The sequence below is a fragment of the Podarcis melisellensis genome (genome assembly GCF_964234715.1).
Source record: "Podarcis melisellensis genome assembly, chromosome: 6".
NCBI lineage: Eukaryota > Metazoa > Chordata > Lepidosauria > Squamata > Lacertidae > Podarcis > Podarcis melisellensis.
Window position 1 is genome coordinate 9549977 of NC_138538.1, and position 72089 is coordinate 9622065.

Consider the following 72089-nt stretch of genomic DNA (forward strand, 5'->3'; position numbering starts at 1 on the left):
GCTATGTGTGACTGTCACATGGACTTTATGTCTGCAGACCATCTAAGTGTCCCTGTTTTCCAGGGACAGTCCTGGATTTACAGAAGCCATCCCAGTTTCCGATTTGACCACGGAATGTCCCGCTTCTCCTTGGGACATCCCTATTTTCAGCAGAGAAATGTTGGAGGGTATGTGTTTGCTGATGCTCACCACATGACTCTCTGCCATGGGGTCCCGAGCCTCCATTTCTGACGGAGACTCATAGCACGATGGGACTTGCAAATGCTCCCTATTTTCTGTTGACATCCCTGTGGTGACTGTAATGTAAGATATAGTCCAGAGATGGGGAACTACAATACCACCAATACCACCAGAGCTCTCTATCCAGCCATTTGGTCTCTTTCCAGGACATGCTCCTTTCCCAAGGCCACAAATCTGCTTCACTCTCTCCTTGAGTACTTTTACCTAGCTGGAATGGATTGCTGGTGATAACGCATCTTCTTTGCATGGATGGAGGAAGGAGAGGTGTAGGAATCTTTTGCATGACCCTCACCCTGCAAAAGATTCCCTGCCTCCAAACTAGCTTTACTCTTGAGTAAGTGCACTTAAACAGTTGCAGCTTTGGTCCCATGGTCTAGAAAGCAGAGGACAAACTTCTGGCAGCTTGCATTGTTGTGTATTTTGGCTGATACAGCTAGTGGCTGCGCTTAGATTTTTGTGGTGGTTTTACTCTGTATTGTGGGGCATTACAGCAGGGTGGTTGACTTGGATCAGGGAGAGCTGTGCAGTGGCGTAGCGTGGGGGGTGCAGGAGGGGCCAGCCGCACCGGGCGCAACATCTGGGGAGGCGCGCTCGCACTCGCAGCTCTCTGCCCCTACCTGGCTCACTCACTCTCTCTCACTGCAGTGCTGGCTGTGCGAATCCTATCCGAGCCGCCGGGTCGCTGCCCACTGTGGAGGGGGGGTGCTGGAGGGGGGTGCTGCCCTGGGTGCTGACAACCCACGCTACGCCACTGGAGCTGCGTACAAATCTCAGTCCACTGGGTGATCTCTAGCCAGTCACCACCTCTCTGCTTAGCCTACCTCAGAGGGCTGTGAAGAAGAATATCAGGTTGTTCAACACACCAGAGCCAAACTGATTACATATCTTTGTCACAAATAGACATCTAAGTGTCTCGAACAGACCAAGAACAATTCATTTTGCCCTTTTACCAAGGTGTTTCATGGGAGGCTAGGGACTAATAAGAGGGCGTGAGAAACTGAGCCCTTTCTCCTTCCCCACAAAGAAATAAATGGCCTTCCCAACTGGAACCCTGCTGTCGTAAGCATGTACTGTGGAGCAGAGGAGTCTTCCCACAGATGGACATTTGATCTGCTCCACCTGGGCTCTTTGTATGACCTAACTTGTGTGGAGTGAGCTTGCCCAGTATACTGCAAGGATGAGGAACCAGTGGCTTTCTAGAAATTGTTGGACTCTAACTCCCATCAGCCCCAGACAGCCTGGCCAGTGACCATGGATGATTGGGAATTGCAGTCCAGCGGCATCTGGAAGGTCAAAAATCCCCCCTCCAGACCTCTCATCCACTGTGGCAAGATTGCATCTAGGTTACATTCCTTCATCCAGAGTAAAATCTATTATAAAAGCATCGTCAGATGTTGATGTTACAAAGTGTTTCATCTTCAACACTGTAAAAAGGAAACTAGCTCGCTCTTTCTTTTTTAGACATTTAGGAAATATAGCATTTCTCGAGTCTGATGAATGTGCTTCCACATGGGTTTAGATGTATTTCTTATAAGTAAGCAGGTTCCTCATCCATTCTTCATGTGTCTCCTTCTCTGCTGACACGATTATTCGCAATTAGCAGCTAGTTATGCATAAGAGAGGACAGACTAACTTCAACATCCCTACTTTTGAAAAATGTTTCCAGGGTGATTTCATCTCATATCACCCAGTGAATGTAATAGGGTGTTTCTGATATACTAAGTGAGCATGATGAACTAGGAACCTCAACACAAACTTCATTGTGATGAATGGAATTAGCTCACCTGGCAAACAACTGTGTAGGGAAGACCTGGGATTTGTTGCTGTCATTATGTGGTTGTTACACACACACACACACACACACACACACACACACACACCCCTACCTCCCATAGCTGTCAAGCGCCCCTTATTTGGCAGGACAGTCCCTTATCCCAGCGCCATGTCCCACTGCTGTCCCTTATTGATGATGTCCCTTAAATTTCCCGGGTTTCAAAGGAAGCAGCTCCTCTCCCTCCCTCCCTGCCGGCCAACTACAACTGTGTTGCTTGGCTGTGTTGCTCACCCAATAAGGAGTCTAAGTACGACTGGGGGGTGGAGCTTGCATGCCTTGTGCCGATCAAATCGGCCGCGTTGCCTGGGGATTCGCCTTTGCTCAGCACTTCCCAGCGGAGAGGTGATGGTGGTTTTTCTTGTTGCATCCCCTTTGCCGGGTTGCTGCGCTGTGGGAACCACCACTTGAGGCTTCGTTTGGCTGCTGGTTGACTAAAACCCCTTATATTGGCTGCTGATCCCTTATTTTCGAGGCTGCTGGTCCCTTATTTTCAAATCTGTAAGTTTACAGCTATGACACCTCCCTATATCAGGACATTTAATTATGGGAATTCCCTCTAATTGGGGAGTATTCAATGTTGCTACTCAACTTGCACAACCCAACTGCATCCTCAAGCTCTCCAGAGGACTGGGGGATTCCCTGAAATGGATTGTTTTGGGAAAAGGACAGGGAGAGGAGGAGGAGGAGGAGTCCTGTTGCACGAGTGGAATTTCATTCATGAAGCACTGGATACAAACTCACTGTGTTTTGTTAAGACTTAGCCAAAATCCCACTGCTCCGGGCATACAACTGGGTTCAGCGATGGGTTGTCTAGGGGTCCCTCTAGGCTGGCACCAGCCAGGTAATGCGCTACACAGAGTTCAATAGTCATTGTTTCAACAGAGATCCATTCCCAAGATACAGCTCCTCCCACACTGGGCAAGGAGAAGGAGTCATTGCAGCAGACATGGCCTTAGTTGAGGATTGAGCCATAGCCACTGAATCCCTAGCAAGGAAAAGAGGCCTATAAGCTGGGATTCGTATTTGCATTCCGATGGCCTGTTACACCAACAGCATTTGTAGCTTGTGATAGTTGTATGGATTTACGATAAAGTTAGGAAAAGATGACACTCGGTTTACTTTCCCCCAATCATTATAACATGAGAAAGTGAGTGATTTTCTTTAAGCCATTAACATAACATCAATGCTTATTACAGCCAAACAGGGCTTTATGCCTTATGCCAGGTCCCTATGAGTACCAGGTCCACTTAAAGAATAACGGGGAGAAAAGGAGAGACTGATTTTCGGAAGAATTTTTTCCTGAGAAATGCCCCAGGTGCTCAGTTTCAACAGCATCCCATTGACTGATAACCTATGGATCTTAAACCAGCCCACAATACTTAGAAGCTGTATTGTTCTACTAAGTTAGGAAAGCATCAACTGCTGGTCCACTGGTGAGAGCTGTCAAGTTGGTGAGGGTCAGGGATGGGACCTGTTCTGTGGTGGCCCCCCATATCTAGATGAACTTTCCCAGGGAAATCCATACACTCGCTTCTTCGTTGCCCTTCAGAAGAGTCTTGAAGACTTTCTGGTTCTTTCTGGCTCTTATGTTCTTGTGAAAATTTTGATGTTGCTCTATTGTAGTCACTGCTTTAATTTGGGGTGGTGGTTTTTGTTTTCTGGATAGTGTAAATTATCATTGATCAAGTTCTGAGCTCCTTTGGGAGAGCAGATATCCCAAAATGCAGGCTAGTATAGAAAGATAGATAATAACCAACAAACAACATTGCTTACATGGTAAGAGCAAGGCTCCTTCTAACCAACCTTCCCCAATCTGGTGCCCTCCAGCCAGTGACATCAATGGTCAGGGAGTATCCAGTCCAGGAGTTACCAACATGGTGCCCATGATGCCCACCAGCATCTCATATGGCACCTGTGAAAGGTCTCAATAAATAGCCCCTCAAAACTCCACAATGCACTAGAGCAGGCATAGGCAAACTTGGCCCTCCAGATGTTTGGGGACTACAACTCCCATCATCCCTAGCTAACAGGACCAGTGGTCAGGGATAATGGGAATTGTAGTCTCAAAACATCTGAAGGGCTGAGTTTGCCTATTCCCGCACTAGAGTGTTTGCTGTTCCTGCACATTACAGTTTGCTCAGCTTTCTCCTCTCCTACACTGACATGCCCCCCCCCCCAGAAAGAAAGCTCGCATTTCATTGGAGGACAGGATTGGACACCCACACTCCTTTCCATTCTGATAAAAGGTGAGGTACAAAGAGCTTCTGTCTCTTTGTTTGTATGGCAGTGGGAGGTATAGGTGCCTTTCCCTCTGTTGATGAAGGGCAAGCTGGGGGTATGACTGTACTGTTTTGTGATCAAGTCTCTTTTTCTGGGCCAGACTTTGTGTGTTAGCCCACAACCCCACAGCAGCCATTTTGTGTTGTGGCATGCCCGCCCTATGGCAGCCATTTTGTGACTCACACCAAACATTCCAAAGAGTCCCCCAACTCCAGAGGTAGACCATTCCACTGCCAAACAGCTCCTACTGTCCGAAAGTTCTTCCTGATGTTTAGTCAGCATCTCCTTTCTTGTAACTTGAATCCATTGGTTGCAGTCCTACCCTCCTGATCAGGAGAAAACAAGCTTGCTTGATCTTCCATGTGACAGCCTTTATAATATTTGAAGATGGATACCATATCACCTCTCAGTCTCCTCTTTCCCAGGCTAGACATACCCAACTCCTCAACCATTTCTCATAAAACCTAGTTTCCAGACCCTTAATCATCTTGGTCACCCTCATCTGCACACATCCCAGCTTGTCAATATCCTTAAATTGTAAGTCATAAGTACCCTTCCTCAGCAATCTCCCCCCCCCAAAAAAAAAAACCTCCTAAACATTTTCACTTTTCCTGGTAAAGAAGCTTTGGTTATCCTTTTGTGCCATATCTGTATTGGCCAGCACTACTCACAGTGGTGGGATCTACACACATATAAAAAAACGCTGTGAAAATGCTTCTTTAAAAAAAGTTATGAAAAATAACCTTGGATTTTGCATAGCCAAGTGTCGCCATCTAGTCTCACATTTGTATATTGCACTTTACAACACATTTAAAACGTTTTATTTATATAGCTGAGTCCAATATCCCAAATGTGGCCTTATTATCTTACCATATATTATATATAAAGGTTTTGTGATATTTGCAATCGCATTTTCGTCCCCTTTTCTGATAATCCTCAACACAGAATGTGCCTTTGTTCCTCTTGATTTCACCCCATCATTTTTTTAAAGTGAGCTTTCCACCATTATATTTAAAAAAGGCAAACCCCATGTCTTTTTGCATGTTAGCCACAGTGGGCTTTTGACTTCATCAGTATCTAATAGGAATTTTATTTTATTTTATTTTTGCTCTGTTTTCCATCACACACTGAATCTTGCCTGCTGCTTCATCCCTCCGTTGTGCTGAATTGCTGATTCAACAGTAAAGACCCCCTTTTTGGGAGGTGGGGCATTGTTGTTTTAGAGGGGAAAAAACAGTTTACAGAAAGGGAGCATTGCATGAAAATGTTTCTTTATTAATCATTTAAAAAGAATCAAGACAGAAACAGTGTAGCACAGAGAGCTCTTTTTATGAACAGAGCGCTTTAACATGGCATGGAAACTTGCAAGCGTGTGCTGTTAAAATATACAGTTCTAAATTACCACCCAGATCAATAACAGTAGGAAGATGGAGATTATCAATCTCTGAGTGGCCTCAGTTACATGGAATTGACTGGCAACCACATAATGACTTTGGGCCCAGCCCACCCGTTTAGAGCTAGGGTGATAGATCTGTAGGTGCCACTCATCATAATTTCCTTATCGACAACGTCCATAGGAGCCATTTGTCTTCTGCTTGTCTCGGTCCACTTGGAGCACTTCATCCTTCAGAGCCGCCTCTGAGAGCGTGATCAATGCGCAGCTACAGCTGGTTGAAGGGGACCAAATCCATTGAACAGTTGATTTGGTTCCATTTTACCAGCTTTAGCAAAGCATTCTGGGCCTCATCACGGGAACTTAGAAGGGACGGAGGGGGGTTCCTTAGGCGATCCAGCAGCTCTGTCCTTTAGCAACTGAGGCTGTGCTTCAGTGGGAGAGTTGAAACGGATAGCGTAGACTTAAGTTCAGTAAGGCAGACCAGGAGGGAAAGTGATGGGCATGAAGGTGGCACCTTAGCTCAATCTGGCGCATATGAGGTCGAGGCTCCCGACTCAAAACATTTGGAATAGAGGAAGTGTGGCTACTGTCAGCAAAAGGAAAGGGTCGCCATGTTCCTCTTTGGGGTGAATATTTGGTGCATAGCCGTAGCCTTTAGCATGAAGCATTCTGAAGCCGAATGGTTAACTCCGCTCTCCTAGGTGCAGCATGTTAAGTTCATAGGAAATGTAGGCGAAATATACGTTGAGAAGCGTTATGGCCAATGAAGGATGGAACACAGGATAGCGCGCTTAGGATTAATTCCAGTGACCTTTCAGTTGCTATTATGGAAAATGATTCCAGCAGTACCTTGTAGTACCTGAGATGTAAAATCCATACCTTACAGCTGCTCCTGCCACACAGGCTAATACAGCATGGCAGACTTCTCCCTAATTGCTCGTCATATACCATTTTGGGTGCAGCAATGTGAGGTAGACTCCTAGACTCGGCCATATGTATTAATGAGGCTGGATGCCAAGCCACAAATGCAGATCAATGCCTCACAACCATGTGGATGGTTTAGCTGGGGGGGGGGGGACTGTGCTGTTGGAGGTTACACAAAGGTGTGTGTGTGTGATCTGATCTTTGTTGTGAGAGTGTGCTGCGCTCACTACTGCTTTCTGTAAGTAGTTTGCTATGGTGGAAGGGATAGTATGACGGACTTAACAAGGCAAACACATTCAAAGTGCACAACTTCCCCCCAAAGGATCCTGGGAACTGTAGTTCGTTAAGGGTGCTGTGAATTGTAGCTCAGTGGGGAGTAAACTACAGCTTCCAGGCTCTTTTGGGTGAAGTCACATGCTCTAAATGCATGGTGTGTACACAGCCCTAGATTCAAAAGTGTGTCTGGATAGGAATTCGCTACCTCTCTGGGCAAACTATTGTGAGAATAAAATGTTGCTTGGAGTGACAAAGGGTGGGTATCTGTGTTGCAATAAATGACTTGATGCTGTAGTCATCAGTTGTTGAGGAAGTTGTGTGTGTGTAAATTTGCCTTCAGTCCCAATGAAGCCACTGGTTCAAATCCTAGTATTTCTTACTAAGCCGGGATGCAGATCAGACAGAGGGTTTTTTAAAAACGCATTCACACCAATGTTTCCATTCAACAAGTTTAATAGCTCATGGCTCGCATTTGCTATATCTCCCCATACTGAAGGTTAACAAGGAGCGGGGAGAGGTGAGCAAAAGAATGGAGGGAAGGGAGGAAAAAGGGAGGGAGGAGTCATTGCATTTTGATACCGGCATCCTACTTTCTCTGATTTGCGGCTTGGAGGGAGAGGGGAGAAGAAAATCAAGACGTGATTAATCGCAAATAAAAAGTTTAAAAGAAAGATGTGTGAGCTTTCCTAAGCATAATACGATACATGGCACACTGCTGAACTCAGGTTGCTGAAATTGCAGCCCAGGCAGTTTTTTATCCCTTGTACCTGGGAACGGCTTCTCTCCCAGGGCTCTGCTGAGTTAAACCCCATTACTGGAAATAAATGGTTTCGTCATCGCTTTTGTGTCTCCCCCCCTCCTTGCAGGAAGTGGGGGGGACACACACAGCAGCATTTCATCATTTCTGCCATGCTGTTCAATTAAAGCCTGACTTAATTTCATCCAGGACTGTCAACAACATATTGTAAAAACTAGTGAGATATGTAATTCTTAAAAGCCTGTTGAGGATGAAAACAGTATCAGTGGAGAGATAGCATGTTGTGGGGGGGGGGGAGTCATAGAATTGGACAGGGTCTAGCTGATCCTCTTTTCCGTAAGTGGGCCCTCCAGGTAGACTCCAAATTTCAGGTAGGCTCCAAATTGCAATCCAGCAACATTCTCCAGTCCTCCAACCCCTGCTCTAATCTAACCTTCTGCCCTGGAATAAATATCCTCCATCTAAATTTTTCCAAGGCTGCTCCCTTCTATAGCACTTCTGTGGTGTGCTAACTCTCGCTTCCCCCATGTACAAATTCGCCATTTTCAGTTTCTTTCAGCTACTCATTTTGCCGCCCCTAAATTCAGTTTTCCCCACCTCCAAACCAGCTTGCTGTTTATTTATTTTTTTAATCTGCACAAAAACACATATACGTTCTTGTGCCTTATATAGACATTTTGCTGTGCAATGAGCATGTTTTGAAAGCAATTTCCCCTAACGGTTTCGTATGTTATTTCCACCGACATATACATTTTTTCACACCATTTTCCCTAATATGCACTTTTACGTACACATTTTTGTTGTTGTTGTTAGAAAAGTACCTTAGAAAAAAACCTGAGAAATGCAAAAATTCAGAGCGGCATTTTGATTCATGAATTGGTTTGGGAAATGCAGATTAGGTAAATTTGCATTCAGCTGCAAACCAAACAAATTTCTCTTCCCTCGATACTTTGAAGTCCATGATTATTTTTATCCTCAACTGCACTGAAGTCTACATATGTAAAATTCAATTTACTCACGTTCATCTTGCCTAGTTTCTTTCCATCCCTCCTGCTGTCTTCCCACAAATAATATATATATATATATATTTTAAAAAGGTTCCTTTGTATTTTTTCAATGCACAATGGAATACACTCTACCACTGTTACACATCATTGCTATTACCAGTACTAACACTACTGCCAGTACTACTAAAAGTACTACTACTAATAACAATCTGCAACCAGCAAAGTTATTCTGATGCTTATCTGCTCTTACAGGGAAAAGCGAAACTGAGAGGAGATATAATAGCTTTGAAAGGAGAGCCCTACAATTAATTGAACCATGTTATTTCTAGATACTCTTTCAAGAGAGGCCCAAAGTCAAGGAATGAAATGAAGACCTAGCCGAAGTAAAGATATGAAACAATTCAGCCTTTTTCTCGAGTCGTTTGGAGAACCAAAGGATTTAATTAATCACATTTTCATGCAAGCAGAGTGGTAATTGGAAGCATGCGGCCTGAATCGTAAAAAAGAGGACATGGAACATGAATGGGATGTGCCTTGGAAAATGAGCAATTACTGGTCCGTGATGGTCGGATTAACACTGTGAAAATGCCCTGCATAAGCTGGGAATACCTGGATGACTTCAGCATCTTGCAGGCGGTCTAAGAACTTCACTCGGAAGCTACAGTGGGAGAGAATTGTGAGGACACAAGGCGGAGGCACCGAGGCAATCCTGGTAGCCGATGAGTTAGCACCAGTTCACCACTCTCATAAGGAAGGACAGAAGAGGGCCCACGTAATGTATTTGAAATCAATTGCAGAGTTGGCGAGAGAAAGGGTGTGTATGTGTTGTAGCATTTGTTTAGCTCTCTGCAATGAGTTATGGTTGGAGGTTCCCTTTTTGGAAAAGCAGTCGCGCACCCCCCCCCTTGTTGTTCACCATTAATCAAAAATAATAATGTGCTTTCCACCAGGGAGACCTTAGTGGCAAAACTGCAAATAGCCACTGAAGGCTTTGCAGTTTGTTACAAAGGGCTTCCGTGCTGCTACCTTTTGCCTGCAGGCTGAGCATTCGGACACAAGAATGTTCCCTTGGGGCAACTATTTCCTTATTACAGTTTGCCAAGGTATCAGGAGGGGGACTATATATATATATATATATATATATATATTTGCTTTCGTAGATTTTCACGGGTACAGGAATGCAGGTTTTGGTGTCCTCGGGTGTCTTCCCGTGTAAAAGTTGGGGTGTCTAGGCGACGTTTCGACGAGGTCTCACTCGTCATCTTCAGGCTGGTGCTTCCGGCTTCTTGTTACTGGAACAGAGCAGGATCTCAGTGTTTGAGTTCCTATAAATACTGTTGAGGGGGTGTGGTGTATAGCCTCCAATGTTCTGGGCAGAGAGGAAGTTCCCAGGCTAGTGTGCCTTTTCTTCACACTAGCCTGGGAACTTCCTCTCTGCCCAGAACATTGGAGGCTATACACCACACCCCCTCAACAGTATTTATAGGAACTCAAACACTGAGATCCTGCTCTGTTCCAGTAACAAGAAGCCGAAAGCACCAGCCTGAAGATGACGAGTGAGACCTCGTCGAAACGTCGCCTAGACACCCCAACTTTTACACGGGAAGACACCCGAGGACACCAAAACCTGCATATATATATATATATATATATATAATCGCCTACTTTAAACAAATACAGTATATAACAAGCCAGCTCAAGAAATATCACCTGAATGGAGACCAAAAAAAGACACAAATACACATACAGATGCGGCATAACTGCCTATCTGTAAGTAATGAAAATACCAATAAAAAGCTTTGCAGCACCCCTGGAAGAAGATGGAAGGGCCGTAGCGCAGTGGTAAAGAATCAGCCTTGCAAGCAGAAGGTCCCAGGTTCAATCCCTGCCATCTCCAGGTACAGCTGAGAGAGGACTCTCCCTGAAACCTCCCTGAAACCTTGCAGAGCAGCTGCCAGTCAGTGTAGACAATATACAGCCAGTGGTCTGACTCTGTATAAGACAGCTTCCTATGTTCCTAGACTTCGCTGAGGTTTGAGGTTTTCTGCATTCAAGCGGTAAATATATATTTTCATGAAATAGTTTTTTAAAAGGCATTTCTGTAATTTGGAGAGAGATGGCCAGTGCTTGCCCTCAATGGGCTTGTTACACTGGTCCGAAGGTGTTATATTTCCCCCTTTTTTCTTTTTATTGATACACCAAAAAAGAAACAAGACAAAAATACAAATGAAAATATCGATAAACACAATATTAATTACAAAACAATAAAGCAAAAAATGGTCTTTAGACTATAGACCTGACCTCCCGTCTATTCCCTATTTCAATTATATATTGCTTGTTGCCCGTACACACTTGTATTTTAAATTGACTATTTCTTACTTTATCTTAGGTCTCGTATCTTTCTCAAAGCTACTACTGAAGGTGTTCATAGGCCATTACAGAGACTGTAATGGCAAATGGGTGTGTGTGTTTGTGATCTCTTCATGGTTTGGAGGCCCAAAGTACTGGTTAGAGTGTTTTGCTAGGACTGGGGAAACCAGGTTCAAATTCCCCTTCTGCTATGAAGCTCATGCAGTGGCGTGGGGGGTGCAGGGGGGGCCGGCCGCACCGGGCGCAACATTTGGGGGGGGCGCGCTCGCACTCGCAGCTCTCTGCCCCTACCTGGCTCACTCACTCTCTCTCACTGCAGTGCTGGCTGTGCGAATCCGATCTGAGCTGCCGGGTCGCCGCCCACTGTGGAGGGGGTGGGTGCCAGGCGTGCGGTGTGGAGAGAGAGCGAGGGACTATCTGAGGGAGGGACAGTGCAGCGGCCACCCAGCACAGCGCTGAGCGCGGAAGAGAACCACACCAGACCAGACCAGGCAGCAGCAAGAAGAAGCTGGCAGCAGCGGCAGGTTAGGGGTTAGGGGGCGCAAATTACTTGCCTTGCCCCGGGTGCTGACAACCCACGCTATGCCGCTGAGCTCATGAAGCCCCCCCCTCTCTCTGCCTAACCTACCTCACAAGATTGTGAGGATAAAGTGAAGGTGGGGGGAAATGATGCATGCAGCCTTGAGCTCACTGGAATAAAGACAGGTGATAAATGTAATCATTCAATTAATGTGAAAAAGGTGAGGACATAATGCCAAGGACTGGAATGCACACAGTATAAACTGGAGAGAGTCATCTTGCTTGTTTCTTTGTAGTTTCTTACTTAGAGCTGCCACATGTCCTCAACAACTTTGGGGTATGCCTAACGAAAGCTCAACAATTTTGGCGTTTTCCAAACAAAAGAGCAATAACGTCAGCAGTTTCCTTAAACAGAAACTCAACAATTTGGGGGTTCTTAAAAAAAAAAGAAGCTCCACAACTTTTGGGGTGTTCTGGTTTTTACTTTTTGAAATGTGGCAACCTTACTTTAACTTTTCTTTAAAAGCACAGAAGAAGAGACAGCTCCTTTTGCCAAGGAGTGACAACCTCCCGTTTCACACACCAGCAACTTGATGCCCTTTTAAGCTCATTTTGAGGCCTTGATGATGAAAAGCAAAATGACATCGGTGGTGATACTGGAAACAAACGTGGGCACCTCTGATGGTGCAGGAAACAGAGCAGAACATTCAGGTCTAGAAACCTTCACAGAGGCAATGCATATCCATAGAGCTCCACAGCTATCCTATACATCCCCCAAAACAATCTGCTGTTGGCCTGCAACCCAGGAAATCAGCCCCTGTGCAGCATTGCAAACAACTCTAGGAGATCTGCATGGCTGAAAAAGTACAGAGTATTTTTAGGCAACTGTTCTGTGGCTTTATGGTGGAATGCAGGAACAGCATATGTGCACTGGTGGTTGAAGACACAGCAAAATTCCCTCTCTGGGTCCATCTAAAAGTGTATTGGCAAATGAAGGCCTGGGAATAGGACCACGGATTCTCCACTCACTGCAAAATGCTTTGGGGAGAGAAGAGGAGGATTGTGCTTAATCCTCTCTGTCTCAACAACCCCTTCCCCACAGCTACCTTTCTCCCAACAAGGTTTTCCAAAGCCATGATGATCACGTCAAGTGGGGAGGGAGGGATATGACTGGTGGAAGCAAAATATTTAAGCACCCCAAGCCACCATTTCTATTCCAGCAAATCAACCCCTCCTTACTGCTTCTGTGCAGTAGCTCAGGTTCCCAGCCCAAAGCTTGCTTGCAGATATTCAGGACAGCCCTTATTCTCTTAAGGCAACACATTATTTTATTCTACTGCCTCTTTGGTGCTGCAGCAAACAACACCCACATTTCCAGAGCTCACCATTAAAAGAATTCCCAAGAACTGCCTAACCCAAATTCCCCAGAAGGACTCAAAATCCTACACCACCAGTTGTTAGAATACAACTATCTTTGCGAACCTGGTGCCCTCCAGAACTACAACTCCCATCAGTCTCAGTCACCAAGTTGGTGAAACCTGGGATAAAAATATATATCACCTTAACTGTTTTGTGTCTATGTCAAACAGGTCTGGCAACATGTATTTTAACCAGGGATGAGAAACTTGGTTAGTTCCGAGGCTCTCATTGGAAATCTATAAAGAGCTTGATGGCTGCACCTCATTTGCACATAGCAGCTGCATGCAGTCAGCACTATTTGCGCACTGTTTTCACAAGTACATCACATGCTGCGCGACAGCGAGCAAGCGCACTGTGCCTATTCCGCAAAATCCTGCAGTTGCCACTCTCAAATGCAGAAACTGCAAGCGGCTAACACGGCTTCCTTTCTGAAACCTTTTGTCATTCTGCTGATGGTAAGAGCATGTGTACATTAGAATACAGAGGTGACCGGATGAGGCTAGATAGACCAATACAAAGACCTGACTCAGTGCAAAGAAATGCCTTACATCTTCTTAATATGGCCTCCATATTGCAGATGGACGGGGAGGAGACGGGGAGGTTCATAGCTTGCTTATGGTCACCTCATGAGTTTGAGGCAAAGGTAGCTTTGAGGCTTGGGCTTCCAAGTTCCTAGCCGAAGTCCTATGTGCATCAACAATGTTTAGACAACACAATGACCATATAAATATGTAATAGACAATCTTTATAGAATTCCTTCAAACAATAGTATGTATTCTTTTTCAATATTGTTTGTATTACAGTTTATAATTTTTGTATGTCATGCAGTCTGTAAAATTTTATTTTCAGTTTATGAAACAATTCTATATTCTCCCACCACGCTGATGAAGATCTACGAAACAGCAGTCAATATCTGGAATCTCTGTTCAGTGTTGGACATTATATTTGCTGAATACACAAAGCTTCACAGCTTATCTTCCATCGTACAAAGTTTGGTACCTCGCTTCATTTAAAGATTTTCAGAGACTTTGAGAGTAAGATTTCATTTCAAACTTGTTATTGATTGAAGGAATTCTATAAAGATTGTCTATTACATATGTATATGGTCATCGTGTTGCCTAAACGTTGTTGACATTCTCTTTTGCAACACAGGGGTTTGTTTGAAGTCCGATGTGCAGCTTCCTAGGAGGAACACTGACTTTGAATAAGTATGCGCAGTGTTCCTCTGCAAGACTTTTAGCCACTCTGTGACAGTGAATCTCATGATATCAGCATCAGCAGACGAGGAGATTCATTTCTGCTTTGGACTTCCATTAGGATCCCGGTGCTCTTATCTTCCTCTCTCTTTCCCTTTTCTCTCCCCCCCCCCCACTTTTTTTTGTCTTCAAGCCAAAGGATCACAAATTGTCATCGCAAATCACAACATGTCAATATCGCTAATGAAGCAGAAGATTCCCAGCATGCAGTAGAATTAAAGAACATTGAACCGCCAACCTGATGTCTTTCTCTCTGAATAAAAGGAAAGGGAACCTTCCCTCCCATACCTGGAAGCTGTTTTTGTGGGGCGGGGGGAGCTGTGAAGGAACAAAACTGCTGACCTTCAAGCTACTATTCATTTCAAGCACAGATGGCTCACATTTGAGGCAGTTCTGATATCCGTCATCTGGATAAAGAGATCATTTCCCCCCCCCCCTTCCTTTTTGGATCAAACCCATTCACAGTTTATCATGGGGGGAATCCAATCAAAACAACAATGCTAAATATTGATTCTTTTTTTACAGCTTTATCTTAATGAAGTGCACATTCCTTTAGTAATTAGCTCTGAGAAGTTTTCTCCAAGTTAATGTGGTGTTTGATGCTGCTAAATCTGAAGGAGTCCTGCCACAGATGAAAAGGCCTTTGATAACCCAGACACTCTCTTATCTCTCCCTTGTCCAAAGAGACAATTCGCCAACAGTACTGTGAATGCAATGCAGATTATTCAGCCAGATTGCAATGGTGGCGCAGTAAGATTCTGCAGAAACTGCTGCAAGCCACACTGCTGCAACCCCACTGCAACCTTTCCCAAGTGTTATTTCCATGTAAGTTAACGTCTATAGGGCAGGGTGCGTTGATAGGCATACTATCATGGGATGGGGAAGAAACATAGCTGTCAACTTTCAGATTTGAAAATAAGGGATCAGCAGCCTCACCTGTCCCGGAGACAGTCTAAAGGATATCTAACAATCCAGGATAGCAGCGGAAAGCAGCGGGAAACAGCGCTGGAATAAGGGAATTTCCCACAAAAAAAGGGAAGGTTGACAGCTATGGGAAGAAATCTGAGGCAGTTCGCATTTAAAGGTGAACCCCCCCACACACCTATTAGAAACTTCAGTGATTAACTGGTATAGGAAAAGCCGTGATAAATAATAGAATGAATAATAATAATTTTTAAAAAAACCAGCACTTTCCAAAGCAATATGCAACCTGAAACACACCCGTTCTTCAAAATTCACACTTTTACGAAAATTGCAGTATCGTTCCCAAGACATGCGATAGGTACAACAGATGCATATACTAGGATATAAAGTGTGCATAGAAATGCATATATTAATGAAAATAACATACAAAGTGCATTAGGTAAAGGGAAATTGCTTTGCCAAAATGTGTATATCGAGAGAAATTCACGCTAAAGTGCTAGCCATTGGGTTCATAGTATTGCATCATTTGTAGATATAGCATGCTACTTATTGTAAGAATCTTGGAATCCAACACAGCTAGAAAGAAAAAAAAACAGTAAATTAAATAGATGACTTTTAGTTTTTGTTAATGGGAAAATATTGTTGAGGTTATTTAAAAAAAAATAGCTCCCAGGCATGTAACTAAAATTATTATTTCTAAAAAATCTAGCAGCTGCATCTTTTTCTGATCCCATGAATAGGAAGTTAAGCATCCATGTTTTCTGTGTGTTTGTCTTTTAAAACACCAACAATCTAAATAACCATAATAATATTAAACTTCTGACTGCCGTGAGGATTAAGGTTTGGAAGTATGGTCCTTTCTGTTGAACAAACTGCCCACTTCCAGAACAGAACAGATTTGTCCTGGGATAAATAGCTTGCGTTCAGTGTTGTGTAAAGCAGGTCATTCCATCATTGCAGAGACTTCTCCCAGCATAATGGAACAATCTCTTTCCTCCCTTTGTGCACCTCCGAAATCTGTTCTGGGGGCTCCAATCCTCCAGAGCACATTTGGGGGTGGCATGGGGTAAATGTGGGAAAGGAGGGGGGATCCCATTGCATCAGTGCTAATCCTTGCACGAGTGCAACTATAAGAGCAGTTTGACAGTGGAACAGACTATGGCGAAAAGTGGTAGACTCTCCTTCTCTGCAGGTTTTTAAGCAGAGCTTGGATAACCGTAAGCCAAGGTGTCTTTAGCTGTGATTCCTGCATTGCAGGGGATTGAAATAAATGATGCGTAGGGTCCCTTCCAAGTTCTATGATTCTATTTCATACATACCGCTTAATACCTCCCAAACATACATGCAATGACTGAGTGATTTATTGTGTGCTTGGGGGCTTCAGGGTATACACAGAGCTCCTTCCATCACAAGTGCTTTCCCACTAATTCAATGGATCGGGTCTGCATGATTGTCCATTTTTAAGTTTATGACTCACCAGAACACACGGAGCTCTGGATCAGGGTGAACGGGTGCATAACCTGTGAATTTATAACCGCAAGTCGCAGGCATAATTTGTCACGTCCAACCAGGAGTTCTCAGCATGATGGGCTACCATTTTTCAAAAGGCACAGAAGCACACCAAAGCTATTTTAAAGGCCCTGCACACCTACATAATTAGATAACGCTTAACATGTGTGCATCTGATGGGCCATCGTTTATGTGATAGGATCCATCAGGGCCCAGGAGCTGTCATTGCAAAGCCATGCATAAGCTAAGCGGAGAGCATTTCGGGCAAATACATCTTACTCCGGAACTTTATCTACATCAACATTTGCTCCAATTATAACTAATTGGACACATATTGCATTTTCATAGCATCTAATTTTCTATTGATTTTAACGGGGCTGCTGCTGTTTTGTCGAATAGAGCAGTATCTGGTATCAGTCGCTGTTTAAAAATGCTGAGTACACTGCCCTGGATGGGATTATGCAGTCAGCAGATGTTTGAAACCCCTTTAATTGTTTGCTTTATCAAATGCAGAAACTGTAGTGGCAGTGAACAGTTCCTTTGCTTTTATCGTACCTTAGCTTTTACAAGGGTGGGGCAGAGGCAGGGAGGAGAGAGAGAGAGAGAGAGAGAGAGAGAGAGAGAGAGAGAGAGAGAGAGAGAGAAAGAAAGAAAGAAAGAAAGAAAGAAAGAAAGAAAGAAAGAAAGAAAGAAAGAAAGAAAGAAAGATGGTTGTGAAGAAGGATGTTTCAGCAAGTCATTCTTTGCAAATTCCCCTGCAAACTGAACTGACCCACACCCTCTCAACTAATGGAATTGGACTGCAACTATTCTTCAGATTTCACACTTCACTGTATTTTGCGATGCACTCCTTGGCTCGGAAATGTACCAAAATGTTTTTAAGTGTATATTAGATTTAAAAAACATTTATATGGATTAATACAGAATTAAAATATAACCGTAACACCTCAGTCAGCCATGAAATATACTTGAACAAACAAAGTCACTTACGCTGTGCTCCAAAGTCCTGCAAGAGCAGATGTAACTTAAACTATGAATGAACCTTAAGTGGAGGAGATACCGGTACATCTATCTGAAAGCCTTGGGTAATAATGCTCTTTGAGGTCCTTCCTATTATTATTATTATTATTATTATTATTATTATTATACCGCCCTATACCCTGAGGTCTGAGGGCGGTTCACAGATTGAAATCAAAATATAAAACCATAAAATACATAACCAAAACACAGTCATACCTCGGGTTGAATGTGCTTTGGGATGAGCACGTTCGAGTTGCACTCTGCGGCAACCCAGAAGTAATGGAGCGTGTTACTTCCGGGTTTCGCCGCTTGCGCATGTGCAGAAGCGGCAAAAAGCGACGCGCGCATGTGCAGATGTGCCGTCGCTGGTTATGTTTGCTTCTTGATGCGAACAGGGCTCCGGAACGGATCCTGATCACATCTAGAGGTACCACTGTAAAAGCAACTACACAATATTTATCTGAGGATCTGGGTCCAAGGAATTTTCCTTATGGACTTTGGATGGAAATTCATGACTTTGTTCCTGCCCAGCTTCCCCCAAGTCCAACAGTGCTTAGAAGGGGTGGAAAAAAAGGTCTTGGTGGACTGCAATCTAAACGAGCTAGCAAACCCTTCTGCCACAGAGCCAGAGAGCCATATTGGCCACTGCCGTAAGAATAATTGCAGCTGGAATTCCATGCAATGCTTTCCCTAACTTGAGCATGCAACAGGGAGTCCATTGCTTCCAGAAATCTCCAAAATTACTTTGTTGTGGGGGAAAGATTCAGGACACAGCTTCAAGCAACCAGCTTGACGCTTCAGACTACTCAATATCTTTTTCTGCCCTTAAGCCATGGGCTTCCTCCTTCACTGCTTTCACTTGCCCATGGTCTCCTGTTCTAGGAATCTGTTCTGCTTATTCTTTCTTTCCGCCCCTTACAGCTAGAACACATTCAAAGTACACCACGGGGTACCACTTATTTGCTCTGCTCAGTCAATCAGGAATGGGGCAGAAATTTGGTACAGTTCGCATTTTGATGCCAATAGACCCGATTCATTCCTCCTAAGCCAACGTGCAAACCGAAATGCAGCTGTCCCTTGGCATCTTTTGCCTTTTGCCATATTTGGCACGGCAGTTTTCCCAACTCAGAAATGTGCACCTCGAAAGCATGCATAAAAATGCAGCTATTGGTGAAAATAGCATACACAACGTTTGTATTCCCGTGAGGGAGAACTGCTTGCAAAAATATGTGTGTAAGCAGGCAGAATTGCATTCAGAAATGCAATGCTAGAATAAATGTGTACTAAAATGCTGGTGAATCTGCTTTTTTAGATATACAAAAAATGCAAACTGATGCAGAAATGTCATGAACTGAACTTTAGAGTGGGAAAAAAAATGAGAAACAGAGAGATTATGAAATTGACAGATTAGTCCATTTCTATGTTCAAAAGCCTTTCTTATTTTTTTTTTTAAAACCCTCTATGGTTTAATCCCTACTCAACCGAAGCAAAAAAGACATTTACTCATATTTATCATTGGTTCCCTTACTGCAAACTGTCTGTCGCTTCTCTCTCTGTCTCACTACTGTTTTCCCCTTACCAAAATATATACTGTAACCTCCATGGGGGCAGAGACCTGTCTTTTTGCTTCTGCTTCTCATTACGCTGATGACACAACAGCAATTATAATCACAAGTTAACTCTGAGCAGTCACCCAATTAATTCAGTTACCTCTCATTCCAATCTAGAGACTCGTTTCAGAAGCCCCCTCTCTCTCTGTCGCACACATAAACACAAAATTGTGACAATTATTAATTGTTTCTGGAGACCTTTCTCAAGTGCAGAGTACTCTACAGCAATTACCTCCAGTTTTTAAATGTAAACGGCTTCCTGCTGATTGTATCGCAATGACTTTTAAGAAGCGGTGATTTGCCACCTGATGAATCTTTAGTCCCATCTTTTGGTTAATTATTAAAACGAATAACAAAATATCTTGGCCCATAACAGAAAGAGGCATGCATTTAACCATGCTGACTAACAGCCTGATCCTAAGACGTGTCGCTCCAGCAGAAAAGTCTTTCGCATGATGCGAAACAGCTGCTACACTCACAGATGGAAAGCGCAAATAAAAAGCCTCTAAAAGTGTTTTTGTTTTTATCTTGTATTTTCATGTTGCGAACCTCTCTGAGATCAGCGGAAGAAGGGCGGTATATAGAAAGATAAATAAATGAAATAAACAATGGCTATAGCGTGATGTCGAATTCCACCCGTTGAAATTAACTGACCTAAGTAAATCTTGTCTATTAACATTCATGGGTCTACTCTGAGAAAGACTACCATGGAATACTGTCCTGTTAAGGTTACAAGAAAAGGTACTTGAAAACTGCTGATTCCGGGGTCCGGACCCAGAAGTTTCTGCAGCCAAAGCCACTGAGCTATGTTACCTTTTCTCAGAGGGCAAAGGCACCTGGTGCAGGGCTTCCTCTCTATATGCCGATCAAAATGCAACATGCAATCTCTGTTAATTCCACTGGAGATTATGTGCAAATAGAAATCCACTGCCCCGTGATTTGATGCTTTACCTCTACACCAGCCCAGCAAGGCCTACGCAAATCAAAGAAAATTTTGCTTTTGACTTCGTTATTATCTGTTTTGCTTAAGGACAAATGTCTGGAACAGAGAGAGAGGGGGAAATCAGAGATGACTTTTCAGTGCTGACTCAGCCAAGCTGCACAACGAGAAGAGCTAAGACCCAACCCATAACTTCTGAATCTGTTCAAAAGGCTTATTATTCTTCAACGCCGATAAAACTTTAATACCAAGATGCTCAGCTTTTTAATAAACGTGTCAACAAAAGAGCAAAGCAAATTGATGGGGGCCTTCCCAAGGAATAAATTCCCATTTCAAACAGTCCAGAGGAATGCAGAGCATGAAGTCAGGAGGAGCCTGGACGATGGTTTTGCTGCCCTTTGCAAAAATGTCCAAATGGGCGTTTCGGTCTCATTACTTCCAAGAAAGCACCTGCCCTAGTTAAAAAGGCAGTGTGATGGAATAAAATGTATCTGAGGTCACAACTTTGCAAGAATCATAATCACAGGAAGGAGCGTATCTTCTGACTTTAAATTAATTAAGAAGATGTGAGTTTTCATTAAAGTGATACATGCAAAAACCTGTCCCCATACTCCTGCTCATTCGATAATTAATAGACATTGTTCAGCAAGGAGTGTACAAAACTTTGGGTGGTATTCAGCTAACACTTCCCAACAGTGCAAGGATTTGCGTTTGCGCAACAGGACTTCCACCCCCTGCTGCTTCCTCCCCAAAATCTATGCACCCTCCCCAAATCTACTCCAGAGAGTTAGGGGAACCCCTATAACAGATTTGGGGGTCATACATGGGAAGGGGGAGAGAATGGTGTTGTACAAGTGGAAATCTTTGCTCTGACAAAACTGTGCTCTATTTTCACATTTTCCTTGAGGTCTGCATTCTCCAATGCGCTTTGATTGGTTATCCTGATTTTTGGGGAGAGACCATACCTAGAATGCTAGGAACCAGCTTAGCTGATCATCAACACCACAAATTAGATATTTTTGCACAAGCCACACCAAACCTTGAGCTAACAGACTACAGTACCTCTCCTCCTTCACTGCAACATTTCATATGTTGGTATGTTAACTTACTTTGTTTCGAATAAACCACAGTTTCCTCAGCTTGTTTGGAACAATGAACTGTGATCTGTTCTGAAGTGGGAGCTTCCTACCTTCTCCTCTTACTGCGGCTTGCTCGTGGTCATCTGAGCCACAGAAGTTCTCAGGTTTAAGTCCTAACATCTATGACTAAAAAGTTTACGTACAGCATGGATCCTTGTGCAGCCAAAACAGCACACAAGAAGGAGGTAGCAGCAGCCCTAGGGAAACCCAACCAGATAGTCTATAGAAAAATATCTTAAAAGCTTAAGGGAGGAAAGTCCTAAGTCGGAGAACTCACAGATACAAAGAGGACCAGGCATGCTCAAAGGTCATACAATGCTGGCTGTTTGTTGGAGGAGCAGAAAACATAGTGGAAATGAAATGGAGTATTCTGGGATAGGGTGTGGCTAGCTGGAACCCTGAACAGGAGCATTCCATATGGAAACGTTTTGTTCCTAGTCCTCTGTTTCGATCCTTTCTAGCTACACTGCATCTCCCTCTTTCTTCCTTCTGACCTTCATTGCAGCTTCTTTTGGCTCCTCTCCTCCCTCCACAAATTGCCTGCCACTGCAGATGAGTCTCTGTCCATTTTGTGTGACCAGGTTTTTGCAATAGTGATAGAGGGGTCCCTGTGCCCTACAGAGCAACGTACACCCTTCTATTCCCTGTAGAGCTGAAAGGAAACGGAATGGGAATTGGAAAGTCGGCAAAGTTAGCATGCTACCAAAACACACCCAAAACTGTTCTTCGTCTTGGAAACAGCTGGTGTTCTGCAGCGGTTGCTCAGACCTGGTCACCCAAATGCAAACGAGGATGCACATGGTGTACACCTCAAATTCTGACATCTCAAACGTTTGGAAAGGCATTCAGGACCTAGAGCTCAGGCATTAGATTTGAAAAGCCGAGATCTCTGGTCTTTGGAGTATCAGCATAGAGATCTGCAATGTGAATAGGAGTGACCAGTGCAGTGAGGCAGTGCTGCATATCTGCTCTTCAGACACTGGTCTTGGATGGGAAGGGGCAAGCAGTCTGGAACTCCCACCAATATGCCCATGCAATCTTGATCATGCCCCTACATTGCGCTCTATGAAAACACCAGCCATGTAAGTGGCGGAGGTGCCAGTGTAAGTAGGGCAGCTCTATAACCAGTGGCGGACCTACATTTGGGGGCCCCTGAAGCTCGAACTGTCATGGGGCCCCTTTCGCAACCAGCAATGAGGTCTGGGTAACCACTGTTACCTTCTTCAATGGGGTCAGATCACCACACCTTTACAACATCAGTGTTACTGACTCTCAACCTTTGGGACTGTTGATCTATAAAAAGCAAAAAATAAATCAATTTGAGTCATGTGATTCTAACTGGGTCTAAAGGTAAAGGTAAAGGGACCCTGACCATTAGGTCCAGTTGTGACCAACTCTGGGGTTGCAGCGCTCATCTCGCTTTATTGGCCGAGAGAGCCGGCATACAGCTTCTGGGTCATGTGGACAGCATGACTAAGCCACTTCTGGCGAACCAGAGCAACACACGGAAACGCCGTTTACCTTCCCGCCAGAGTGGTACCTATTTATCTACTTGCACTTTGACGTGCTTTCGAACTGCTAGGTTGGCAGGAGCAGGGACCGAGCAACGGGCGCTCACCCCATTGCGGGGATTCGAACCGCTGACCTTCTGATCGGCAAGTCCTAGGCTCTGTGGTTTAACCCGCAGCGCCACCCGCTGACCCCAAAATTTTAAGCAATGTGACTGAAGTCACTTCTGGGGCCTGTCTGGAATTAGAGCCCCTGAAGCTGAAACTTTATTTGTTTCACATTAGATCCACCCTTCCCATGATGCTGTCCTGCAAGGAGGCTGCTCCTCCATTTCAACAAGTCACCATGTCCTGCAAATTCATTTAGGCTCTTATAGGAACATAGGGAAGGGCTTTATCTTTGAGTTAGACTACTGGGCCATCGAGCTCAGCCGAAAGACAGGCAGTGGCTCAGTCTTTCTGATGCACAAACCTTCTGCATAAAAAGCATGTGTTTTACCACTGGGTGTAGTTGCCTACAATTTCACCTAGACCAGACACAGTCCTCCACTCTCTTTACTCCAGCAGACTAGAGGCTCTACTCCCAGCTCCACCCAAGTACACAGAACAAGCTGAGATTCTACATAGGTTGGCAGTACGTTTCCGAGCACAATTCAAAGTGTTGGTGCTGACCTTTAAAGCCCTAAATGGCCTCGGTCCAGTATACCTGAAGGAGCATCTCCACCACCATCGTTCCACCCAGACACTGAGGTCCAGCTCCAAGGGCCTTCTGGCAGTTCCCTCGCTGTCAGAAGCCAAGTTACGGGGAACTAGGCAGAGGGTCTTCTTGGTAGTGGCTCCTGCCCTGTGGAACACCCTCCTACTAGATGTCAAAGAGAAAAATAACTACCAGACTTTTAGAAGACATCTTAAGGCAGCCCAGTTTAGGGAAGCTTTTAATGTTTGACACACTATTGTATTTTAAAATTTGTTGGCAGCCACCCAGAGTGGCTGGGGAAACCCAGCCAGATGGGCAGGGTATTTTATTATTATTATTATTATTATTATTATTATTATTATTATTATTATTATTATTATCACCACTGGTGTAGTAAACCATGTTGCACTTTATCAATGGTCAATATTCAAAGAACTGTGCAATGTTCCACATTTCCCTATGACAGAAAGGCAGATTTGCAGGGACACTATGATAGTGTTGACAGTTGTTCTGCCATACTGGTTCAGGTGGAAATGACAGCCGTGCTCAAATACAGAAAATGCAACGTAGTAATCAAATAAGGAGCTGCCATATACCGCATTATGTCATAGGACGGTCTAAAATATTTCTGGCTATTCAGTGCAGCAGTGGCTTTTCAAAACACCAGCCAGATACCTTTCCTACAGAATCTTTCCTGCTAGCTAAGATCTGGGGACGCTGCAAATTTAACCCAAGTCCTCCTCTGTGAAAGCATGTACTCTGCCTCCGAACTTTTATCCCCAGTGGCAGTGATCTTAATACAGAGAACGCCTCCCAAACAACCAGCCTTTTCAAAAGGTTATCCAGCACAGATCTAACATCAAGACAGCCAGTTTCAAGAGAACAGGAACCGGAGTTGATTTATGAAAGTGTTTTGGACGCAGTGCAGTCAACATTGATTGACTTCTCCAGTGGATTTTGATAGCTTGACCTGGTCTTGTAAATTATCCTACGTATGGCCATGTTACCATAAAATACACTGTGTCCTGAAAAAGCTTCAGAAAGTGAGTGGAAGGAGTGGCTGGAGTTAGTCACCATCTGTATTTGTTTTGCAGCATTCAGGAGAGGAGCCCGAGAACACGCCGAGAAATCCATAGGAAATGTCAGTCGCGTAAATCAGCCATGGGGCTACCTTCCTTCAGTGACAGCTCTCCTTGACATCTTCACTAAGATGTAGGCTGCCTTGTTTGGAGGAAGGGCTATAGCTCAGTGGCGGAACATCTGCTTTTCATGCAGAAGGTCCCAGTTTCAATCCCTATTAACTCCAGGTCGGACTGGGAGATTCCTAGGGAGCCACTGCCACCACTCAGTGTAGACCAGGTATTCCCAAACTTGGCCCTCCAGATGTTTTGGGACTACAATTCCCACCATCCCTGACCACTGGTCCTGTTAGCTAGGGATGATGGGAGTTGTAGTCCCAAAATAGCTGGAGGGCCGAGTTTGAGGGTTCCTGGTGTAGGCAATACTGGTCTACATGGACCATTTGTCTGACTTCATGGAAGGCAGGTTCCTGCTTACAGCTGTGCAGAATCTCCTCCCGCCCCTGGGAAATTTCACTAGCCCTTTTGCATCCTCTGAAGCCTCTTGTGATACTTCTCCCATCCTAAGCAAAGCCCTATGAAGCTCACTGTTGGTGAAGTTCAACCAGAACTTTAGTCCCAGGTCTCACCAACATTTCCTGCTGCATGTTAGCATTTCTCCCTCAGCCCGGCACTTGGAAATGGACAAACTAGTGCTGGTGAGAGGATGATGCCCACCCACAGCACTAACAGCTTGCCGTAATGTTTTCTCAAGAGGGGATATTTGCTAGTATTGGGCATGACTGTAGAAGCCCTCTGCAACTGGCAGTCAGTGGGACGCTGCCTCTGAACATAGGGCTGGTCAGCCGAGTCCCACATCCTTCTCATGATAAGGGGCCAGGGATGGGGAAATCTGTCAATTTCGGCTTCTCTCAGTTCCCCACCCATAACTTCCGTTGTCCACATTTCCACATCAGTTTGTGGTGTGTGTGTGTGTGTGTGTGTGTGTGTGTATTAAAGCCCTCAAGAAGATTCATCAGCATGTTACTGCTCTTTTCTCTTAATATACATAATTTCTGCATGCAGTTTTGCCCATTGCACTTTGTTGCAAAGCAATTTTCATTAATATAATGCACGTTTTTGCAAAGCAATTTTCATTAATATAATACATGCTTGCATTTTATTTTCATGGATAGATTGATTTCTTTGCACACTTTACCTGCTTACATGCATTTTTGTACACATTACTTGGCTGGAGAACTGCGCTGCAAAATTCAGACAAGTGCAAATTTCAGAGGATGGCTAGCGTTTCAGTTGTTTCGGAAAGTTGTTTGGGAAAGTGCAAACTGGTTTAATTCACCTTCAAATGCAAACTGAATTAAATTTCTCCCCCCTTTGTGGGTCCCACTGCAACTACTATGGAGCAAGCAGAGGATTATCTTTGAAGCAGGGTCTGCGCACCTTCCTTTGCTGGCGTTACTTCTGCAGGGCTTACACACACACACACACACACACACACACCTCCCTTTTCCCTGCTTAACTTTTGCTTGGACTTATGCTCTTTCCAAAGACTGAACCTCTAACTTTTAACATCTCCGCCGAAGAAGTTAAAAAAAGAACGGCCGGTCATCCCAAGGCTCCAACTGAGAACGTGTGACTTTCACAATCGGGCTCTGGTGTCCTGTCCTTTTGGAAATGAACTTTATTCTCGGTCGCTGTTAGCTCACCGGATTCCTCAGTCCCTGAAATGCCTCTGCTGATCTGCCTATGTAAGGCCTTGGCAGGAGTGGCTCCCGTCCCCACAGCTGTTTGGTCACTGATCACATTGCACTTCGACACTCGGTTATCAAGAGGCAGCCTTGCCCTACTTGATTGCCCAGATGCCTCCTGAATACAGTTTCACCAGAAGGGCAGCTGAGAATGAAGACTATTTATATCAGCTGTTCCATACTCCCCTTTGGACTCATCTGAGGGACTCTCTGGGCTTTTTTAGATAGGGTGAGACGCTCTGTCAAATACTGGCCATATCTGGGCATACAGAGACGCTTGCAAATCCAACACCCTGGTTTATTAAAAAACCTAACATCTGTTCAGGATGTCAGTTGCCTTGACAATACAGATAGAGAGATAGACAGACAAACGGATAGATTCCCTTCCCTCAAATCACTATTTTTTATAAAGGGTTGGTCTATCTAAAAAAAAGAAATTGCAAATAAAATAAATCCCTCCCCGCTACTCAATTGCTTTGAAAGTAATGTTTCCCCTCCTGTTTAAATACTGCTTGTCAACCCACTTCATTCCCATTTTGAAGGAAAGAGAGGTCGTCACATGCCATATTTGTACATATATCTAACAACTTTCCAGAGAGTGGCTCTGTTAAGCAGGTGCAAATAAAGATATGCGGACTAAAAGCCCGGATTTGGTTAAAGGGAGCTTGCAATAATGCGCTAAAAGCTTGCTGCTGAAAGGAAGAAATTGTGAGATCTAAGGCCAGATAAAAATAAGATATGGATTTTGATGCATCTGTATCTGTCTGGAACATACAATCAGGCTGTGCATCGTATATAGCAAAATCGCACATTATGCCATTAGCCTGGCTTTCAGAGTGACACAGGGTGAAAAGGAGGGTTATTGTACTGTGCACAAGTGACAAAAAAGAGATTGTACATGTAGCCAAACTGCATCCTGCTGACTGATGCAACTACGAGAGAGTCAGTTCTTCTCACCACAGGGATAATTCGCCCCTTTGCTAAAGTTTGCCAACCCCTTCCCTTCTGGATTTTCTCTCCTTTTGTGAAGGAGGTTCCTTGCCCTCACCCTAGACTACCACCGTATATGTTTTGAGAGTCAGTTTTCTGTATTACTTTTCCCTGCCTTGGTTTTTATAAGGCGCATGGCAAAAAATACTGGCGATACAAGTCTTTGTAAAGTCAGAATGGCCAGATCTGAGTCTGAGATCTTAAGCTTCTCAAAGTCAAGTTCACCTTACACCTGTTCCAAAATTATTGCAAAGGCTCACTATCCAGTGAGGAGCAATGGCCGATACCACAAGGTTGCAAACTTAACATGCGATGGGAGATGTCGTATAACCATCTTATCTCATTATAATGTAATTATAATTCCATATATACAAAATCTGCCTGTTGCACTGCCAGTAGCATGCCCATATACATTCTCCGGGTTTTGCTCATATTTAGGCCCAGTCCACATGCAACTGTACACCACCTGATTAGCACAGATCAAATATTCCAGATCACTTTGATATCCCCTCAAGCACGATGCTTTTCAATAGAATTGGCTCAAAATGCTCAGTTGCAAGTTGTCCAGAGCTGAGTAATCAAGTGTGAAGCAGTCTCGCTGTGACATCCTGGGCTCAGTCTGTGTCTAGCAGTCCTATCCTCAGAGCTAATACTCGCATCAAACATTTACTGCAAATTTTGTATGGATCGCACAGCCAGGTACACTGACTCAGTCAGGCAGCCTGTGTGGTCATGCAGTACTTTCAAACACCGCGGAGGAACCCAAGACAAATTATCAACGCAAACAGATCTGGGGCACGAGGTTACATCCAATGGTTGCATTGTACTATCGGGAAACACCAGACACCTGGTTTTCACCCATTCCCACCTTCATCCACTGCAGCCTTCTGCAACCCCCTCACAAATAAAGCTGATCCTAGTGACTGGGAAACTATGGGATATGACACGGAGGGCTGCTTTGACTAAGGGGGAATCACCAGAAATTGGGTGCCCTACCTTGCCCAAGTGAAGTCACTTTCTGTTTGTACAAAGCCACTGTTTGGATACAGCCTGTTATTTCATCTTTCCCCCTTTTCTAATTTGCCCTTTGATCTTAATCCCAGGAAAAGTTTGACAATCCAGAGCTATTAAGCAATATAACATAAACTAAAACTCACAGGCAAACAGAATTAAATTGTGATAAGATAATTTGCTATTGTCTTCCTAGAAATAGCTGGTTTCCTTTTCTCTCTCGCAAGAACTGGTGCTTCTAAGGACTACACCATAATATTACTAAATAACCAGATGAGAATCTACACCATCATCCCATTATTTATTTCAGATGTTGATATCCCTCACCCTTCTACCGAAGGCATGTGAGGCAGCTAACAAAAAAGCTTAATAATGATTGAACACATGATCATAATCAAACAAATAACATAGCATAGCTCTCACAAGTTACTGCTAAGGGTAAGGACCATGGTTAAGGGGCCGGGAATTAGCTTTGCCTCCAGAACATCTCTGTTTCAGTGCCTAACATCTCCAATTAGCCGGTGATGTTGAAGAATTCTATCTGAGACCCTGGAGAACTAATGCCAATAAGAGCACACAGGGCTGGGATAAACGGCCCAATGATCTGACTGAGTATAAGGAAGCTTCCTACATTGCTCCTGAAATGCTTGGCCAAATAAAACCACTTGCCACCCAAGTTATAGAAAACTGGGCACTACAAACAAGTTTTACTCAGACCTAAGTTAGTCATCGGGACACGGGTGGCGCTGTGGTCTAAACCACTGAGCCTGTTGGGCTTGCCAATCAGAAAGTCGGCGGTTCAAATCCCCACGATGGGGTGAGCTCCCATTGCTCAGTCCCAGCTCCTGCCAACCTAGCAGTTTGAAAGCATGCCCAAAAGTGCAAGTAGATAAATAGGTACCACTCTGGCGGGAAGGTAAACGGTGTTTCTGTGTGCTGCTCTCGTTTCAGTGTTCCATTGTGCCAGAAGCGGCTTAGTCATGCTGGCCACATGACCCGGAAAAACTGTCTGCGGACAAATGCCAGCTCCCTCGGCCTGTATAGCGAGATGAGCACCGCAACCCCAGAGTGCAACTGGACTTAACCGTCAGGGGTCCTTTACCTTTTTTCTTTTTTAAAAGTTAGTCATCTTCCTTGTTTTTAGTGGGTCTGCTCTGGGTTGGAGCAGCACTGGATACAACTACAGATTTTATGGGAGAGTGCCCCCCCTCCAACCAGGTGACTCCTCTGAGAACACTCAAATTACATATGACTTTGAAAGGGGATTTGCCCAATTCAAGGATGATGAAACTGCCAATGGCTATTAGTTAGGATGGCCCTATGCTACATCCAAGATTCAAGACAGCATGTCCAATGACTGTCCAACTGAGTAGGAGAATGATATTGCTCTCATGTCCACCTTGTGAGCTTGGTTGGCTACCATGAGATGCTGGACTAGATGGACCTCTGGTCTTCTTCTGTTCTCACGTGTGGTAGAAATGCGTTTGCTGCTCAAAATGGCGGTGTGCCCTCTTCCTCTATACCATAATTTGGAAATGCATCGCATGAGAACATGTAGTGCATTCCCCCGCTTTCAGTCAATAGCAACTGGTGTTGCAGGAGGAAGCACCCAACACAGGGAAGACTTTCTTCCCTAACTAGATGTTAAAGAGAGAGGAGGGGTTAGGGCTGGATGAGATACGTAGCTGACATTTCCAGCAGCAAAACGAGCATTTCCCATAACATTTTCATTTAGAGCCTGGGAATTCGCAGGTCAGCAAAGAAGCAAACTCACACTGTCAGCGCAGGAGTCCCATTGATACATTTTTGTTCCTCTTCTAGAAGCGGGAGAAAAGGAGAAGCGGGTGGAGGCAAAAAATTGGAGAGCAGAGGAAAGAAAGGAAGAAGATAAGGAAGAATGTAAGCTCTTGAAATAAGGAATGAAAGGAAAGCAGAGAGGCAGGAGGAGACAGAGAGGGAAGACAGGGAGAAAATGGGAATCGGCAGAGGATTCTGCTAGGTGATTGGCTAAAATGGTTTTCCCATGCCACATGGAAGATCTTTTTGAAACTTAGTTATCACAAAGATGACTACAGAATCCAAGATGGACTGATCAGTTTGTTTCTGGTCTGCCTCAGTTTCATGCGTGTTCACCAATAAGCTCATTCCATCCAAGTCCCACATTAATATGCATTTTTTGAAAACATACACAAGAAATCATATTTAAATATGTGTTTTATCGCAAAATACATATTTAAATAGGCAGTTAATCTTGGTGTACACATTTCCAAAAATATTTTATTCTAAATTATACATCTTCAGCCAAGGCCTGTACCGCGCAATTCGGACAGGTGCAGAAGCTGAAGGATAAACAACGTTCCCATCTACACTTCAACCCCAAAGCTGCAAATCAGGTGGTTTCACACAAACTGAATTCCCCAAGCATACCTGCACGCTAGTAAATTTTGAGCTGCAGGTTCTTTAAAGTAATTCAGCAAATCAGTGTGAACTGATGTTTAGCCTTATCATTCCACCGGCCAATTTTTTGTGTGCGTCGAATTCACAGTGCAGTCATTTATCAATGTGCAATATGAGGACTACCAACTACTGAATATTGTCAGCATGTACTTGCCAAACAGAGTCATAGGACAGATAACAAAAGTTAGAATGCACTGTGTTTTAATTTGTAATAGAATCAAGCACTGAGTCTAGCCTTTTGCTTAATTTAAGCACCACCATCATCCATTTTTGCAAAGGCAGAAACTAACCCTCCTTTCCTCAGCATACTTCCTGAGAAATGAAACCCACAAATCTAGTCACACATTTAGGATCAAGATATGATAGGAAGTCAGTGATATGGCAGATTGTGAGGTCACCTTTGTACGCTAATGATATGCATCCTTTTTATCTTATTGCACACATTTTTAAATGTCGTTTTTAAACTTTGGGGGCTTTTTTATTACAACCTCATGACTTCAAAAACAACCTGCACACTGCCCTATAAAGCTGACAGTTTGAAATGAAATTTCAACTAAATTCTGCACACTATTTAGGCAAGAAAACGCTAAAGGGACTAGTTTGCTGCCATACCACTTTCTGCCTCAATGTTGCAGCTTAACCGGTTTGAAAAGCAAAGTTCGGCGGGATCAAGGCAGAGGAAATGGGGATCAACGCAGGAAAACAGCAAGCAATCGTTTGGTCTTCTTGAAAAGATTTAAATGCACCACGTGATTAAACCATGTCCTTTAAAGCCATGCCATCCACACACACTCCCCCCCCCCCAGCGTATGAATGGCTTGCATCAAAGCCACAGTCTCTGCTAGCTCGGAGGAAGGATATGAACCAAGACATTAATGGCGGGTGGGTGGAGTCCTTTCATGCGGCCTTCCTCTTCCTCAACCTGTCTCAACACGAGGGAAGCCCTGCCCAGTTAAGTTGGACTCCAGAGCAGAGAGTTTCACTGCACTGCAGTGCTGATCTGTTCTGCAACCAAACGTGCACGCGAGCCCAAACCCTGAGTCAGCACAATTCCCCCCCCCTCCTTTTCGATTGGTTGGTCTGAGTCCCACATTTTCCATTTCTGCTAAAGTGGCAGCAATTAATACATCCCTACACCCCCCCCCCCCAAAAAAAGCCAGACACTTCTTTTCCAAAGAAAACAATACTATCCTTTCCCCTTTCGAAGAAAGACACAGATATCCCCCCCAATCCTCAAAGACCTAAACATTCCAAGCTTCTTTCATTATAAAATTAATTTATTGTGTGTCTGTGTACGCGCACATGCAATCCAAGCGATGCTCACTGTGATCGACTTATGCTGCAGCAGCTAAAATATCTGTCCTTCAGGTCAATCTAATCATGCTTAATAGCAGTTTAGTCCTCAATGCAACATTTTTCACATTCGGTCGACAGTTTTAAGTAAGACTGCTGATGCACTCCTTTCTTAGGCTTGTTTTTTTAATATATTTTTTTAAAAAAACTCCAGGCCGGCGCATGCACAGAGATACTTGCGCAATAAAATGCTTTATTGCTCTTGATGAACGCACTATTAAACTTCAATTGCAAGCTGCCATCTTCTTTATTATTATTATTTATTTAGAAACAGGGTGTGGAAGTGTATTTATCTGGTCACCTGATTCCCAAGGGCTAAGGAAGAAATAAAAACGTCTCCACACATATTGTGTCAGCTTAAGGAAACAAAACCATTCACAAAGTTGCACCGAAAAGCCGGCAAAATAGCCACTGTATATTCAAGGACTCTCTCCCCCTCCAACCTTACATGTAAAATGTTCATTTATGGATTTTTTTTTTATACTTATAAAAAAAAGTCTGGATTTTGTGGGGCATAGAGTATGAAAATGTAACTAATTTGGTTCAGTGGATTTACGGCTTTTTACAATCCTCGGAGCTACTGTTTTTCACAACTGCCTCTTAAAACAAAATCCTCGCTTAGCTGTTTGGATGACAGCTCTTGAATTTCTCAACTTGTCCTGATGGAATGACTTGCCTCGCGCAGCTGAGCTGCGCCAAAGAACTTCAGGAACGACCCCGTGATAAAGTGAGCAGGACTAGGTACCTGTCTTTTGCCTGTTTGCTTTATTCCATTATTTTTTCCTGAGTGGCTCCTCTCATAATTATTTCACAGGGGAAGGAGTTTGGAAATCAACTGCATTTTGAACAGCAAAAAAGGGGAGGAAATCCAATGAGGTGAGATCAGCAGATCTACAACGGAAGTCATAAAAAGAAATTCAAATCCCCCAAATGGGCCATTAAAGACAATAATAAAACTTCACTTCGGTTCAATCCATTCCGAACATTTGTTTTAAAATTACCCTGTATTTATTTTTTTCAATTTCATCCTAATGCCCCCCTTTAAAAAAAAAAAAAGCTCATAATTAGAGGGCCAGAAAACTAAATTAAAAATACACACAATACGCGCAGGCTTCTGTTAAAAATGTTTTCTACCTAATTACACCTTTCAGGCTTCCTTCCTCCATCCTCTTTAACCCAGTTGTTAAAACACCTAAAAAGGCAAGCCCCCCAAATTTGCAGCTGCCAACATATTTACATACACATTTAAATCTGCATGGTTTAGTTACTCACTTCCTAATGTGATTCCCTTTGATTAACAAGCATATTAATTCAGAGGGGAGAGAATTAAAAGTAAATCAAAATGGCATTGAAGATGCATTTCGCTCAAGTAAATCAGCCCTGGAAATCGAGCAATCCTTAAAAAACAGCGAAATGAATATGTCAGTGAAACCCACATTAAAAGGGAAATGTGACCATCAGCTAGGGGGCATAGAGTGGTCCCCTGAAAGGATTGTCCCTTATTCCAGAATAATTGCAGTTCATGAAGAACATAATGGACGTCTTTCAGCACTCTACACAACAGAAGTCCAGAGCTCTGCAGTTTTCCTCCTTTTCAAACATTTTGCACCTATATCTCATGGAACAACAGGCAGATCCCACCCCCCAAAGCAAGGTGTGTCCCAGAGGGATGAATCTCGTTTTATATTTGAGACAGTGACAGTATTTGTCCCTCTTTTATATTTAGTGTGCCCAGACAAATGTCGGTGATTTATAGCCCAGGGAAAGCTGCAAACTTAAGCCTAGGAAATATCATTTTACTGCTCTGCCAAGGCTAATTCCAAAACACTAATGCTTTAATTTTAAACACCACATCATCCCATAAAATGTTAATGCTAAGCAGGGACTAGGGGTCTTTTATCGCCCTGAAATAGTTTAGCAGGCTCAAAGGTCTGCTCCTCCATCAGTAGCAGATGACTTCAGGGAAGAAGAAATAAACATTTTCTGGAGGAAAGAAACCAGCAATATGTATGGTATATGTTCTAAGGGGTTATGCAGAACTACAGAGTTATAGAATTTGAATCCAAACCAGTTTAGCTGGATCAAATCTATCCTAAAGTTAAATCCAACTAGGTCATACTAAGAATAAAAGGTAAAGGGACCCCTGACCATTAGGTCCAGTTGTGACAGACTCTGGGATTGTGGCACTCAACTCACTTTATTGGCCAAGGGAGCCGGCATACAGCTTCTGGGTCATGTGGCCAGCATGACTAAGCTACTTCTGGCGAACCAGAGCAGTGCACAGAAATGCCGTTTACCTTCCCACTGGAGCAGTACCTATTTATCTACTTGCACTATGATGTGCTTTCGAACTGCTAGGTTGGCAGGAGCAGGGACCGAGCAATGGGAGCTCACCCCGTCGCGGGGATTCGAACCGCCGACCTTCTGATCGGCACGTCCTAGGTTGGGTGGTTTAACCCACAACGCCACCCGCGTCCCCATACTAAGAATAGGCCCATAGAAATCAGTGGGCTGATTTCTCAACCCTGTTTATTTCAGTTTGTCGGCTCAAAATATGACTTGGATAGAACTCTTCATTTTTCTGCCTTAACTTAATTGGTGTATAAATCAGAAATCCCCCCTCTGCCCCCTAAATTATCTCATTAGGCAATCTTAGGCACTCCCTCTGTGCTTCAACCTTCCCGTACGCAATAAGATATTCCGACCTGCCTTACTAAAGCTGCTGTCATGCACCTGTAGTGTTTTTAACAAACCCGCACACCATATAAATCCCAAACATTATTATTGATTCTATGCAAATCTACCTAGTAAGAAAACTCCCTGAAATCATTGGACCTTACTTCCACATTATAGGCACAATTTGGAAAAAGTTAAGGACTTCCCAGGGGTCTTAACAGCCGTTAAATAATTTGGATCTGTGCTTTCTTTTATTGGAAGTAAGTCTTCCAATAAAAGGCCTGTGCTGATCCACCCCCCAAAGACAGAGAAAAAGGGTGGTATCCAACTAAAATGTCCCATCAGTCCAACAATTTCTGTTCTGTGAAACTTCCCCCATCTCCTTTCCTCATGCATGTCCTAGCCCATCCCAAATCTGTTCCAGACGGTCGGAGGAAAACCCGGTACTCTTTAGGGCAGGCATAGGCAAACTCGGCCCTCCAGATGTTTTGGGACTACAATTCCCATCATCCCTGACCACTGGTCCTGTTAGCTAGGTATGATGGGAGTTATAGTCCCAAAACATCTGGAGGGCCGAGTTTGCCTATGCCTGATTTAGGGGGCAAGTGGGGAGAGGATGCTTGGGGAAAGAAGGTGGGGCAAGTTCCAGAAATACTTCCACTGATTGAACACAATGCTTAATGCTAAAATAGGTACAACCCAAAGTTCTGGGTGGGCCACTGTGCCAGGCTGGTGTTTTGCATCCACCATAGTAGATCACTGTCCTAAAATCAGAAGGTCCTGTTTCCATGACAAGTGTAAACACAAGGCAGACTGAGGCAGCCGCCTCAGGTGGCAGAATCCAAGGGGCTCCCGCTGCTGCCGCTGTAGAAGCAAAGAGAAGAAGCAGCATTGGCTTCCGGGGATATCTTGCAAGAGCCCTGTGCAATCTTGTAGAGGCCTTTGCGCAGTCTCAAGAAGAAGAAGAAGAGTTTGGATTTGATATCCCGCTTTATCACTACCCAAAGGAGTCTCAAAGCAGCTAACAATCTCCTTTCCCTTCCTCCCCCACAACAAACACTCTGTGAGGTGAGTGGGGCTGAGAGACTTCAGAGAAGTGTGACTAGCCCAAGGTCACCCAGCAGCTGCATGTGGAGGAGTGGGGAAGCGAACCTGATTCACCAGATTACGATTCCACTGCTCTTAAGCACTACACCACAAGACCTGGACCTGGAAGCCACACAACCCCGGTGAGCAAGGCTTTGGGCCAGGGCCTCAAGATAGGGCAGGCAGGTGTACAACAACTTCCTCTTTTTTTGCCTCAGGCAGCAAAACAGGATCTGCCACCTCTGAGCATAGCTCAGAGTGTTAAGCCCTATCAATAAGGGGCTTAATTGTCTCCAGAGTGGGTCAATGGCAAGGAAGTAAGCGGTGTATCTAGTCAAGAGTGCCCTGCTTGCTCAAGAAAGGGGTGGTTTGATTTGTTTAGAAAATGGGGCCATTTGTGTCTTTTAAAATGGGGCAATCCACTGCGGCCAACCACAGTGCCTAGATTTCAAAAGAGGAGGGCTTATGCCCTCCCACTTTATGATAGACAGTTCATGCCTCTCCAAGAGAGAGATATATATAAATGGTGGCTTGGCCACATGCAATTCGCCTTAGACCTTCCAGAAGCTGCTCAGGGTAGTAGATGGAAGACTGTGAGTCAGCTCTCTCGTCTCTGCCCCTCTCCTGCAGCCTCCACCACCATTTGCCAATTTAGCTCCCTAAACATAGAGTGAGAACTTGCTCTTCAAGCCAAAGGTCACCCCTTTTGGCAGCCCAGCGTTAACCCAGATTACTGCTCCCTCTTCCACCTGTTGTAGGCTCCAGAGAGGCTGGCATGTGTGGGATTCTCCTAAAGAGCAAAGGGCACATGATGCCAGGATCAGCAAGGCCATTTGCCTTCCCTGGTCCACTGCCAGCACATCAAAACATTTTTTTAAAAAGAAGAAAAGAAAGTAAGAAATGTACTTTCTAGATCTCTGCAGTAGCTCAAGCTTTGGCTCCGGCCCAAATTCATGTTCTCATCCAAATCAGTGCATTAAACAAAATCTGATTGGCCGCCGTTAGAGATACCAGCCTCACTATTTCTGCAGTCACATCATCGATACAGAATTTGCAAAAGAATGAGAGGGAGGAAAGAAAGAAAGAAAGAAAGAAAGAAAGAAAGAAAGAAAGAAAGAAAGAAAGAAAGAAAGAAAGAAAGAAAGAAAGAAAGAAAGAAAGAAAGAAGTTTGCATTTGATATCCCACTTTATTACTACCCTATGGAAAGAAAGCCTTTTCACAATATTTGTTGAGTGAACTACAATATAAAACCCACTTCTGGTATATTTGGGGAAACATTTATCTAATTTCAGCACCAACACCCACTTATCATCGAGTTTCTGCTATCCACTTAAATCCCATTCCACATAAGCATGTAACAAGTGACAATGGGACTTCCACTGAGTAGATCTGGGTAAGGATTTGGGGGGGAGGGGGGAGGGAAGACTGCCCTTCAAAATCCTGCTTTTCTCTTTTAGCAGCACCAAACAACGCACAGAGCTAAGGTTTCCAAAGACAGCATCTGTCTGCTGCTTGATCAGCATCTCAGAAATGGGGCGGTGGGGAGGGGGGGGAGAGGAATCAAGACATCAGGAATCTCATGGCTTGTCAGATGGCTGTGTGGCGTGCAGCATCTTGGCAAACTAAGAATAACTTGACGTCAGACCTGCAGGCATTCCTCTTGAGAAGACAGTATGGTGCCACCGGTGAAATAAGTTAAGGAAGAGTTAATGTGTCACACCAGGGGGAGGTGGACAGTGGGGCCTGTCACTTGATTCAATTCACAAAATACAGTTCTTTGAGAATTTTAGGAATTTTATCGCATATGACAGGGGTCCTTTTTTTGTTGTGGCGGACAGGTGTTAAGACATTAAACAGACAAGAGAGTCATAATATCAAAGGCCCAGCAAGAAGCATTCAGCCCTTTTGACACCCCTCTTTTAAAAAATAAAAAATAAAAATTTTGCAAATGTGTTGTGGTGACAAATAAAGCTGCAAAGCTCCGTCGGCCCCTGACTATATCCTTTTTAAATACCAACCCCCCCCCCCAAAAAAATACCATTGGAATAGATGGGAAAACCTGCCTGAACCACACATATGCCCACACCCTCTTAAAATAAGAGGCATGTGTGTAATCATGCACCTACTCAATATCCTACATTCTAAAGCAGAAGAGGTCGGTATGAATTTGCTTTTTACAGGCTGAAACAAAAATAACTTTTAAACCCAGCAAAGGCAGAAGTTTCCGAACTCTGATTAGCCCTTAAAATGCCATCCGTGTTTCCAAAGCCGTCCCGTTGCTCAATATGCCTCTGTCACGCAAGACGCATGCACATATCCGCACATATAGATTTGGGGTGTGTTTTCTTTCCTATAGGATATCGAGGTCCATCTTCTATGTGGAAAGGGAGCCTTGCAAGCAGGCGAGGAAGGACGCCCCCTAAGCCTGCTTCTTTCCCCTCTTCTTCATCTTCTTCTTCTTCTTCTTCTTCTTTAAGGAAAAGAGAGCGAGAGCCCACAGAAGTGGACAGCGTGCTTCCCTCTGCCGTTGCCTTTCAAAGCCCATACCGCAGTCAGCATATTGAATATTTAATGTCCTCCTGATGAACACTTCCACCTGCTGACACAGGCAAAGTGACAGAACAATACACGCGCTGGAACACGACCATCAATTGACTCCCCAGTCAGTCTGCCATGTCAGGCATTAAATTAAAAAGAAAGAAAGAAAGAAAAAAGAGCAAACCTTTCTCTCTCTTTTAAGATATCCACACACACATGCACACACCACATTAGCGCCATTGCGAAGGTCCGTACCTGAAATACATACTTCTTTACATTCCATAGTTTGCGAGGTTCATATGGGCATATAAAGAAGTATGTCTCTCAAGCAGGTAGTTTTCGGGATGGGCATCTAAGAGGCTCGCCAGGTAGAATCCACAGCGCAAGGAGGTCTGAAAAAGAGCAGGCGTCTCCGCCTCGCCTCGCCTCCCCATCCCATCCCACCAGCTGCCAGCTTGCACAGACAGAGATGTCCACGTACCTTGCCTCTGACTCATCTCTGACCATCCACAGAGACCTCTGTAGAGGCACCTTCTACCCCTCCTCCCCCCACAAGAACAGGACAGGACAATACAGTGTGCAAAAATGGGGTTTTCAAGCAAATTTCGCAACAATTAATTTCCCCACATAGTGGCACAGTTTATTTCTTTTTTAAAAAGCAATATGCAATTATAAACAGTTGTCTGTGTTAATCCAAAAGCAAGTACAGATTTGCAAATCCACACACCTCAAGAAGGATTCCCCCCCCCTTTTAAAACCATAGTCTAGAAACTTTCAGCTATCATAAATATGCCCAATGCACATTATAAGGGAGTGAAGAAAAGGTTTAATTTCTTTGCACACACACTCAAGTAGAACATATTTCTTCCTTCCTTGTCGGCATATTATATATAAATACATTCCGTGCTGACTCCCTCCTCCCCACCCCCCACAACACACTTTTAAACAAAAATGTTCAGCACATCCACAAATAAAAACCAAAGAGTCCACTTTATATACGTAAGAAATCAACACATTCCGTACAGCGGGTGTAAGACAGCTCATCAGAAGGAAAGAAGAAGAAAAAAGCTCACACACTCAAACACAGGATAGACCCCCCCCCCATTTAGTCAGCGCAAAAAAAACATAAGAAAAAGGAGGGAGTTTCTTTCTTACCTCAGGCGTCCACTGATATAATTTCCCCCCTTTTTGTAGGTCACCGTAAATGAGTCTCAGCCTGAAGGATAGGAAACCCATAAAAGGAAAGGGCTCGGGGTTTTTTCCCCCATCTCTTTTTTTGGTGTGGAGGGGGCAGTGGAGAAGAGTTTTTCCCCCACTCTAAAGTATCTTCTGGTTGAACTTCGTGACATTAGAGGATGCCCGAAATAGACCTGAGGACAGGCGAAAATAAGACAGAGAACAGGAGAAGCCCAAGGTGGATGGGTGGATAGAGCTGTTGAGTGTAGGCCGGAGTGGAAGTCGGAAGAGATGCTCCTTGGAGTGTGTGTGTGTGTGTGTGTGTGTGTGTGTGTGCATGCGTGAGTCTCCATGTGTGTGAAACCTTGCCTCTCCCTCATGTTTGCATCAGGCGGTCTCTCTCTCTCTCTCTCTCTCTCTCTCTCTCTCTCTCTCTCTCTCTCTCTCTCTCTCTCTCTCTCTCTCCTCACTGGTTACCTCACAGCCACTCTGAGCTTTAAAGCCCCCTTAACAATGAGGTCCGAGTAGCACCACTGAGAATGACGAGTGCACTGAATAGGAGACTATTATGAGCAGGATTTAGACATCCAGCAAAGCAGGAGGTCACACTGGGTGCATAATGCTCGTTCAGCATTGCTGTAATGGTGCGCTTCGCTTGCCCACTCACCTGCTCCATCTGACGGCTACCTCTCTCTCTCTCTCTCTCTCTCTCTCTCTCTCTCTCTCTCTCTCTCTCTCTCTCCCCCTCCCTTCTCCCTCCCTTCCTGCCACCAGCCTGAGCCATGCAGATCAATACCAATTTACAGGCAAATGCAGAACGGCTGCCTTAATGTTAATGAATTTTACCATTTCTCACAGTCTTCTAATGAACCCTTTAAAGAGGGTTTAAGTAAACTTAGCAAGTGGCAAACTAAGCACTTTGGAATACTTAATTGTATTGATGGGTCTTTGCAACCCCACCCTCACAACCTCCACGGTGCATTTTAAAAAAACACAGTTGTGTTTGTTAAGCATCTCTGTTTTCTCCAGAATCTTCAGATCAGTGGTATATTATTATTATTATTATTATTATTATTATTATTATTATTATTAAGCAAAGCAGGCACCCTCATTCCACAAGTCAGCCAAGGCAGGAGAGTGGTTTTGTCTTGCTCAGATACATTGCATCATTTCTGTTTGAATATCTTCTACTACTACTATTCTTTTTAAAAAAGAAAGCAAGAAAGAAAGAAGCAGTAACAATATAGCAATTTGATAATTCCTTCATTTCCTTAGCTTTTCTTCTACACCTTCCCCGCCCCCTACGTGCACCCCCAAAAAGTATTCATTTCAACTGCAGCCAATTTCCTACGGTCTGGATTCAACAGAAGGGAACTCCCTCTGGTCTAAATGCACCAAGGCAGTGGAATTACATTGACTGAGATGGAGATAGCGAGAACGTGTCCTTTGCTCAGAACCCAGCAGCAACTACCCAGGGGGCGTGGGAAAGAATCATTCTTACCCAGAGCCACAGAGGCCTTCATGTGTCTTTCTCCTTAATCCAATAATAAAAAGTGCCACATAAAAAATAGCCACAAGTGGATGGCGACAACGCACTGTGTTTATTTGTCTATTTGTTCCCCTCCCTCCCTCTTTAAAATTACTGCAAAGGACACTTGGTTGCCTCCCTGACTCTTCCCTACCTGCCTGTACCGCTTTCTCCTCACGAATGGAGCATTTGCTAATTGGCAACTAGGGGAATTCCCTTTGCGAAAGTGCAAAGGGAAAGAGCAGAACCCTCTAGATGCAAAAGGGTTAGGGGACGACAGTTCCTCTTTATGAAGCAGCACAGAGGCTTTGTAGAAAACTCACCTCAAAGTTTTCAAGTCTGGCTTTGGATTAATTCAGTAGCCATTTGCTGCCATTGCAGAGGTGCTTTTGTGGGGTGGGAGGAGAGATGGGCAATTTGTGTTACGTTCACTCTTTGCACAGGGTTTATTATTGCCCAAAGTGCTTGTCTCTAGGTCTTTTCCCTTTTCTTTTAGCACAGCAGAATTATATAGCTCAGCTGCTGCTTTTACATTTAGTCAGGGTTATTTATCATTTTCACACCCTCAAGGGTAACGGAGGGCAAGTGTAGTTCCTCACGTTCATCTGGAGTGCTCAGTTCATTGATAGTGGGGAAAACCCTGCATGATAAGAAGGCGAAGGAGTGTGCAGAATATCTGGGGAAGAAAGGCACACTTTCTCTCTTCTAAAACAATAATTATAAGCAGGAGAAGGGCTGGGGAAGACACTAAAGTCAGGGTGAGAGTTGGCTCCTTGTGGGTGTGGTGGCATAAAGGCACCACACGCCCACCTTCCATTCAGAGCTTAGCTCCTCAACCCCCAGAGAGCCGGACTGCCAACCTCCAATATTTGCAAAATGGCCATCTGCGTCCAAAGGTGCAACATTCCGGCGAAAGTAACCGGTGGGAAAGTTGCAAGCGAAATGGAAGGTTACTAAACCTGCCCTGAAATTGAGTGCCTGTTCCTTATTGGATTGGCTCGGTTTTCAACGTTAGCAATGGTATTCTGAGCAAAAGGAGGAAAAGGGGAAAGAAAGGAAAAGTGTGATAGAGCCAGTTCTGGAGAAACAGAGCAATTACAGTGACAGCTTCTCTGACTATGCAATTGCACATTATTGCTGAGTGTTAGGAATTCATTCTTCCTCTTGCACACATGTACAGAGAGCACACTACAGAAGAAGAAATGCGGGCTGGGGAGAGGAGGGAGGGAACATCGAGAGATAGAGGCTGCAATCCCTTCATGCATTAACTCAGGAGCAGTCCCGCTGGAGTGGATGGGGCTACTCCCCGGTGCACGATCCAAAGATCACAGCCACAACGCATGGAATAAGTAGTCATTATATAGACATAGATCTGGAACACATGCATATCGGTGTGCTGAGATAACAGACACACAACTATGGCGGCACAAATACATATGCATGAAAACACTCTCTCTGGGGAGGCAGCGATCCTGCACTCGCCTCCTTTTGCAAAAGTAGTCTTAGGTCTGTGGCGCTGAAGCATTAAACACTGCACATGCTTTTTAGATATTTATACAGATGATCACTTACATCCTCGACATCAAATCCACAGTGCATTCTTGGTTATTGTGTGACTTTAAAAGTATGCATGGGGTGCCATCTGACTCCCCATACGAAAGATCATCTTCAAGGCCAAGGAAGAAGAAGAAGTAAAAAAACCCAAAACTACCTAGGAGGTGCTCTTAAGTGAAACTTGCATTTCTGTATCTTTGCCTCACCAATGTACCTTTCCTGGCTACGGGCATTTCTCCCTTCACCTCAACCTCCCATTTTGATTACCCATAAATCATGCACAGGTAATTAATGATCACAACCTTGGCATTTCAATGGTTAATCACCGCAGCATTAAGATCATGGCAAGTTAGGCTAAGTTTAACCACCTTGTATCTTCTCTCTCTCTCTCTCTCTCTCTCTCTCTCTCTCTCTCTCTCTCTCTCTCTCTCTCTCTCTCTCTTCTCCCTCCCCCAACTTTTCCCCTCCCCTGGCTCAGTATCATTACAGCTTACAGCCACTAGCTTTTAATATCAAAAGATTTCTCTTCCTCCCCCCTCCCCCCCCGCACCACCACTTTCCCCAGCTGTCATTAGCCGGCTCATATCTGAATGAGGCATTTAAAAGGTTGGTTTAACCTTGCAAAATGACTGCATGTCAAAGTTCTAGCATTTCAGTTCCGATTATTCTAGTCCACTGCTTGCTCTGCAGTTTAGCCCCCCTCCCCTCCCTGTGCTTTTTTTAAAAAAAAAATGCGGAGTGTGTGCTACAGCAATAGAATAACAACAACAAGAGGAAAGAAGGGAAGGGACAGAAGAGAGAGAGAGAGAGAGAGAAAAGAAAGAATCTGAAAAATGCCCTAACGCTAACCCACCCCCTGTCTGAAAGCATGCACCGATTATGCACCTTCTGCCAGATCTAGAAAGCATGCATTTTAAGTGCACACAGAGAGAGACAAGTTGGATGCATGCACAAGGAGAGTTCTGCAGCAGGTCTCTTTAAAACAAAGCTAAGCTTGGTGCAGTTGGAAGGAGGGGAGAGAGAAAGAAATAGGGGGAGAGAGAGAGAGAGAAAAGGGGGAGGCAGATAGCAAAAAGGGGGAGGGAGGATTAAAAAAAAAGACATACCAGTTAGAAGATTTTCTGTTGCAGCAGTGGAAGTCACCAGAGCACTAGCTGAAAGCTGAATCAGCTTTCGAGAGTTAGGGATGCATAGAGGAGGGTCATGGAATCACAAGGTAATAATGCGTTGCATGCAGCAGCCGACAGCCTTTTCCTTAAAGCTAATCTCTAATGCAGGAGGGGAAAGGGAGAAAGTGCGGCCCTGTAATGGTATTAGACCTCACTTGGAGAGAGAGAGAGAGAGAGAGAGAGAGAGAGAGAGAGAGAGAGAGAGAGAGAGAGAGAATTGAGGCAACCCCACCCCACCCCCAGCCATCTTCCACCCTCTCTCCTCTCGCACACAGAAACACCCACACCCCACACCCCACAACAGGCACTACTACTACATCACTATTCCTCCTGCAGCATCTCCGGTTAAAGGTAGAGAGGGAGGGGAAGCTTACAGCTGAGGCTGGAGAAACAGAGAGAGAGAGAGAGAGCAGGAAGAGAAGGGTGAGCAGCAGGAGTTCAGAAGAAGAAGAAGAAACCTCCCATGTGCAGGCAGTCGGACACCTCCAAGTGGGGTGGGGGGGGAAAGGCTGTCTTGTTTCCAGAAGTCTTTCCTGCCCTCTATTCCTCTCTCTTCTCTCCCCCCCCCCCCGCTCAACACATCCTCTCGCTTTGCCCACCCACCCCAATTGCCCTTCCCCGAAAGGTCAGCCTGAGGTAGAGGTCAGGATGGAACAAAAGAAAGGAAAGAGGATTTGGGGTGGGGGGGAGAGAGAGAGATTTGAGGGGGGGAATCTGCACACACTCGAGAGGTGCAGGGCAAAGCAAGCTGATCAGGAAACGAGTCCACCTTTCTAGTGCTTATATACCCGGCGAAGCATCTGAAACATGCACTCAAGGCAAGTGGCCCCTTCCCCTGACATTCCCTCCCTGACCATATTTAGTCAACCATGGCAAAAAATAGCCTGCCAGCTGGGGATGGCCGAGTGGGGAGTATTTGCAGTTCAATCCCTGCTCTCAGCCCATTGACTACTAGCCCTGCAGGGTCCTGACTCTGCCTCTTTTTGTATACCCCCCTTACCCTCTCTCTCTCTCTTCTTCTCCTCCCCCCACCCCCACCCTCTGCCCTCCACCAGCTCGACGTGTCTATTTTTAGCTAGGCCAAATAAAGAGCCCACTCGGCTTACCACTCGCGGTCCATCTCATGGCATCACTAGGCCCTGGCTATGTATGGGCAGCTGTTGCTCAAAGGCTGACATGAACAAGGGACAGGCCAGTGCTTGGCAGTGGGGGGACGACGACGACTTTGTGGTGACCACCTGGGGCTCCACCTCTTCCTCAGGTGACCCCCATGCGGCGGAAGGCCGGACGCTTCTACAGTTGCTTGTTTTCTGTGGGAGGGAGGATTTGGGTGGCTCCCCCACATCGCCACATCGCCGCCGTGCGTCAAAATGAATATTCCAAATGATAGCACTGTTATTTGCTACCATGCCGCGATTAAAGACGCAAGGCTTTTCCCCTCCTCTGTGGCATCTGCACATCCTTACCCTGTCCTGGCTCCTTCATTCTTTCCTTTTTCTCTGCCTCTCCTGCCTCCTTCCTGGATGAAAACATCTCCAGAAGATGTGGCCAAAGAATTGGCAAGGCATGGCTGGACAGGAAGGCCATGACTTTTATTTCTATGTGTGTTTTTCTGTTTGGTGTTAAGGACCTTTGAGTCAAATGTTGTCACATGAAGGTAGCCTACTTACCAATGAACAAAAACGTACTCGTGTATACAAAGACACACACAAACACAAAGCTTTTTCAGAAGTAACATTCCGTTTCTACTCACAACTGGGAATAGGGATTTGGATGGATCTGTCAATTCTGGTGCCTCTTCATTTCTCTTTTTCGTTTTCAATCTAAAGTTCAGTTCTCCACAATTTGACATCATTGGTGATTTCTTTCAAAATAAGTCCTTGTGAAAATTCATCAGCATTTTAGGAACAGGAGGAAGAAGAGGCGAGAGAGGAAGAGGAGGAAGAAGAGGAGGAAGGCATCTAAATACATTTAAGTAAAATAATATGGCTTTAAAAATCTGGAACTGGAATGTGAATGGCTTGAATGAAAAGAAAAAACGCAACAAGGTGGAACAATTTTTAAAGAAGAAAAACTTAGACATAATTTGTCTACAAGAGACCCACATCGCAAGGGGTCACAGAAGGATCCTGATTAATAAGAGATTAGGCAATGAATTTATATCCTCAGATAAAAAGAAGAAGAGAGGAGTGGTAATGTACGTCAAAAGCAAAATAGAAGCCCAACAAATATTCAAAGACGATGAAGGAAGAATGATGGCAATTCAGATCAATTGGCAAGGTGAAAAAATAATAGTGGTCGGGATCTATGCGCCAAATGATAATAAATCCGAATTTTACAAAAAATTGGAGGACAAACTATTAGAATTTGCAGACCAAAAGATAGTTTTGATGGGAGATATGAACGGGGTGGTCTCCTTAGAAATGGATAGACTAAGGAATAACAGCTCAAAAGAAGGGAAGTTACCTAAGTCTTTTTTTGAAATGATAAAGAGCTGTAATCTAATAGACATCTGGAGGCTGAGATACCCACTAAGAAAAGAATTCACATTCTACTCCGACCCAAATGAATCTATGTCCAGAATTGACCAAATTTGGATATCAAATGAGCTGGCACCGAGAATATCCCAGGTAGAAATTCAACCAAGAGTAATCTCAGATCACAGTCCTTTGGAAATAGAAATCAAGAGTTTGGAAGAAAGATCGTTTAGATGGAAAATGAGCGACTACTTATTGGATGATCAAAAGGTAATTGAAGAGGCGAAGAAGAAATTGAAAGAATATTTTGAAGATAATTGGGACAAAGGAACGAAGAAGAGTGTGGTCTGGGACGCAGGCAAGGCGGTGATGAGGGGGTACTTTATCCAACAGAACTCGATTAAAAGAAAGAATAGAGAAAAGGAAAAGAAGGAACTATTAAGACAAATTATGGAAAACGAACAGAAACTGATAAAAGAGCCAAATAATGCCAGAATCAAACAAAGTATTAAAGTGTTGCAAAAGGAGTTCGAAATGATGATAAACAAAGAAGTTGAATGGAATATTAAAAGATTAAGACAAAAGAATTTTGAATTTGCAAATAAAGCAGGGAAGTGGCTGGCATGGCAGACTAAGGAAAGAAAAGAGCGAAATACAATAAACAAAATAGAGGTGGGTGGAGAGGAGATAACCAACCCTAAGGGGATTAGGAAAGGATTTTTGGATTTCTACAAACAACTGTATAGAAGGAAAGAAAAGAACAACACAAGGAAAATAGAAAGATATTTAAAAGAGAAAGAAGTACAGAAGATTCCAACAGAGGCACAAGAGAGACTGAACACCCCAATAAGATTGGAAGAGATAAAAGAGGCAATCAAAAAACTGAAAAATGGAAAAGCCCCGGGACCAGATGGCTTTACAGCAAGGTACTATAAAGAACTAGAGACAACTCTGATACAACCAATGAAAGAAGTGATGAATATGATTTTGAAGGAGAAAGAGATTCCGGAGACGTGGAGAGAAGCACTCATAACATTTATTCCAAAAGACGATGCAGATCTGACGCAAGTCAGAAATTATAGGCCAATCTCCCTATTGAATACGGATTATAAAATCTTCGCAGGGATACTGGCAGAAAGGCTGAAAAAGGTTTTACAAGGAATTATACATGAAGATCAGGCAGGCTTCCTTCCCGGCAGACAGATGAGAGACAATGTGAGAAATATTGTAAATATTATAGAATATCTGTCTGCTAGGAATGAGAAGCAGGCAATGCTAATGTTTGTGGATGCTGAAAAAGCATTTGATAATGTATCATGGGACTTTCTGCTGAAAAACATCGAACAGAGGGATATGGGCAACGATTTTTTCAACGGAGTAAAGGCGATATACACGGAGCAAAGAGCCAGATTGATAGTAAATAGTGTGATTTCAGAAGAAATAAAAATCTCAAAAGGCACTAGACAAGGCTGTCCACTGTCCCCATTGATATTCATCATGGTTCTGGAGGTGTTACTAGACTCAATAAGGAAAAAAGAAAGAATAAAAGGGGTGGCGGTAGGAAAAGACCAACATAAAGTAAGAGCCTTCGCAGATGACTTGGTGCTGACGGCTGAAGATCCGCTGGAGTCAGCTACAGAAATATTGGATGAAATTGAGAAATTTGGAGAGGTAGCGGGGTTCATAATAAATAGGAAGAAAACAAAAATCATGGTTAAAAATATGGAGAAATCAGCGACGGAAGAATTGCAGCAACAAACAGGAATTGAAATCGTCAAAAAAGTGAAATACTTAGGAATTTGGCTGACCCCAAAAAATATCGACCTATACCAGAATAACTATACACCGACATGGAATAAAATTAAGAAGGACTTGATAATATGGAATAGACTAAAATTATCCATTTGGGGCAGAATTTCTCTAATTAAGATGTCAGTATTGCCCAAAATGTTATTCCTATTCCAAATGCTACCGATCTTAAAAGGAACGTTGATTTTTAAAGAATGGCAGAGGTTGATCGCAAGATATGTTTGGCAGGGGAAAAAACCAAGAATTAAACATAAATTATTGATAGATGCAAAGGAAAGGGGGGGTTTTGCCCTGCCCGACTTAAAGATATATTATGAGTCAGCATGCTTATGTTGGCTGAAAGAATGGATCAACCTGAAAAACACAAAGCTGTTAGATCTGGAAGGATTCGATAATAGAGCTGGATGGCACGCCCATTTATGGAAGGAGAAGAAAAAGGGTTATAAATCATTTGAAAACCATATCTTTCGGAGAGCCTTGCTGGAGGTATGGGATAGATATAAAAACATTCTGGAAGTCGGAGTCCCACATTGGCTGTCCCCATTAGAGGTGTTGGCAGTTAAAAAAGTTAATATGAGAGACAACTGGGCGACTTATGGAGAATTGGTGAGGAAGGAAGGGGGAAAATGGAGGATAAAACCATACGAGGAAATAAAAGGGCAGGTTTATGATTGGCTACACTACCTCCAAATAAACGAAATGTTTAAGAGGGATGAAAAAGAAAAAGGGTATAGAGAAAGAGAATCCAAATTTCAAATAGAAATAGTGAATAACAACCATAAGGTGATTTCAAAAATGTATAAAATCTTGTTAGAATGGTATACGATGGATGAGGGGGTGAAAGATACGATGATTCAATGGGCCAGAGATTTGGGACAAAACATAGAAATAGATGATTGGTACAAAATATGGAACGAAAACATAAAATTTACAGCCTGTGTCTCCCTAAAAGAGAACTCAATGAAGATGGTGTATAGATGGTACCTGACGCCAGTAAGATTAGCTAGAATGTATAAAATCAGTAATAAATGTTGGAGGTGTGGAGAGAAGGAGGGTACATTCATGCACATGTGGTGGGAGTGCAGCAAAATAAGGGAATTTTGGGGGACTATACACAGTGAACTGAAGAAAATATTAGGATATAATTTTGTTAAAAAACCGGAAATTTTTCTATTAGGAATAACAAGAAGGGATATAATAAGGAAAGACTGTAAATTTTTTCAATATGCTATTACGGCGGCAAGGATGCTGGTGGCCCAGAATTGGAAAGGAAAAGAGGTCCCGACTCTGGAAGACTGGAGGGCTAAACTTATGGATTACGCAGAATTGGACAAATTAACAGGCAAAATAAGATATCAAAAAGATCAGAAATTTTTGGAAAACTGGGGGAAATTTACGGATTATTTGGAAATCGTATGTGAGGAACAGACAACGTTAGTGTGTTTCAAAGAAGCTTTGTGAAAGAGTGAGGAACATTACGCAAAGAGAAACATAGAAAGAATTGTAACGTTTAATGGTAATGTTGAAGCTAAGAAATGTGTAGATAGGATAGAGGGTGCGAAAGATTGTCGGGAAAGTTGAGGGAGGTCTAAACAGAGAAGAGAGATGAGATGTAATGGGATACAAATAAGTTTTTCTTTTTTGTGTTGCTAAAATTCAATAAAAATATATGAAAAAAAAAAGAAAATTCATCAGCATTTTAATGTGCATTTCTAATAATAATAATGATAATGATAATGATAATAGTTACTTCTGCCACGCCCATCTGACTGGGTTGCTGCATCCACTGTGGGCAACTTCCAACAGAACATAAAGAACACACGATACATCAGATACATCTGCTTGTATGCATTTTTGCCCAATATTCATTTTTTTTGCAAAGCGGAGGTCTCTAAAATAATGCACCTCTCTATATTATTTTCACTTAGGTATGAATTTCTGTGCACACCTTACCAAATTATATGCATTTTTGTATGCTTTATGTGGCTGGAGTGCGGCTCTGCAAAATTCACTACAAAATTCAGAGAAGCTTGAATTTCAAACATGTGAATTCGGTAGGTTCACCTTTGAATGACTAGGACCTCAGAGAGCCGGGTTCAAGTACCTCTTTAGCTGAGTTATTGGGCCAGTTGCTATTCCTCAGCGCAGCCAATCTTGCAGGGTTGCTCTGGGGACAGAATGGGAAGAGTACCATGTATGTCACCTCGAGCTCAAAGGAGGAAAGGCAGGATATAAATGAAAGAAATTAATTTCCTCTTACTACTGGCAGGTGTACTCACAGTTTAACCTTTTCCCCATATTATGTCCTACACAAAATGGGAGGACAGAGTAAGTATCAGAACACGCTCCCTGATTGGTTGTGCTGTGCAAGCTGAACATCATTTCTGCCTATCGCAGTTATTTTAGCATCAAATGGCGACATGGGTGGGCATCTACAAAGGGCCCAAACCATACCTTACCAGTGGGTGCTCTGGACCTGCTGCAACAAACAGGGAGACCCAGAAGGTGAGTCATGGAGGGTATATTGCCCAAGGGCCCTCCAAAACCTGGAGATGACTTTGCTCTCATCTAGCCAACAAACCAAATGGTACTGTACAGAGGGTAGAGCAACAGACCAGGGAGGGTCTTCTCATGGGTAAGGTAAAGGTAAAGGGGATCCCTGATCATTAGGTCCAGTTGTGGACGACTCTGGGGTTGTGGCACTCATCTTGCTTTATTGGCCAAGAGAGCCGGTGTACAGCTTCCGGGTCATGTGGCCAGCATGACTAAGCCGCTTCTGGCGAAACCAGAGCAGTGCATGGAAACGCCATTTACCTTCCCGCCGGAGCGGTACCTATTTATCTACTTGCACTTTGATGTGCTTTTGAACTGCTAGATTGGCAGGAGCAGGGACCGAGCAATGGGAGCTCACCCCATTGCAGGGATTTGAACCGCCAACCTTCTGATCGGCAAGCCCTACGCTCTGTGGTTTAACCCATTAATTCTCATGGGATTAATGGTATATTCCCCAAGATGCTTCTACTGTAATGCATTGCATATCAGGTGGACTATGAATGTCTCACTAGCTAGGGAAGAAGACCACCAAGTCTTCCTGTCTCTCACTGATGAACAAAGAACTGGAACTATGGCTTTGGTTTCTATACTTTTATCAATATATGCATCCAGGTACTGCCATTATACATATCTATGGGGCAACCGCATTGGAATGCTATGTACAGCTGTGGCTGTATCACTTCAAAAATGGTGTTTTATTGCTGGAAAAGATACAGAAAAGGGCAAACAACATGATCAAACAGATGGAGCAACTCCCACATGAGGAAAGGTTTACAGCATTTGGAGCTTTTTAATTGAGAAAAGAGGGTAAGTTAAGGGGCAATATAATAGAAAGTTGTATAAGATTATGCATAGTGAATGTGGAGAATTTCTCTCCCCTTTCATAATACTTGAACCCATTCAGACCATCCAATGAAGATGATGGTTGGAAGACGCAGGACAGAGCAGAGTTCTTCTTATGTTTTTATATGTATCCTGAATGAATGTATGGAAGCTGTGGTCAAGCAGTTATGGGTTCACAGATCCGCGCTGAAGCCAGACGAGGGTAGTGTTTGAAAGTTCTCCATGGGTCCTCAAGGAAGCTGGTTTACTGTTTTGTCCTCTAAACAAGTTCAGAGTTGGGTGAAAAAATAGCCTCCCCAAAATTCTCCATTCTTTTTTGTGAATGGAGAATGCGTGCAAAAGAATTGCAGAATATTTAGAATATTATCTGGCGGTGGGGGAAATTCTTCAACAGCTTTGGAATACCTGAAAAAGTTTTTTCTCCACTGAGAAATTTAGGTCTGCTTTATGGAACTGTTGCTAGTTCATATTGGTGGCTGAAGGAAGTGATGGGCTGAGAACTCGAAGGAGTGGGGGCCAAGTCCATTAATTCCTTCAACAATATTAAAATAATACATTATTATTAGTATTATTATTCTTTGGTGATCCCTCGTAGCCAAGTAAGATTGTCTTCCATGAACACAATCTTAACAATGTATCCATAGGTGCCTGTGGAGGCCAATTCTGGATCCACACGTCCTTCCACAGTGGGGACATAGGTTTCTGGGCGGGAGTTGATCACAATGAGGGTTTGCCAAGCATGCCTTCCTCTTAGCACGTTTTCCCCTTTCATTCTGAGTTCGATCACCTTTGGTAAAGGCTGTTCTCTAATTGGAGCTCTCGCAGGCCAGTGTTTCCCAGTTGTCGGTGTTTATACTACATTTTTTTAGATTTGCCTTGAGAGACTCTTTCAACCTCTTTTGTTGACCACCAGAATTACGCTTTCCATTTTTAAGTTTGGAATAGAGTAGTTGCTTTGGAAGACGATAATCAGGCATCCAAACAACATGACCAGACCAACAAAGTTGATGTTGAAGAATCATTGCTGGTGATCTTTGCTTCTTCCAGTACACTGACATTAGTTCACCTGTCTTCCCAAGTGATATGTGAAAATTTTCGGAGACACCATTGATTTAATCTTTTGAGTTGGAGATGGCATTTGTAAGTGGTCCATAATTAAAGTTATGCTAGTTTATCCACAGGCAGAGAAGTGCACCCTCCTGCCCTCTTATGCTCTGTAGATGGGGGCTGAAGAGGAGGCGTTTCCTGTTTTGGTTCCCCACGTTTGGAGCACCCTTCCCAGGGTGCTCACCTGGTACTCAGTATCTTTCCAAAGCCTTTTTATTAGCCTAGTCTTCCTTGCATATCAGCTGTGTGGTTTTAATCTGATAGCTTTTATTGCTTCTGCTGGTGTCAGTCTTTTGACTGCTCTGCTATAATGTTTTACATCTGATTGCAAATTGCATATATATATATATATATATATATATATATATATATATATATATATATATAGAAGTGTATGCTGGCTACTCTGAGAGCTGTTGGCTGAAGAATACCATTTCCCCCCACTAGGAACAAATCAGATATGCTTATGGAGAGCATCACTGAGGGCCAAGGAAGGAGCATTTCCCTGAACGGGGGACGAGATTATGTATTGTGGAGCAATGGGGTAACACTCCTTGTCTTTACAATGCATGCCATGAGAGCAGTTTCATTGCCCCTCACAGGTGCCAGAATCCAAGGGGCATCAACCAGCTACCTTAGCAACTGGGGCATATTCCCTGTTTTGCAATTAAACTTCCTGCAATGGGCCATGAAGGAAGACCACACACCACTCATGTCACTTCAGAATTGACTCCACACTCCCTCCTTTCCATTGGCTGCATCTGTCCATTTCTTCCCCTGGAGATCTTTCATAAGTGTGATCCACTCATGTAAGCCACATAACCTGTGGATTTTGTATGCAACTAAAGCATTGCAGCTGGTTTGCCTGGGAGTTTAAAGGATCCTGGAGCATTTGAGTTGTTAGAGGAACTCAGAGCAAAAGCCTTGCAGACTTACTTTCCAATGTTTGATCTTGAGGCTCTCTAGTGTGGTGTAGTGGTTAAGAGTGATAGACTCGTAATCTGGGGAACCGGGTTCGCGTCTCCGCTCTTCCACATGCAGCTGCTGGGTGACCTTGGGCCAGTCACACTTCTCTGAAGTCTCTCAGCCTCACTCACCTCACAGAGTGTTTGTTGTGGGGGAGGAAGGGAAAGGAGAATGTTAGCTGCTTTGAGACTCCTTCGGGTAGTGATAAAGCGGGATATCAAATCCAAACTTTTCTCTTCTAGTTGTTTTGGTCTACCATGCTGACTTCTTTTTCAGTCTAACCTTGATCGGAATTTATGAGCAGAGTAGAATACTGTTTCATTCTACTATTCTGCCTTGAAGCCTGGCAACCATATATGACTTATAGGGTTTTCTAGCTAGTTTTACCCTCACTCCTTTAATTTATCTCCTACTTCATTCAGTTCTCTTCCTTGGTTCCACTTCCCATGCCCCCTGATTCCTACTTCCCAGAGCCCCCAATTCCTCCTTTCTATGGACCTCTTGTGGGAACGTTCAGGGAGGCAGGAGAGGATATATTGTTTATTAATATCCTTCCTAACTTGTGCTAGCAAGTTCCTTTACGTAGCAGAGTTTCACATTCCCCTTTTAAACGCGCAGCAGGGAGCTGGTTGCAGGCTTGTGTAAGCCGCTCACTATTAGGTCCCTGGTAAGTTCCCTTATATCCCTCTTAAAAGAATAAACACACCACAATCTTGTGTAAAGTAAATAAAAGTAGTTTGCTCACATTCAGTTCACAGCTGGATTCCTGAATGCAGACTTAGTTACAAAGTACAGTATATACATGGGGAGCTATCCCATATGGGGATAATCCCAGTGTCTTCTGTTGGCTGGAAGCTGACAAAGCATCTCTAGCTAGAAAGCTTCTCCAATGACGGAGGAAGTCAAAAGAGAGAGAGAGAGAGAGAGAGAGAGAGAGAGAGAGAGAGAGAGAGAGAGAGAGTAGCATGCCCTGTCCTTTTGTTACCTGGACACATGAGGTCACGCCCACCTCTAGTCACATGCAAAGGAAGCATGTCCTAGCCAGGAGGAGACAGGAAGTTTTCGACTGGCTGGACTGAACATTCCCCTGCATGTCCACTCTAGGAAAACAAGGAATGTTGTACTTGAATGCTACTTATGTATCACATCCCACACCTCTGACCTCTGACCACTTTCAGCTTGGGCACCTCCATTGCCTTAACTTCTGCTTCTTTTCCCCTTCTGCCCACTTGACCATGTCTCTGCTTCCCTTTCTCCTCATCCTGCTTTCTCAACACCTCCTTTCCTTTGCCTAATAAATCTCCTGTTTGCTTTCTCATAGAATCATAGAGTTGGAAGGGATCCCCAAGGATCATCTATTCCAACCTGTTGCAATGCAGGAATCTCAGCTACAGCATCCATGACAGGTGGTCATCCAGCCTCTGCTTATAAACCTACAAGGAAGGAGAGTCCACAACCTGCCAAGGGAGACCGTTCCACTGTCAAAAAGCTCTTACTGTCAGAAGGTTCTTCCTGATGTTTAGTTGGAATCCCCTTCTGGTTCGAGTCCTACCCTCCAGAGCAGGAGAAAACAAGCTCACCCCATTTTCCATGCGACAGCTCTTCAGATATTTGAAGGTCCAATATACCTGAAGGAGCATCTCCACCCCCATCGTTCTGCCAGGACACTGAGGTCCAATGCCGAGGGCCTTCTGGTGGTTCCCTTGCTGCGAGAAGCCAAATTACAGGGAACCAGGAAGAGGGCCTTCTCAGTAGTGGAACACCCTCCTGCCAGATGTCAAAGAGAAAAACAACTACCAGACTTTTAGAAGACATCTGAAGGCAGCCCTGTTTAGGGAAGCTTTTAATGTTTAATAGACTATTGTATTTTAATATTCTGTTGGAAGCCGCCCAGAGTGGCTGGGGAAACCCAGCCAGATGGGTGGGGTATAAATAAATTATTATTATTATTATTATTATTATTATTATTATTATTATTATTATTCTGCTATCATATCTTGTCTTCGTCCCCTCTTTTCCAGGCTAAACATACTCAGCTCCTTCAAACACTCCTCATAAGGCTTGGTTTTCAGACCCTTGACCATCTTGGTTGCCCTCCTCTGCACACGTTCCAACTTGTCAACATCCGGAATACAGTGGTACCTCGGGTTAAGAATTCGTTCTGGAGGTCCGTTCTTAACCTGAAACTGTTCTTAACCTGAGGTACCACTTTAGCTAATGGGGCCTCCCTCTGCCGCCACACCGCTACCACACAATTTCTGTTCTCATCCTGAAGCAAAGTTCTTAACCCGAAGTACTATTTCTGGGTTAGCGGAGTGTGTAACCTGAAGCGTCTGTAACCCAAGGTACCACTCTAAATTGTGGTACCCAGAGCTGGACACAGTATTCCAGATGTGGTCGTATTCAGTTTCTACTCAATGATGTGTTTAAATCCCCCACCTCATGTCACTCTTCTAGGGTAGACAACTGCACAGCCAACCTTGGATTACGTTGCAGTCCACCGATGGCTAGGTAGACTTTTGAACAAGGATTTCAGCAATCTCCTGTCCATAGGAGTTTGGAATCTGTAATCATGCGAATAGGGAAGAGACCAGAAAGAGGGGATTCATCTAGTTGCTGCTATTACTTTTTAAAATGCTTCTGCACACTAAGGTAGCACTGCTTGTAATTTCCTAGAGCGGGAGGGACATTGGAGAAGACTCACCCCCAGGGAAAGAAGTTGCAGATTCCTCAAACACAGCCCTGCACTTTCCTCTTCCTTTCTCCCTCTCTCTCATGCTTCCCAGTGATTCTTCCCGCCAGTGCTGGCAAAGCACTTCTGGAGGAGAAAGCAATCAGACATTTGCTTACGCTCAGACACGTGGAACATCATTATAGAAGATAATGAGAGATGTATTATGCCTCCAGTGATGTCGCAGTTCCATTCTATCTTGAATTTATTGAACTTCGGTAGAGCTTCTTAGGAGGCAATGGGGGCAATACAGCTTCACTATCCCCAGAAATCCTTGGAGCAGGTCTCCGCCACAACCGAGTCCCAAGTGGATCTCAACCTCCTCCCGAGCTTAAGAGCACTTTGGAGATTTTTGTTCGCTTGTCATTGAATAGCCTGCGTTTCCAGTCCCAGGGGATGCCCAAGGCAGCGTGCGCAAATGCGGAACACTACAGAACAACCAAACCATTTCAAAACACCACAAAATGAAATGAGAAAATCGCAACCAGAAAAAGAGGGGGTGGGGAATGGAACATTAAAACCTCCACGTGCATCTTTCCAGCACCCAGCAGGCTCATGTTACCATGCTGAAAAAGCCCAACTGAAGCACAAGGTTTTCAGTACTCACCCAAAAGTAAGCGGTGATGGAGCCAGGCAGGTCTCCTCTAGACAGGCGTTCCACAACTGTGGTGCCATATCAGGAAAGGTCCTACCTGGAGTGGTGCAATTATGGAATTTTAGACGGTGGATCATCTGTAGATGGTGAGCATGTATTACATCACGTGAAATTATCTTATACGGCTGTCTTTTTTAGGTGGGAGTGTGTAATACAGTGGTACCTCTGGTTGCGAATGGGATCCGTTCTGGAGGCCCGTTTGCAACATGAAAAGAGTGCAACCTGCAGCGGCGCATCTGCGCATGACATCATTTTGCACTTCTGTGCATGGTGAGCAGCAAAACCCGGAAGTAACCCTTTCCGGTACTGTGGTACCTCAGGTTACATACGCTTCAGGTTACAGACTCTGCTAACCCAGAAATAGTGCTTCCGGTTAAGAACTTTGCTTCAGGATGAGAATAGAAATCATGCTCCGGTGGCACGGTGGCAACAGGAGGCCCCATTAGCTAAAGTGGTGCTTCAGGTTAAGAACAGTTTCAGGTGAAGTACGGACCTCTGGAACGAATTAAGTACTTAACCTGAGGTACCACTGTACTTCCGGGTTGCTGTGGGACGTACCCTGAAAGAATGTAACATGAAGTGGACATAACATGAGGTAAGACTGTATCACACTTCAAAATGTGCTTATAGAAATTTAAAAAAATTAGGGGAGTAGCCACCAAGACACCCACCCACCCTCACTTTCCTGACTGAGCCTGTTTATAAATCACTTGCACTTTATGGACTATTCCTGTAGGTTCCCTGATGTGATGCCATTTATTTCATTTGTTCTTTTCGACAATTTCTATACTGCTTTATATATAAAAATATCTCTAAGAGGCATACAGAAAACAGCAACAGAAACTTATACAACAGCAGAGAGAGAGAGAGAGAGAGAGAGAGAGAGAGAGAGAGAGAGAGAGAGAGAGAGAGAGAGAGAGAACTCAGACAGTAGAGCATGAGATTTTAATCTCGGGGTCATGGGCAAAAGGGCAAAAGGGGGTTGGACCAGATGATCCTCGCAGTCCCAACTCTGCAATTCTATGATCCCATGAAATACTACAAGACCTCGCACTGTAGCATGTACAAATTGCTGCAGTTATGCAAATTCTGAAGAAATACAAGCCAATATCAATTCTTTCTCTCTCTGACGCACCTCCCCTCCTAGTCTCCTTGAGATGTTCTTGGTCTCCAGCTCTCAACAGCCCCAGCCAGCATGTCTAGTGGTCGGGGATGGTGGGAGCTTTAGTCCAGCGCCACCTAGAGGGCAGCACGTTGGCTAACCTGTGCATTAGGGTCTTGATGGTTTACTCTGCTGTAATAGCGAAACTTTGGGCAGGGGAGCAAAGCAAGCTGGGGAACGCGATTCTTCGGCTTGTTCAAGGCACCAAGGAGCTGACAAGCCAAATAATAACAGCTCCTCTGGAATCTTTAAGAGTACATTAAACAAATATAGTGGTGGATATTTATAGACTTTTAAGAACTGCTGATGAATAAAGAGGCATTTATAGCCTTCTAAGCTGTTAGACTTCCATAATGTAAATGCTCTGAATGGTAATAACAGGGGTTTGGATGTTGGGTGGCTGTTTGGTGACCTCAAAGTCCAGATTGCATACCCCGGTTAGAGAAGACCGTGGGCTCTTCTTTGTTTCCTGTGTCTTACTTTCCTGTTGACCTTGTGCCTAGCTAGGCTAAGCTGATCAGGCGCAGAGAAGAGATGCCACCCAGATTCATCACATCTTGGAACGGGATCTCGATCTTTGGGCATTGGGAGGCTCACCTCCCAGTAAGCAATGGGAAATACCATTACATGGGTTCTCAGGAGTGACTGGTGTCATCGTGACTTATCAGGAGAGAGAAGAGTGGAGCAGTGTTGGGGTCAGCACTGTGTGAGTGCACTGGCAAAGCCCAACCCTACATTCCCACAGGGTACCCACACTGTGCCAAGCTCCCGGTTTCCTCTTTTCCCCTCCTGGTCAGCAACTGCCTGTGTTCCTTTCTTCTGTAATACAGTCATGGTTTGGACAGCATCAGTTTTTATGCTTGTTTCAACTTAATCCGCTCCACTTAAAGTGGGGAGGAGTTGTGGTGGACCACGAGGCTGCCTACTCCCGTCCGGGGTCGGGGCGGAGTCTCACGTTGCAAGGAGGATCCCGGCCATGTCATCGACCAGCCAGCCAATCCGCTGGCTGGGGAGGCGTGGCCAGGACCCATTTAAATGGAGGCACGAGCCAGAGAGCCTCCTCTTGGCTCGCTTCCTCATTCTCCCACCCGCCCTCCCTAGTTTGCGGTTTTTCTTATCTGGCCTTGCTATGGACCTGGTTGGTCGCAGTTGAGGGGCCTGGTAGGAGTTTTTCCACTTGGCAAATTGGCATGGGCCATTTGGCTTTCGCCTACCTCATAGCAATCGTCACAACTTTGTAAGGTTTTACAGTTTGGCATTGGTTGATCATATGATGGTGGAGGGGAGGTGTGGCCATCACCTGCCCCTCCAAGCTTAAGGGTATTCTGTTAAAGGAATCCAGGAGTGTGGATCTTGTCCGAAGCCCGGGGCAGCGTTAGGGCCATGACACAACCCTATTGGGAACCCTGGGGGAGCTTGAGTTGGTTTGCTTCCAGTGGTTTACCCTTATCAGACTCCCTGCATAATGGGCAGGAGTCAGATATAGTCGGGTCAATCCAATACCGCTCACATTCTGTAACCAATAAGGTAAGGTAAAGGTACCCCTGCCCGTACGGGCCAGTTGTGTCCAACTCTAGGGAAACGCCGTTTACCTTCCCGCTATAAAGCGGTACCTATTTATCTACTTGCACTTAGGGGTGCTTTCGAACTGCTCGGTGGGCAGGAGCTGGGACTGAAAAATGGGAGCTCACCCCGCCGAGGGGATTCGAACTGCCAACCATACGATCAGCAAGTCCTAGGCACTGAGGTTTTACCCACAGCGCCACCCGCGTCCCTTTTGTAACCAATAAAGTTGTGGCCAAAATTTGCCCAATACCCATTAACTTAATATCCATGTCCTTGTGTCTTATTAATCAACGAGGGGGTGGTTACGGGGTCTCAACATGCAAAGGGATACCTGGTCTTTGTTCTTTGTGAATTCTGGTATTTTATTCATTATGTTTATTGATCCCTTACAATATTATAAGTATACAGACAAACACATGCGTGCATTAAAACCAGTATTAAAAATAAAATTTAAAAGTCTAAAAGACAATTGTGCTTCTAAAAAAAACCCTGGACCAAAGCATCCCACCTATGCAAAAAGACCACATTAAAAGCCAAATGCCTGGTGCCTGGTGCCTACAGGTATGTAAAGATGACACCAGGCAAACCTTCCTGGAGAGAGCTTTCCACAAGTAGGGAGCCAGCACTAAAAAGGCCCAGCCTCATGTTGCCGCCCTCTGGACCTCCCATGAATGTAGCGCACAAAGAAGGGCCTCAGATGATGATCACCAGGCCTGGGTCTGCTCAAATGGGGAGAGACAGTCCTTGAGGTATTTGGGGTCCTGAGCTGCATAAGGATTTATAGGTCAAAACCAGGATTTTGAATTGAGCCCAGAAACTAATTGTTGAGCAGTGCCATTCCAATATGAGCAACACGCAGACTGGACTGTAATTAACCTTCAGATTTTGCACATCTCTGAATTTTGCAATGCAGTTCTCAGCCCAGAATTCTTTTCTTTTAAGTACTAAAATGCATATTTTTGGATAAAATATATTTATAAATGAGTATCTGGTGAGAAAATAGATTCCAGAAAATAGATTTAAATGCAAATATTGAAATGTTTATTTTTTTTAAAGGAAAAATTCAGATAACTACGGAAACAGGGTGGAAAGGACTTTTGAATGAACATACTCAAAACTGACACATGCCAGGAAAAGACAGGTCCATCCATCTATCCCCAGCTCCTAGACACTTTTGGTCTTAGGGTCATAGTGGAAGTGAACTGCTCAGCCTCAGCCCAAATACCTTTGGATCAGCAGTCTGGCATCACGACAACCTCTAAGCCACTGAAATGCTAAAGCATTAAAATATATAGGCAAGATTGAACTTTAAACATATTACACACAAGATTTAAAAAAGGCGGAGGAATGAAGAGGCTTTTAATCATGTCAGCGTAAGTTGAACAACACACAGTTTTATCTCCCCGTTATTTGTTTTCACTGTATTCATAAGAGACTAGTATCATAGCGCTGAGCACATTTACCACTTATCACTTTCAAAGAGCTGTGCAAACAGTAGTCCATCTTCACTCCATTTTTTGTGCAGGATGTGACGCTGTACATGACTGGCCTCACTTTTATAGTGAGGGAACCGAATGAGGCAATGTACCAACAAAGAGCTTTAAAGCCCTTTGTGGCTTAGGGCCCTCGTATTTACGGGACCGTCTCTTCTGGTATGCCCTGCAGAGGACCTTAAGGTCCATGAATAATCATAGTTTAGAGGTCCCGGGCCCTAAGGAAGTCAGTTTATCCTCCATCAGAGCCAGGGCCTTTTCAATGATGGCTCCGACCTGGTGGAATGCTCTGTCCCATGAGACCAGGGCCCTGCAGGATTTAACTTCCTTCTGCAGGGCCTGTAAGACAGAGCTATTCCACCTGGCTTTCAATTTGAACTTAGCCTGATCTTTTATTCCCCTTCACCCCCTTTTTATGAAGATTACCCACTCTGGGATCCCACAGCTAATTCTCCCCTGGCCTCCTCGCTGGCCCAAATAGGACTAATTTAGCCAGCTAGCCCTGGTGATCATCTAATGTTTATTGGATGGATTTCCCCCCTAAATTGATGTTTGAATCCTGAATTTATTGTTATTCACATTTTATATTGTATTTTATGCTGTTTTTTGTTGCATCAATTAAATGTTTTGAATTTATTGTTAGCCGCCCTGAGCGTGGTTTTTTGAAACGGGAAGGGTGGGGTATAAATAAAAATTTATTATTATTTATTATTATCTCAGGATCAAAACTATCTCATCGAAAGAGGTAGTGTGCCTCTGAATATCAGGTGCTAGGAATCGCAGGTAGGAGAGTGCTGTTGTGTTCAGGTTCTGCTTGCACCGGAATTGCCCAAATCCTGAACAGAAATGCTCTCAACGGAGGGTGGGGGATGGGAGCCAGACTTCGGCTAAGTTGGGTGAAGGCAACCTTGGACCACAGACACCGAATTTTGGGTTCACACAGGGCACCGCTGAAATGTGAAGGACCAAAGCCTGCCCCTGCCCCTTGCCTGATACCCTGGATAACTGCTGCCAGCCAGTGTAGACAATACTGGGGTAGATGAACCAGTGGTCTCCCTTGACATAAGGAAGCTTCCCAATAGGGGTATCAGGAGAACCCCTAGAACAACGCATTGCAAGGAGGAGAGGTCACTCAATCAGACAAGCCAGAAATGCTTGCGCTGATGGAATGGTCAAATTTAGCATGAGGCTGAACATGGCCGTCTTTACCCGGGGGTATAAGGGGTGCAGGGCATCTGGGCGCCGAATTCTGGGAGGCGCCAGGTGCCCGCCGTTGAAGCCACTTAAGCTCTTAACTTTCTACCTGTTATGATAATTTTGATCAAGCTAGAAAAACAAAATACATATATACCTAGGTATTACAGGAATGTACACCTACTGTTTCACTAAAGGACTTTCAACTTTGTGCACTCATTTACCAAAGATGTGCCACGCCAGCGGCGGCGCTTGTCCTTCACAACAGCGGCGTTTGTCAGACTCAACAACGGCGCTTGTCATTCTCAACAGTGCAGTGTGTGCAAAATTAACTAAATTTGGTGGCGCTGGGCAGATCTTTGCACCCCAGTGGTTGCATATGCTAAAAATGGCCCTGAGGCTGAATTCCTCCTTTCGTTTTCAAATTGCCTTCAAGCTGCTAAGAGCTATTTTTTTAGCCAACATTCACATCATACAGTCTTATGCCACCTTACCAATCAGTTTGTTAAGGGTGCTAAGAGTTGTTAGGAGACCTCTGTTCCATTCCCCAAGTTTCCCTATTTTTCTGGGACAGTCCTGGATTTACAGAAGCCATCCCGGTTTCTGACTTGATCCCAGAATGTCCCGCTTTTCCTTAAGACGTCCCTATTTTCATCAGAGAAATGTTGGAGGGTATGTAGTTATCTGGCCCCCCGAGCCATCGGAAGGTAGCCTTGTATAAGGAAGCTTTTAAATAATGTTTTTATATATGTTAGAAGCCATCCAGAGTGGCTGGGGCAATCCAGTCAGATGGGTGGGGTATTAAAAGGTAAAGGACCTCTGACCATTAGCTCTAGTCGTGACCGACTCTGGGGTTGCGGCGCTCATCTCACTTTAGTGTCCGAGGGAGCCAGCGTACAGCTTCTGGGTCATGTGGCCAGCATGACTAAGCCGCTTCTGGCGAACCAGAGCAGCGCACGGAAATGTCGTTTACCATCCCGCTGGAGCGGTACCTATTTATCTACTTGCACTTTGACGTGCTTTCAAACTGCTAGGTTGGCAGGAGCAGGGACCAAGCAACAGAAGCTCACCCCATCGTGGGGATTCGAACCACCGACCTTCTGATCGGCAAGTCCTAGGCTCTGTGGTTTAACCCACAGCGCCACCGGCGTCCCAGGTGGGGTATTATTATTATTATTATTGACATCCCTGTTTTCATTGGAGAAATGTTGGGAGGGTCTGCAGAGCTACAGTTCCCAGAATTCCCAGTGAAGAGGGATTGACTGTTAAACCACTTCAGCTCTATGAACCTTTCAAGGGAGATGAAGCTAACTGCCCCAGCTACCTCAAGACCAAGGGTGCAGTGAATGTATGTTTATATCTTGAGTTTTTATGTGTAGGGGAGGCACCCAGAGGCTTCAATAACACCAGGGCAACACTGCACACATGGGCACCACTTTGGCAACCCCTGTTCCTAAATAAGGGGGAGGGAAGTGTGCCTCGCACCATGCAAACAGACTGCATGCTTTACGTCTAACTCTCTGTCTTGGGAATAAGCCCCCCCCCGCCTCTCCCCCCCAATCCACCCACCCCACCATCCCTTCATCACTGAAGTAATTTATGTCCTCATTTGATTTTTGTTCTCCCACCAACAAAAGCCGACATCTCCAGCATCCAAACCAAGGAGCTTCGCCTTATTGTTGAAGGTCATTGGCAAAAAGATAAATGCCCTCGCACAAAAGGCGACTGGGGTTTGGAAAGATCATCCGGATTGAAATACACTCTCTCTCCCCCCAATACCCCTTTTTTTATTTGTAAGTTGCCCTTTGTTTCTTATTTTATAGTATGATGGAGTAATAATCTTTTAAGCAAGAGCCCGGTGGTGTGGTAGCAAGTGCATAATGAACACACAATGGGAGATTAGACTGTTAAAACCTTTTGTCAGGCTAAATTCCCTTCCATTGATAACCCACGACCCTCGATGGGTTATTGTTCAAAAGCAAAGGTGGTCAATAGAGTATTCCCCCCACCCCAGTCCTCAAAAACCAAGAGAAATATCCAGAACTTCAAACTATCTCATGCTTACACAGGTTCACAAAGAGAGCAAAGGATTCCCTGAGCAATAATGACCAGCATTTATATCGTACTTTAAGGTGCTGAAAAATAAAACCTGCCTCCTGATTTTGCCACCTTTGGAGCACAATGCCAAGGTGTGGGTGGCATTCCAGCAATTTTTGAGGGGGTGGGGAAGAGGGTGGACCAGATCACAAGCCAAATGTCAGTAGTGATGGTGCTCCCAACCCCATCCGAAACATCCTTAGGATCACAACTATTTAAAGGGTTTTGAGTTCCAATCTCGCCATCTATCTTCCTCCAGTCCTGTGACCGGGGGAAAAGATCTCTGTACATGAATCGTGTACATAAGACACATCCCTGTAAGTTTACTTCTCCTGGTAATAGGACTACTACAAGTAGCAACCACAATAACCTAGGAGCATACCTTTCTGCTCTTTGGTGCATAGGAATATGCCTCAGGTCGGTATTGTCTGCAATGGCTGGGTTTTACACCATTGTACTGTTGAGAACGTATTAACATGGTCTGTGTGTGTGGTTTGGGAGCTGCACGGTCTGGGAAAAAACAATGCTGTCCAGGGTTGTAAAGACTGTGGAGAGAATAATTGGGTGCACTCTTGCTACCTTGGATCAAATCTAGGCTTCCAGGTGTCATAAGAAAGATGCAGAGATAGCGCAGGATAGAGCGCACCCCGGAAATGATCTCTTTCAACTTCTGCCTTCTGGAAGAAGGTACAGGGTTATAAAGACTAGGACTAGCTGCCTGAGAAACAGTTTCTATCCAAATGTGATTTTGGTTTTAAATGCAGTGTAAGGTAGTCTCTAGGGGACATGGGTGGCGCTGTGAGTTAAACCATAGAGCCTAGGATTTGCCGATCAGAAGGTCGGCGGTTCGAATCCCTGTGATGGGGTGAGCTCCCATTGCTCGGTCCCAGCTCCTGGGAGCGCCGCAACCCCAGAGTCGGCCACGACTGGACCTAATGGTCAGGGGTCCCTTTACCTTTTTTAAGGTAGTCTCTATGGGAGTATTGTTGTTGCTGTTTAGTCGTTTAGTCGTGTCCAACTCTTCGTGACCCCAGGGACCAGAGAACGCCAGGCACTTCTGTCTTGCATTGCCTCCCGCAGTTTGGTCAAACTCATGTTGGTAGTTTTGAGAGCACTGTCCAACCATCTCATCCTCTGTCATCCCCTTTTCCTTGTGCCCTCCATCTTTCCCAACATCAGGGTCTTTTCCAGGTAGTCTTCTCTTCTCATGAGGTGGACAAAGTATTGAAGCCTCAGCTTCAGGATCTGTCCTTCCAGTGAGCACTCAGGGCTGATTTCCTTCAGAATGGAGAGGTTTGATCTTCTTGCAGTCCATGGGACTCTCAAGAGTCTCAAGGGTCTCCTCCATTCAAAAGCATCAATTCTTTGGCGATCAGCCTTCTTTATGGTCCAGCTCTCACTTCTATACATCACTACTGGCTATGGGAGTATATTGTATTTAATTATGGGCTATCAGAGTTTCTAGGGGGTTAACCCAGCTGGGATAGCACGCTTGTTGGTTTTTTGAATGCCTGATGTAGATTTTTTCAATTTCGTTGTTCTGTATGGGCCAATGACAATAAAGATTATTGTATCATACACAGGGGAGTCACAGCCCCACCTGGAAATGCCGGAGATTGAACCTGGAACTTGCTGCAGGGAAGGTTTATACAAAGCAGGCCTCTGCATTGCAGCTTCCCCTTCTCACCTGAGCTTCCCATCCTTCCTTATCTTCCTCCCCTTCTGATGGTCCTTCCAGTGTCCCACCCAACACCTCTCTCTCCTTTCAACCCAGTGCCCTGTCCTGGACAGCCCTGGATTGCTCAGGGCTACCAAACCCAAGGTTGGTCCCTTGGCTTGGCACCCAGTGTTGGGGAACCAGTCGTGCTGCCCTAAATCCACCTCTGCGAGGGGCTCTCCTTGCCCTGCCTAGAGTTGCCAGAGATTCAGCCAGGGACCTTCTGCCTGTAAAGCATGGACATTTGTATCGGAGTGTTTAGCTCAGTTGCTAGAGCAGGCTTCCTCGTCCTCGGCCCTCCAGATGTTTTTGGCCTACAACTCCCATGATCCCTAGCTAGCAGGACCAATGGTCAGGGATGATGGGAATTGTAGTCTCAAAACATCTGGAGGGCCAAGGTTGAGGAAACCTGTGCTAGAGCATGAGATTCTTAATCTCAGGGCTGTGGGCTTGAGCCCCACATTGGGCAAAAGATCCCTGCATTTCATGGGTCTGGAGCAGATGGCCTTCATGGTCCCTTCCAACTCTATAATTCTATGGTTCTGTTATCCTCCTCAGTATTTGAACCCAAGTTGTCTCCATCCAGACTGGCTCTTCTCCTGATTTTGTCACATACCCTTAAGATGTCCCATAATCTCAGGAGCATCAGGAAGACTCTCCAACTTCCTTTGTCCTTGCGGATCTCAACTCTGCAGATCCAGGACAAATCACTGCAGATCCTAGAGTGAGCTGTTTTGCCGAAGCATTCTGAAATGAGGTGTTCTCCTCCAAGTACCTCGCTAATAGGACACAATTAGCAATTAAGACAAAGACATTATTAGCCGTCGCATGGGACAGGAGAAATATTCGTTGTGAACCTCACTCGTGACAGCAAACGAGAGGGGCCAAGAGGGCTAAGAAAATATCACCGCAACAATGTCAAGGAGGTTATCAAGGGCAAAGAGATAATGGCGGTGAAAGGAAGCCAACAATATCATCCATGAAAGATGGTAATGAGGATAAGCACAAGCCAACAATCTAAGGCCTGTTTAGAGCTTCCAGTTGAATGTAATTCATCATTTGATATGGACAAGATTTTGCTTTAAAGTACTATGGGCTGAAGCCTTTGATGATAGAAGGCAAAACAACAAAACAAAATCCTACCCAGAAGGAGGAATTTTTCAGGAATTTTTTGGATCTTTTTTTGTTGCTAATGACTTAATGAAACATTGTATGAAGTTCTTAGTGACATAATCAAGAGAAGGACGAGTGATCATTCCACTCTAATTTCACACAAAGGCTGGAATTTGCCATCGGAATCGAAGTACTAAATGAAGCCTTTTTCAGTTTTGCCCGTGGCGAAAATGTTTGAATAACCTCTAATGCAGTTGCAAAACTGCAGGCAATGAGAACTCATTACTGCCACACCAGAGCAGGCTCCCATTTGCTTAGTATGGGGGAACTGGCACTGAGATAGTCAATGTTGCTTGAAGAACATGCCAGATGTGCTGGCCCATCTCTTACGTTTGCATCTGAGGGGCCAAAATATGAAGGATCCCCTTATAACATATCAGCTGATCAGGGTCGTCGCCTCGCTGTAAGTTCCCAGTACATCTTTGGAACTGCAACCTTACCTGCCAAACAGTTTGGGGTAAGTTGGTGTGGTTCAGAGATAACATCATTTGGTGTAAACTAAGACTCATGCTGGACCTAAGTAGGATTACAGGACAGAGACTCCACATCCCTGCATGACACCATACTGGCTGTTTCCTAATTGTCATGGTGTATTTATTTACTTAACCAAATTTGCATACCATTTAAGTTTAAATAGAACTTCTGAGTTTACAACTACCCACAATGGCTGGCCACAGCTCTCCAAGATTTCAGACAGGTGTTACCCTCCCCAGCAAAACATTCCAGCTTGTCAACATCCTTCTTAAATTGTGGTGCCCAGAACTGGACACATATTCCCGGTGTGGTTTTACCAAGGCAGAATAGAGTGGTACTATGGCTTCCCTTGATCTGGACACTATAGTTCTGTTGATGCAGCCTAGAATAGCATTAACAGTTATGCTGGTACATCACACTGTTGACTCATGTTAAGCTTGTGGTCCATTAAGACCCCTAGATCCTTTTCACATGTACTGCTAGGAAGCCAGGTGTCCCCCATCTTATATTTGTGCTATCAGGGTAGCATCAAAGCAAGCCAATTAGCTTACATCAATGCAAGTGAACCTAAGTATATAGGAGTTCATTGTTACAACTACCACCAATTAATTATGGGGTTATCTTGACTACCAAGATGGTGTTTGCAGAACTCCTGGAAGAGTTCACCTTTGGTTCAACACAAGAGACCTTTGGTGTGATCCAGCACTCTGATGCCCCAAGTTATCTGTGGCAGAGGCAGCTCAAGGGTTTTCAGTGAAATCTGTGCTGTCTGACCTGCTGGCGGTCCACATCCCCCTTTTTCGGTTTGGAGACTTTCTGTGCAATATCCACGTCAGGATTTGCTGGGAAGGGTTTGTTTCAGATTTATGGTGCGGCCTGCAGGGAGAAAAAGTGCTACTTAATGAGGCTGAATCACATACAGCAGTGCAACAGTGAGCAATGAGCACCTCTGCTGGAAGCCGAATCGGGGACTCGGGCAAATGTTAACATTTATACAACAAATCACCAGGTGTTCAGAAGCATTCATTTTTCACTAGGAGACACCAGCGAAAATAAATGCCACGCTGCTTATTTTCTCATTGTTTGGTATTATTTCAGGGGAACTTCGTGTTCTGGGTTTACTTTGAGAAATGGCTTAGGAGGACCAGATTTCTCAACGAGACAATCTCTAATGCACATCCTAAAGCAGCTAGCATTTTCCTGGTTTCCCAGAGCAGGTCTGAGCTTAACTCTAGTCAGTCCTAAAGAGTGCCTTGCAGGGTTAATAGGAAGGCAGTAACATATTGTATGGAAACTAGTACCTCTGGCTTGGATAGTGTGTTTTTTTTTTTTTAAAGGAACATTTAACTAAAGGAGGTAGAATTCATTTATTAAAATACACACACACACACACTCTTTGAAAACAAGTTACCGGAAGAATACTCACCAGCCAAACATTCACATCAATATATTAGCATCTAAAACATCTATATTGAGTTTTTCATCAGTTTATTTGAATCGGATTAATCAGGAAGCAGGTGGTTGATAACATAAAATAAATTCTACAATGGGGTACAGAAATCTGTCAATTTCAGTTTCTCTTGCTCATTTTCCAAGTCTTAAGTTCAGTTTATTCTCCCCCAAACCCATCAGTATTTTAGGCTACATGCCTCCCAATATACACATTTTTGCAAGCAGTTTTCCCTAATATAATGCATTTTTGTATGTCATTTGCATGAATATATCAATTTTATGCACATTTTCTCCTAATATATGCTTTACTCTTTTTTTCTATTTTCTCTTTTTAGTTGGAGAACTGCATCACAAATGTTGAACGAGTGTGCATTTTGAAGGACAGCTGTGTTTTGCACTCCACATTTTCAGGAAGTGGAAATTTGATTCACATTAAATTGTGAACCGAACCAAATATCTTTCCCATTGCTAGTGATCGCCCTATGGATTTATTATTATTATTTAATAGGAGGGGGAAGCCTGACTGAGATATTTTCCAGTGCCTATCTCTCCTTCCAAGTCACAGTTGTTTCCCCTATTCCTATATATTTGAGATATCCTTTTACTTGATTGCTCAAGCTGAATGTGTGGTCCAGCTCCATTAAAAAGCATTGCATTAGAGTTGACATCAGGAGATACCACAGTGATAGCTCTGTGATTCCTCATTCACACATGCAAATCACCACTCAATGCTCCAATCTTTAAGTCATGAACTTTCGAACCAAACAGTAGACAGGAGATGTAATCTTCTGAGTATTTTCTTGGGTATTATTCTAAAGCTCTCCATTTACAATCTAGGGTTAACCTATTGTATAACTATTTAATTGCTTTGTGTATGTTTTTTTTTTTGGGGGGGGGGAAGAACACTTATTGTTATTTTTCACTTGAAGGCCAGATATACTCTAATGAAGCTGCAGAATTCCTGCAGATTGCCCTGTATTTTCAAAGGAGGCAGAAGCTCCATGAAAGGAAATAGATGCATAATTGACATTCCTACCCCCCATGATAATGAATTAAAGAGGTTGGACATTTCAGATGGTGATAGCAGTATGTAAGTTCTGCAGGAAATTGCGTGACCATGCTGGGTAGTTTCACGAGCTGCGGCAAACTTTCTTGACTAATGTTTTGCTTGCTGATTTTGTCCTGTGCAATTTAGCAAGCATTTTATTTCTCCCCCTCCCCATATGTTCTGAAGGATGTGTGTGGTTTTAATGACCCTTTTTAAAGATTAAATTGTGTTGTCTGAACTCACTCCCCTTCCTATAAAAATTAGCATCTGTAAGACGCAGCCCCTGCAATGCTGCCAAGGGCTAATATAAAACGAAAGCGATCCAAGAAAAGACTCTTCCAAAGAATGATCAGTACAGGGGTATTTCTGCTTGTGGCCTATTAAACAAGTTCTGAAAGGAGAATGTCCGACTCTTGTTTTTTTAAAAAAGAAAAGGCAAATCCTAATGACTGAAGGATTCAGAAGTCAGAAAGCCCCCAATGAAAGCTTTACTTAAATTGTGCTTGAATCTTACTTCTGCCATGAACCCACCTTCTCTCACTCTGCCTACCTGCCTAATGATATTATCCTACATTTTTCCTACAGTGGATGCTCGGGTTGGGAGCGTGATCTGTGCGGGATGCATGTTCACAACCTGCAGCGTTCGCAACCCGCAGCTGTGCGTCTGTGCGCACACGGGTTACGATTTGGCGCTTCTGCGCATGCATAAAGCACGATTTAGCGCTTCTGCACATGCACGACCACCAAAACCCAGAAATAGCCCGTTCCAGTACTTCCGAGTTTCAGTGGTCCGTAACCTGAAAAAACGCAACCTGAAGCGTCTGTAACCCGAGGTATGACGGTATTTCATTTTACCTCTCTGTGGTAAGTGAAGCACAGTTAAAACCAATGCAATGACCATCAGGAAACAGCAATCAGTAAAATGAAGTTGGGGAAAAAACCTAACCCATCATGGCTTAACACAAACATGCAAATGTGCAGGTTCTTGGAATGGAGGTTATGGCAACTGCTCTCCTCTTTTGGTCTTGCTACTGCTGTCCTAACCAGAGATAACCCATGGTTTCGGTTAGAATTAAGTCTGAACCCGTGACGTGCATGGCCCCGGGAGCAAAATTTATGAGAGGGCACAATCAGGCACCTCCACGACAGGCTCCCTCATCAAGGCTGGGGCCACAGGGAGGGAAGCCAGCGGCGGGCTGGGCCTTCGGAATGGTGGCAGTGCCAACTTCTTGTCGTTGCCAGCTAAGAGATCCCTGTGCATGCCATGGGCTGGCCGAAAGGGAGGGAGGGGGAGTGTGCCATCACCAGCACCCAAAGAGGGAGGGAGAATGAGGAATGTGAGAAAGCACTGCCAGAACCATGTGCATTGCTCAGAGTGCGTCACTATAAGGAAAGGAGGGCGAGGCAACACAGCAGTGATCCTGCCTTCGTGTTTCTCTGCCTTATCTCTGCTCCCAGGTTAGAGCTAGTTTGCAAGGAGAGCCTCCTTTGATTAGATGCTGACCTGCGAAGGGATTGACCAATTCCCTGTCCACCGGGGGCACAGCACTTGCCGTGTCCTGGACACTGGCAACCCATGC

The 72089-nt window shown here is 44.3% G+C and overlaps 2 long non-coding RNA genes across 4 annotated transcripts; one reads left to right on the plus strand and one right to left on the minus strand.

Moving 5' to 3' along the window:
- Nucleotides 1–24041: 24041 nt before the first annotated feature.
- On the minus strand, nucleotides 24042–43231 carry LOC309373222. Of its 3 annotated transcripts, none has more exons than XR_014169864.1 (4): nucleotides 40212–43231; nucleotides 39721–40173; nucleotides 29047–30270; nucleotides 24042–28923 (listed from the first exon to the last, which is right to left on the minus strand). It is a non-coding gene; the product is annotated as an uncharacterized lncRNA (long non-coding RNA). The 3 variants fall into 3 exon arrangements; XR_014169865.1 differs by having other exon boundaries at nucleotides 39721–40177; XR_014169866.1 differs by having other exon boundaries at nucleotides 39721–43231.
- Nucleotides 43232–43378: 147 nt separating this feature from the next.
- LOC309373306 lies at nucleotides 43379–55699 on the plus strand. The gene is made up of 2 exons (XR_014169964.1): nucleotides 43379–44039; nucleotides 55069–55699. It is a non-coding gene; the product is annotated as an uncharacterized lncRNA (long non-coding RNA).
- The last annotated feature ends 16390 nt before the right edge of the window (nucleotides 55700–72089 follow it).